At 49.1% G+C, this 71586-nt stretch overlaps 1 protein-coding gene across 1 annotated transcript; it reads right to left on the reverse strand.

Annotated features, from left to right (window-relative positions):
* Window positions 1-24292: 24292 nt before the first annotated feature.
* Window positions 24293-54189, reverse strand: PFKFB3 (6-phosphofructo-2-kinase/fructose-2,6-biphosphatase 3; the record flags this gene model as incomplete). The annotated part of the gene is made up of 16 exons (XM_080717134.1): window positions 24293-24335; window positions 26671-26693; window positions 28382-28555; window positions 31314-31378; window positions 31490-31552; window positions 32653-32782; window positions 34952-35056; window positions 35191-35337; window positions 36267-36474; window positions 38065-38189; window positions 40328-40384; window positions 40913-40987; window positions 42113-42179; window positions 43256-43352; window positions 44911-45036; window positions 54114-54189. 16 exons carry the CDS (start codon window positions 54187-54189, stop codon window positions 24293-24295), a joined length of 1581 nt encoding a protein of 526 aa, XP_080573260.1.
* Window positions 54190-71586: the final 17397 nt, after the last annotated feature.

Genomic DNA, 71586 nt, shown 5'->3' on the forward strand with positions numbered 1-71586 from the left:
TCCATCCTTCCTCCCTGTCTCTTCCTTCCTTCCTCCTTGTCTTTCCCTTGCTTCCTTCTATTTTTCTTTCCTTCTTTCTTTTTCCTTCCTTCCATCTTTCCCTTTATTCCTTCCTTCCTTCTTCCTTCTTCCCTTCCCTTCCAATCAGCGATAAAGTCTAAAACAGGCTGAGTTACCTACACCTCTCCAGGTTCCTTTGTGGCTCATTCCTTCCTTCCTGGGAAGTCCTGTCCCCTGGTTTGAGAGTTACTAGGTCCAGCCATGCAGAAAGAAGAGAATTTAATCTTCTCCCGAAAAGTTCTTCAGTCTCCATACCAAAAAATAAAAGACAAACTGAGTTCACCAGGCCCGGGCCCGACGCTGTCAGGGTCAGAAGAGAACCTCAGATCAGACCACGATGATGGCTCAGAGGAAGGAGTGACAATTTTTTGGAGTTTATGAGGCTCACCCCAAACCAGCTCATTAGTGGCAAGTCAGAGATGGAGCCTGCCCTTCCTCCTGGCCCGGGGCTCTTTCCACTGGCACACTGCTGCCGGTGTTATTAGAGACACACAGGGCGCAGAAGAGAACAGGCTAAACAGCAAGGCGGCCTCCTGCCCCTGCCAACATCTTTAAGGATAATGCTAATGCTGATGTTGGTAGAATGCTGTGGTCACATCTTTCCCACGCACACACTGTGATGCTAAACACCCTGGGAAACAGGAGGGGCACCTTTCCATCAGGTAAGCACCCCAGCCACCCCTCTAAGCCTAGGCACCAGACTTCCCTCCCTCCTTCCTTCTTTTCCTTCCTTCTTCTTCTTCTTCTTCTTCTTTTTTTTTTTTTTTTTTTTGGTACTGGAGATTGAACTCAGAGGCATACTCCCTCTAAGCTATACCCCCAGATCTTTATTTTGAAATACTCTTTATTTTGAAATGGGTCTTGCTAATTTGCTGACGATCTCATTAAGTTGCTGAGGCTGGCTGTAAACCTGCAATTCTCCCAGTCTCAGCCTCCAAGTACCGGGACTATAGACACACACCGCCACACCTGGCTCAGACCACTAGTGTTCAGAACACGGAGTCCTCCGCTCCCAAGTGCACACACCCAAACTGGCTGAGGACTAAGCCTGCCCCGTGAAGCTTTGTCATTTGTTTGGCCTGGCAGAGTTCCGGATAGTAAATAAAATGAAGCAAAAAAAAAATATTCTTTGTCTCAAGTATACATGGTCAGATAAAGGAGATCCCTGTTGAAATAATCAGATCCAGAAATATATATATATAATATATAATATATATGATAAATATAATATATCATATATAATATATATAATATATATTGCATTTTTGCATTATAATTGATCTTAAAAAGTGAATTGGTTGAGCCAGGCATAGCAGCACACACCTGTAATCCCACCTACTCAGGTAGCTCAAGCAGAAGGCCTGCAAGTTTGAGAACAGTCTAGATAGCTTTGCAAGACTCCATCTCAATATAAAAATTGAAAAGGGCTAGGGGGCCGGTCGTGATGGTGCACGCTTGTAATCCCAGCATTCAGGAGGCTGAGACAGGAGGATCACGGTTCCTGGCCAGCCTTAGCTACTTAGGGAGGCCCTTTGCAACTCACTGAGACCTTGTTTTAAAATAAAGAATAAAAAATAGGAGGTAGAATGCCCCTAGGTTTCATTCCCAGTACCGCAAACAAATAAAAATAAAAATAAATATGTAAAAGGGCTGGGAGTAGAGCTCAGTGGTGAAGCACTGGCCTAACATGTATGAGGTGCTGGGTTTAGTCCCTCGTGCTGCAAAAAAAATATTTTTTCTTAATGACTGATTGGCTGGACACGGTGGTGCACACTTGTAATTCCAGTACTTGGGAATCTGAGACAGGAGGATCACAGGCTGGAGGATAGCCTCAGTAAGTGGTGAGACTCTCATCAACCTAGCAAGACCCTGTTTCAAAATAAAAATAAAATTGGGCTGGGGGTATAGCTCAGAGGTAGAATGCCCCCTGGGCATTCCTAAACAGAAATTAATTCCTAAAGAGAAAGCAGTGCTTTGTGGATCGTCCACTTGATAAAGAGAAAAGACAGTAAAGAGAAAACGCTGACTATGGGAAAGTACATGGATTAAAAGACCTTCTAGCTATGCTCCTACCTGTAATTCCAGTACTTGGTAAGCTGAGATAGGAGGGTCGCAAATTTGAGGTCAGCCTCAGCAAGTTAGTGAGGCCCTCAGCAACTTACTGAGACCCTGCTCAGAAAAAAAAAAAGAAAGAAAAAGAAAAGGGCTGGAGGTGTAGCTCAGAGACAGAATGCTCCTGGATTCAATCCCCAGGACTACACACTTACACACACACACACACACTCACACACACACACACGACCCTCTATTTCTCCTCCCCAGAAAGCATGTAACTTTAAAAAAAAATTTGTTGTTTTTTGTGGTACTGGGGTTGAAACTTAGGGGCATTCTACCTCCAAGCTACACCCCAAGCCTTATTTTTTTATTATTATTCTTTATTTTGAAACAGGGGCTCACTGAGTTGCAAAGGGCCTCACTAAGTAGCTGAGGCTAGCCACGAACCTGGATCCTCCTGTCTCAGCCTCCTGAATGCTGGGATTACAAGCATGCACCACTATGCCTGAATTTTTTTATTTAGTGATACTGGGGATTGAACTCAAGGTCATTCTACCTCTGAGCTACATCCCAGCCCTCTTTATTTTTATTTTTGTTTTGTTTGGTACTGGTAATTGAATCCAGAGGCATTCTATCTCCCAGCTACATGCCCAATCCGATTTTATTCCTTATTTGGATACAGAGTCTCAGTAGGTTGCTGAGAGCCTCTCTCTAAATTGCCAAGGTGGGTCTGAACCAGTGATCTGCCTGTCTCAGCCTCCCAAGTACTGGGATTAGAAGCATGCGCCACCATGCCCAGCTAGCTAGCTTCTTTGCTTTCTTCCTTCCTTCCTTTCATTCTTTCTCTTTCTTTCTCTCTTTCTTCTTAAACAGGGTCTCACTAAGTTGCAGAAGGACCACGTTCCCTCCGTGTGGACCATAAACTGCCCTCCCTGCCTCTCATGCCCACCACCAAGTCGGGGGCAACAGCTCCTTTTATTTCTCTTTTCCAAGCCCGCAGCCAAGGTAGAAGAATGCTGGAACCAAAGACAGTGGGAGCTATTCTGCCCTCACCACTCATGCCGTAGAACACACCTCACCAGCTGGCTGCTGGCCGACACACCAGCGACCCTGACCTCAGGGTACCACATCCTGCTAGCCGTGGTGGCGAGGCTACTGACCTCTACTGGGTGTTGGCCTTGCCGGGTAGCTGGTTCACCTGAAAGCAATTGCCCAATTAGTTACACTTCATGATGCCACTGTAGTTTCCTAGGAGAAAGAGGGTCATTTCTGTTTCATCTTTCAACATGTAGCCAAGCTGTAGGAGCAGGAACACGGAACAAAGATTTTATGATTACTAGTTACATGATACATGTAGATGTTCTTATTGTAAAATATTTCCAAATAGAAATTTTTAGAATAAAACATAAAGCTTCTACTTTATCAGCCCTGCCAGGCACAGTATTTCTACAAATCTAATTTTTTTTTTTTTTTTTTTTTTTTTTTTGGTGGTACTGGGGTTCCTGGAAGCCCTTCTACCTCCGGGATACACTCCCACGGGCTACACTCCCAGACCTATTTTTTAACATTTTTATGTGGAAACAGAGTCTCTTAAACCAGCGAGGCTGGCTCCGAACCAGCACGATCCTCCTGTGCGCGGGGATTACAAGCATGTGCCACCACTCCTGGCTACAAATCTAATTTTATGTGTGTGTGTGTTTTACTGGGGATGGAACCCAGGGTCCTTCTACCTCTGGGCTACACTCCCAGACCTGTTTTATATTTTATTTGGAAACAGGGTCTCACTAAGTTGCTGAGAGCTTCACTACGTAGCTGAGGCTGGCTTCGAACCTGTGCGATCCTCCTGTCTCAGCCTCCCAAGCGCTGGTATTACAAGTGTGCGCCACCACACCTGGCACTATTTTATTTTTATTTATTTATCTTTATTTTGCAACAGGGTCTCACTGTTGCAAAGGGCCTCATTGCAGAGGGCTTCGCGAGGTTGCTAAGGCTGGCCACAAACCTTTGATCTTCCTGTCTTAGCCTGCTAAGTTCTGGGATTACAAACCTGAGCTACATCACGCCGTTTGTTTGTTTGTTTGTTTGTTTGTTTGTTTGTTTGTTTGTTTTTAGATAGGGTCTTACTAAGTTGCTCAGGCTGGCCTCAAATTTAGGATCTTCCTGCATCAGCCTCCAGAGTATCTGGCCTTGAAGGCATGCACCACCATACCTGGCTCTTTTAGCCTTTTTTTAATGCACTGATTTTTTTTTTTAGAAAGAGAAAGAGACAGGAATGTATCATTCCAAATATCTACTAGAGATATTTTCAAATCTATGCATATGTCTATTTCATTAATTTTAACTATTATATAGTTTTCCTTAGTATAATCATACCATAATTTTTAAAATCAATCCCATGTGGATGGCTATTTTAGTTGTTTAAGATAATTTATAATCATATATATGTGATAATGTGTGCATATTCTATCCCATTCCTTATATATTTCAATCATTTCTAAACTTATCCTCATTATAAATAATTTTTTCTCATTATAAATAATTTTTTTCAACTCACATGGCACTTTTTCTGCAGGTATTCCTCAGGACAGATTTCTAGAAGCCTACTCCATAAAAAAGATGAACTTTTTAAAACAGAAAACTTACATGCTTAAGTATCCAATTATTAAAAAATGTATGCACCATGAATAATGTACATGTATACATGTATAAAAACATCATATGGTTCCCTATAAATATGTACAATTTTAGCCAGGTGTGGTATGGTAGCACAAGTCTGCAATTTCAGTACTTGGGAGGCTGAGACAGGAGGATCCTAGGTTCAAGGCCCTTCTTAGCAACTTAACAAGGCCCTATTTCAAAACAAAAAAAAAATAAAATAAAACAAAACTTGGAGTGTAAGTCAGAAGTCGAATGCTCCTGGGTTCAATCCTCAGTAAACACAAAAACAAAAAGTATGCAATATGTTTTTATGTGTCAATTAAACAAATTCAATTGAAACTGTTTTGTACTAACATTAATCACAAACTACATATTTTATTTTATTTTGTTTTATTTTATTTTATTTTTTGGTGGTACTGGGGTTCCTGGAAGCCCTTCTACCTCTGGGCTACACTCCCAGACCTATTTTATTTTTGGAAACAGGGTCTCTTAAACCAGCGCGGCTGGCTTCGAACCTGCGCGATTCTCCTGTTTCCGCCTCCCAAGTGCGGGGATTACAAGCGTGCACCACCACGCCCAGCCACATTTTTTTTTTTTTTAATCACAAAGGAGACTTACAAAGAAAGTCCTGGGAGTCTGTTAACTAAAACAGAAAATTCATGCACACCACACAGGTGACCTGAATTTTCTGAATCATTTCGGCCATTCTCAGATAAGACAAAGTCGAATGCAGGCATCTCAAGGCCAAAAATATGTCTGATAAATACATCAGGATAACAACGTCAGCCAAACGGTTTTTCTCCATTCGCCACTGCACAGGCCACAGTTATGCACAGGGGCCGAGAGTTCAAGCTCTGGCGCTGGGCAGACACAGATTTAACACGGACTTGAAGCTATTCCCCCATAAAGCCTCTCGTTCTGTTCATGGTTAGGGCACCTCCCCTGCACATACCCCGCTCCTATCAAAGTAACTCTTCCTGACTTGGCCACCGGGTGTATTCTACCCCCAGCCAGTTCCTGCAACAGCCGAAGGGGAAAGTTTGGCTTCTGACTGGAATCTAGAAGGTCGTGACAGATTGTCCCTCCCACCCACACAACAACTGAAAAAGAAAATGGATAAATAAACACAAACATATTTCTCAAAAAGTTATTGGACGGCAGTGGATTCAAAGAACTCAAAAGAGGCACATTCGCCCCAAGGGAAGGAGTGGGCTGTCTCCTCTGGGAGGCCAGGTCTGAGTCGTTTTGGGAACGGGTGACATGCAGGAGAAGCAGGGACTTTGCCAAGATTATAGAAATCTCCTGATTTCCTCCCACCTCTCAGCTCTGCCTCTGAACCCCCCAGGTCTGGTTACATTGATTTTCATTTACGAAATCTTTGACACAGAGAAGCTCTCTTGGGTTATTCTAGTTCAAAAGGCCTCCACCTGGCTGTGTATTAGAATAACTAGGGCTGGCTTTCTTCTTTCTTTTCTTTCTTTCTTTCTTTCTTTCTTTCTTTCTTTCTTTCTTTCTTTCTTGGAAAAGGTGTCTTTCTAAGTTGCTGACAGCCTTACTAAATTGCTGAGACTGGCTTTGAACCTGTGACCTTCCTGTCTCAGCTTCCCATCTAAAATACAAATACAAATAAAAAGAATTACTTAGGGAACTCTAAAAATACCCATGGGGATCAAGGGCATAGGGGCCTTGATCCAGACCAATCCAAACAGAGTGAGGCCCAAACTTGGGAAGGTCACAAGTGGATTGGGAGCATGGCCAAAATTAAGATGCTCTGGCTAAGTTCAGCCCCCTCGTACCACTCCTTACAGTTTACGTGTTAAACTTGTTCAGGTTTTATCTCTTCTGTTCCCAAAGGCTTGAACTCCTTCTAAATTACCTTTTCATCCCTTCACCGAACCCAACACAACACTTTACAGAGAGCAGGTACCCTCATGAGGCGTTGGTTAATACACTCCCATGAGACTTATTCTTTAAGAATGCAACACTAAGGATGAAATACATTTTTATTTTTATTTTTTTAATTTATTTATTTATTTATTTATTTATTTATTTATTTATTTATTTGGTGGTACTGGGGTTCCTGGAAGCCCTTCTTCCTCCGGGCTACACTCCCAGACCTATTTTATATTTTTGAAACAGGGTCTCTTACGCCAGCGCGGCTGGCTTCGAACCTGCGCGATCCTCCTGTCTCCGCCTACCAAGCGCGGGGATTACAAGCGTGCACCACCACGCCCGGCTATGAAATACATTTTTAAAAAACAAAAGTTCAAGCCGGGCATGGTGGCGCACGCTTGTAATCCCCGCGCTTGGGAGGCTGAGACAGGAGGATCGCGCAGGTTCGAAGCCAGCCTCAGCTACTTAGTGAGGCTCTCAGCAACTTAGTGAGACCCTGTTTCCAAATAAAATATAAAATAGGTCTGGGAGTATAGCCCAGAGGTAGAAAGCCCCTGGGTTCCACCCCCAGTACCACCAAAAAAAAAAAAAAAAAAGTTTAATACTTCAAAAATGGAGAGAGGTCTGGTGGCACACACCTGTAACCCCAGTTCACGGGAGGCTGAGAGAGGAGGATCACAGATTCATGGCCAGCCTCAGCAACTTAGTGAGGCTTTGTTTCATAATTTAAAATATATAAGCTGGGCGTGGTGGCACACGCTTGTAATCCCATTACTTGGGAGGATGAGACAGGAGGATCATATAGGTTCAAAAACAGCCTCAGCTACTTACTGAGGCTCTCAGCAACTTAGTGAGACTCTGTTCTCAAATAAATGTATAAAAATAGGTCTGTGATCCTTCTGTCTCAGCCTCCCAAATATCCCAGTACTTGGGAGGCTGAAACAGGAGGATTGCAGGTTCTCAGCCAGCCTCAGCTACTTAGTGAGGCCCTCCGCAACTTAGTGACATCCTATTTCAAAATACAGAAGAATAGCCGGGCGTGGTGGTGCACGCTTGTAATCCCAACATTTGGGAGGCTGAGACAGGAGGATCGCAGTTCAGGGAAAGCCTCAGCTACTTAGTGAGGCCCTTTGCAACTCAGTGAGACCCTGTTTCAGAATAAAGAATAAAATATAGAGGACCCAGGGCCCCCGACCCTGGGCAGGTGGGCAGGCGCCGGCGGGGCGCCCCTAGGCGATCCCCCTCTCCACCCGGAAGGACCCCGTGGTCAGGGCCCCCGGGCCGACCCTGGGTGGGTGGGCAGGCGCTGGTGGGCGCTCCTAGGCGACCCCCTTCTCCACCCGGAAGGACCCCGGGCCCCCGACCCTGGGAGGGTGGGCAGACGCAGGTGGGGCGCCCCTAGGCGACCCCCCTCTCCACCTGGAAGGGCCCTGTAAAAAAGGAAAAGAAAAAGAAAAAAGGATACTGGAGATGCAGACAAAACTTATCCAAATGAACTGGAATTATTGGAAAAATTCCCCGCTAAGAAGGACTGCTTCTTCTCTACATTGTTAAGAATCTTGGACATCACCTGTAAGGAGAGAGACTTTAGCGGAGACCAAGGAGAAAGGCGGTGCTGAAAGCGGTCTCTGCGTTGGCGGTGGAGACTTGTATTCAGGAGAAGCAGAAATCGGAGCCTACCAACCTTAATTATTCTTTTTTTTTTTTTTTTTTTGGAGAAATTACACCAAAGGTTGAATGCTACCATCACGCATGCTTAGGAAGATTGGACAACATTCAGAGTGAAAAGAGAGCTTGGGAAAGATTTGAAATGGTGGAGGCAGTGGCAACGGCAGTGGCCAGTACTCAGGGGAGGCAGAGATCTGATACATTACACCTGAAACTTTTGAAGTAATGACCCCAGAGGCAGAATGCTACCACCACCACACACCCTCGAGAACGTAGGACAAATAGTTGGGCGAAGAGGGTGCTCCGATTAGAGCCTGCTGAGAGGTGAGGCCAGCGACGGACATAGCAAAGCTGGGATCAGAGCCTGCTGTGAGGCAAGGCTGGTGCTGGGGCCTCCAAGACCGGGATTGGAGCCTGCCGAGGGGTTAGGCCAGTACCGGGGCCAACGGCCGGCATTGCAGCCTTCCATGAGGCAAGGCTGTTATTGAGGCCTCCGAGGCCGGGATTGGAGCCTGCCAAGGTGTTAGGCCAGTACCAGGGCCAACGGCTGGCATCGGAGCCTTCTGTGAGGCAAGGCCATCATTATTGAGGCCTCCAAGGCCGGGATTGGAGCCTGCCAAGGGGTTAGGCCAGTGCTGGGGCCAGCGAGGCTGGGATCAGAGCCTGCCGCGAGGCAAGACCGATGCTGGGGCCTCCGAGGCCGGGGTCAGAGCCTGCTGAGGGGTTAGGCCAGTGCTGGGGCCAACAGCTGGCATCGGAACCTTCTGTGAGGCAAAGCCGCTATTGAGGCCTCTGAGGCCAGGATCGGAGCCTGCCGAGGGGTTAGGCCGGTGCTGGGGCCAACGAGGCCGGGATCGGAGCCTGCCGTGAGGCATGGCCAGTGCTGGGGCCTCCGAGGCTGGGATCGGAGCCTGCCGAGGGGTCAGGCCGGTGCCGGGGCCAGCGTGGCCGGGATAGGAGCCTGCCATGAGGCAAGGACGATGCTGGGGCCTCCAAGGCAGGGATCAGAGCCTGCCGAGGGGTTAGGCCAGTGCTGGGGCCAACAGCTGGCATCGGAACCTTCCGTGAGGCAAGGCCATTATTGAGGCCTCCGAGGCCAGGATCGGAGCCTGCCAAGGGGTTAGGCCGGTGCTGGGGCCAGCGAGGCTGGGATCAGAGCCTGCTGAGGGGTTAGGCCGGTGCCAGGGCCACTGGCTGGCATCGGAGCCTTCTGTGAGGCAAAGCCGCTACTGAGGCATCTGAGGCCGGGATCAGAACCTGCTGAGGGGTTAGGCCGGTGCTGGGGCCAGCAAGGCCGGGATCGGAGTCTGCCGAGGGGTCAGGCCGGTTCTGGGGCCAGCAAGGCCGGGATCAGAGCCTGCCGTGAGGCAAGGCCGGTGCTGGGGCCTCCGTGGCCGGGATTGGAGCCTGCTGAGGGGTTAGGCCGGTGCTGAGGCCAACGGCCGGCATCAGAGCCTTCTGTGAGGCAAGGCCATTATTGAGGACTCCGAGGCTGGGATCAGAGCCTGCCGAGGGGTTAGGCCGGTGCTGGGGCCAGAGAGGCCGGGATCGGAGCCTTCTGCGAGGCAAGGCCAGTGCTGGGGCCTCCAAGGCTGGGATCGGAGCCTGCCTAGGGGTCAGGCTGGTGCCGGGGCCAGCAAGGCCAGGATCGGAGCCTGCCGTGATGCAAGGCCAGTGCTGGGGCCTCCGAGGCTGGGATCGGAGCCAGCTGAGGGGTTAAGCCGGTGTCGGGGCCAGCGAGGCCAGAACCGGGGCCTCCCATGAGGCAAGGCTGCTGCTTGAGCCAGCGAGGTCTGATCAGTCCACCGGGTAGCCAGGCCACAACTGGAGCCGTCAAGAGTGGGATCGGTATTTGCAACGCGGCATGCACAGAGAAATATCGCATAAAATTGAAACCAGATGCTTCCCCTAATCAGCAATAACTAGGAGGAAATGGGCAACAGGAAGTGGTCGAGCTATAGAAAGGGCCCTATAGTGAAGCAATTAAGGTGACCAATCAGAGGGTATGGAATAGGGGAGGATGGAGCCTCTTTAAAAAGCAGGAGGTACATAAACATATGTATCAAAGTTCATCACCAAACAAGCATGGGATTGAGGGAGGGGGAGCTGGATGAGGGCTAATTGGATGATGTGTGCTTGTATATCCTCTCAAGTCTTATATTCCAATGTGATGTATGATTACAATGCACCAATAAAAATTAATTTTAAAAAAATAAAAAAAGAATAAAATATAGAGCTGAGGGTGTAGCTTGGAGGTAGAATGTCCTTGGATTTCATTCTCAATACCAAAAATGATGATGATGATGAGGTGGAGGAGGAGGAGGAGGAGGAAGAAAGAGCCAGGCATAGTTGCACATGCCTGTAATTCCAGCACTTGGAAGGCTGAGACAGGAGGATCACAGGTTTGAGATCATCTTCAGCAACTTAGGAAGGTTCTCAGCAACCTAATGAGACCCTGTTTCTGAACAAAAAAAATTAAAAGGACTTAGAGTATAACTCAAAGGTAAAACAACCCCAGGTTAAATCTCCAGTACCAAGAAAAAAGAAAACAGAGAATGATATTTTCAAGCCAAAAAAACAGGAACACTTAACACCTACATATGGGCTCAGAAAAACTGGAAGTGTATAATTTCCAGGGAATGCACATCAATGAAAATTGAAAGAAGGCCAGTTTTCCCATCTCATAAGACTTTCTTCTCCCCAGGATTTCTTACCGTGCTGGAGACAGACAGATAGTTCTTTCTCTAATCAGATCGTATCCAGCAAAACAACAAAAGCATTGGCTTCATGCTCATCTGGTAACTGTGGTTACCTGGTTTGTTTTCTGCTCTACCTGGGATAACCTGTGTGAACAGGAGCAAATCTTTTCACCCTGTGAGCCTGAGTTTTCCCACGGACTGCATACCATAGCCGAAGCCAGGGAGATAACTAGTTTGTAAAGTCTAGGGGAAGTTAATGCAATGTTGTAAGACTAAACATCCTGTAGCCACTCGTATACTATTCTTTATTCTTTGGGGCCATTTCTTCCTCCATTCCCTGGTAAGAAAAATCAAGTGGCCTTCTTAAGAGATCCCCCCCAACTACAAAAGGATGGGGGTCTGACGATGAGATATCACGTAGAATGGGAACAGAAGTCTGGACCAGCTGGGGAGAGGGAAGTGGGGCTTTTCTCTTTGAGCAGAGAGAGCTGAACTCTTGAACCAACTGGATGTGCCTTCCTTTGTTTTGCCTTGGCCTGGACTAGCCAAACAGCAGTGGGCAGATGGATGCCGCTGCCTATTTCCTCCCTATTGTTTTCACAGACCCACATCTCAGAGGACTAATTGTTGGAGTCCTTTCTTTCCCCACAAGAAGAGAGCTTTTGTTCAACAATTAAATCAGAATGTCCGAAGGCAAAGCCTTTCGCTTCTGGATCAAGACTTGGCTCCCCAAATAAAAGAGATATCGCTTCTTTTTTTGTTGTTGTTTGTTGTTACTTAGCTGACAATGCTACCACCGTTAGAGATGAACTGAAGTTTTCCACCCAACAGAGATACTGGTCCCGCCATGGTGTCCACTAATATCCAAAGAACAGGAGGTGAGATTCCGGTGAGCAAAGCAGAGAACGAAGACAAATGCTTTAGACATCGTGATTTTACTCCCAACGAGTAAATCAAGGAAACGTTGCTTTGGCTTTTCTCCATAAAACCCTCTATCTTACTTTGTCTGGGACTTGTGGCAGGTCCTGCGCCAGAGCAACCAGGCACTCCAGGAAAGAGAAGCCATAGTCTCTGAATTTTGCATTTAAACATTTGCCACCCCGGGGAGGCTTTTTTTTTTTTTTTTTTTTTTTTTTTTTGGCACCCAGCTTATAAAACTCAACTTTCTTTCTGATGTTCTAGAGCTGCTGTCTAAAGCTATTGTTCTGGGATTAAAGGATTGTGTTCTGTGGTTTTGATTTGAACACACACTGCTTCAGTCTTTGGTAAAAAAAATTGCCAAAATCTTCCCATGCGAGTCCCATGGCAAAATCACTGGCTAGCCCGATACAGTGGTGCACACCTGTAATCCCAGTACTTGGGAGACTGAGACTGGAAGATCACAGGTTCGAGGACAGCCTCAGCAATTTCGCAGAGTGGTACGCTCTTGGAATCCCAGTACATGGGAGACAGAGACAGGAGGATTGCAGGTTTGTGGCCAGCCTCAGCCTCTTAGTGAGGCCCTCTGCAACTTAGTGAGACCATGTCTCAAAATAAAGAATTAAAAATAGAGCTGGGGGTGTAGCTCAGAGGTAGAATGCTCCTGGCTTCAATGCCCAGTTTCTCACTCCCTCCGCCCCAAATTCACTATTTAAACAGGAGACTCTAAGCAAGCTTGGACCCAGCCAGGAAGACAGACACCACTTAAAAGCAATTGAGAGCTGGGTGTCATGGCACACACTTGGAATCCCAGCACTTGGGAGTCTGAGCCAGGAGGATCGCGGGGTTCGAAGCCAGCCTCAGCTACTTGGTGAGGCTTTCAGCAACTTAGTGAGACCCTGTTTCCAAATTAAAAAAAAAAAAAATATATATATATATATATATATATATTTTTTTTTTTTTAAATAGGTCTGGGAGTGTAGCCCGGAGGTAGAAGGCCCCTGGGTTTCGTCCCCAGTACCACGAAAGATAAATAAATAAATAAATAAATAAATATAAATAAATAAATAAATGCAAGCAATTGAGACATTGTGGAGTGGAGACTGGGGAGGCTGGAGAAACAGTGTGGAGAGTCCCTTAGAAGAGGGAAGAGGGCGGGCTTACAAATGGAAGAAAACTGACCTCAGCAGTTAGTGACAGTTCCTGCGCCTGGCAGCACAGAGCTTTTTACCAAAGGCTACAATCAGCTTCTGACACATCCTGGGGCCCTGTTTCCAGAGAAGTCAACTTCCTGAAAAGAGAGGTCAAAGGTCCTTTTATACCCAGCTGTGATGACACCTGAAATCACTCTCCCGCAGTGAGCCTCAGTTTCTCTTCTGTGTGGTGGGGGGGTGAGCTAGCAGAGCATAAGGCCACAGCTCTAGCCATCTGGACGACCAAGACTAAACAGCTCGGGCTTCGCTGTGACAAGAGCTGGTGTTTCTTCTGCCTCACCGCTTTCCTCCTAGCATTCCGCACAGTCGTGGACAATGATAGAAATGCTGTGAATTCCGAATGAATGAATGAATGAATGAATGAACGGCCCTGATTTTCCTGGGCTCTTCTCACTGTGTGTGGGGGTGCCATTTGAGCAGCTGAGACACCTCTAGCAGTCCAACATGTCCCCCGTCTTCCATGGCCCTGTTCAGCTTCTCATTCCAACCTAGTCTTTTTTAAATTTTTTTTATTTTTTAAATTTTTTTTGCAGAACTGGGGATTGAATCCAGAGGCATTCTACCTTCAAGCTACACCCTCCATGCCCTAGTGGTTTTCATTTTGTTTTGTTTTGTTTTTTTGGTGGTACTGGGGTGGAACCCAGAGACTTTCTACCTCCAGGCTATACTCCCAGAGCTATTTTAAACTTTATTTGGAAACAGGGTCTCACTAAGTTGCTGAGAGCCTCACTAAGTAGCTGAGGCTGGCTTCAAACCCGTGTGATCCTCCTGTCTCAGCCTCCCAAGCACGGGGATTACAAGAGTGCGCCACCACACCCGGCTATGCCCTAGTGTTTTTATTCTTTATTTTGAAACAGGGCCTCGCTAACTTGCTGAGAGCCTTACTAAGTAGCTGAGGCTGACCTTGGACCTGTGATCCTCCTGTTTCAACCTCCCAAGTACCTGGATTACAAACCTGGGCCACCAGGCCTGGCTACTGTCAGCCTTTTTTTTTTTTTTCTTTCTTTTTTTTTTTTTTTTTTTTTTTTTTTTTGGTGGTACTGGGATTCCCTGGAAACCCTTCTACCTCCGGGCTACACTCCCAGACCTATTTTATATATTTTTTTTAAATCTGGAAACAGGGTCTCTTAAGCCAGCGCGGCTGGCTCTGAACCAGCGTGATCCTCCAGTGATATCTCATTGTAGTTTTGATTTGCATTTCTCTAATGACTAGTGATGTTGTCTTTTCTCATATGCTTATTGATCATTTGTATAGTTTTATTTTTCCATTTTATAACTTTGACAATCAGTAGTTAGTTCTAATCCGCATCGACTGTAGTATTTTTGTTGTTACTATTGTTTTGTTTTGTTTTGTTGCAGTACTGAGGATGGAACCCAGGGGCATTCTACCTCCAAGCCACACACACACACACACACACCCAGGTCTCTTTATTCTTTATTTTGAAACAGGGTCTCACTGAATTGCAAAGGGCCTCACTAAGGCCCTTTAAGAGTGGGGGGAATAGAACTAATATAATTTAACGAGGCTGTCCACAAACCGCGATCCTCCAGTCTCAGCCTCCCAAATACTTGGATTATAAATGTGTGCCACCATGCCCAGCTTTCTAACCTACTCTCTTGTGAGCCACTGATTTAAAAGACCAAGAACTGCCTGTCCCCATATAACCTGCTTGCAAATGAGTAAATTTATTTATGTGTGAGAAACTCCAGAATCTTTTTATCATTGGCACATCATAATTATACCTCAAAATAAGATTCGTTGTGATACACTTGTGTATGCGCATGATAACGTTTGATTCATTTCATTACCGGATACTGTACCTTTCCCCTCTCCCTTCTCTGCTGGTCTCCCTTCTATCTTTGTGAGGTTTCCTTCCCCCGCCCCACCTTTCTCCCTGGCTTCCACATTTGAGAGAAAATATACGATCCTTAGCGGAGAATGGTGGTGCGTGCTGATAATCCCAGTACTTGGGAGGCTGAGACAAGGAGGATCGCAGGTTCAAGACCAGCTTCCCCCACTTAGTGAGGCCCTCTGCAACTTAGTGAGGCCCTGTTTCAAAATAAAGAATTAAGAAATGGGGCCGGGGAAGTATCTCGGAGGTAGAATCCTCCTGAGTTCAATCATCAGTACTGAAAAAAAAAAGTATGATCCTTGAGGCTGGTTTATCTCACTCAACATGATGTTCTCCAGTTCTGTCCTTTTACCAGCAAATGATGTAATTCCATTCTTTACAGCTGAGTAAAACTCCTCCGTGTAACACATTTTCCACTGGGCTGAGGTGTGCTGTAGAGTCTGACCTGACCCAGGGTAGCTGCTGAATTCAGCTTTTCTGGGTTCTCTTCCCCCACTCTCAAGCCTGGTCTGAATTGGAATAAGGTTCATGTTTCTCTAGAAAGACTGAGCGATCAAATTGGTCCGGCGAGACTAGGATGTTTCCTGAGATCCCCTTTCACTCTGACCAAAGCCATCTTCCTGTGGCCTGTAGTAAGTGTGTGATATGGAGACCACTAAATGTCCTTCGCCTCGGGCTCCCCGTATGTGGGCTGTGTTCCGTGTCTTGGCCAGTGAGTTCACATCTGCTCTGCATTTGACACCTGGGTCCCAGGAAGGCACAAACGGCTGAGGTAAGACCTAGCTAATAAACTGGGTGTGGTAGCTCACACCTGTGATTTCAGTACGTGGGAGGTGGAGACAGGGGATCACAGGTCGAAGAAGTCAGCCTCAGCAACTTAGCAAGGCTTTCAGCAACACATCTGATGATGTATTCTGGGATTTAATAAAATGGTAAAGAAAGCCTTGGATTGAGTTTTCCTCAAACCTTGGAGCTAGTAGCCGGGTGTGGTGGCCCACGCTTGTAATCCCAGCATTTGGGAGGCTGAGACCAGAGGATCACGGTTCACGGACAGCCTCAGCTACTTAGTGAGGCCCTTTTTAACTTAGTGAGACCCTGTTTCAAAATAAAAATACAAAATAGGGCAGGGTTTGTAGTTTGGAGATCAAATGCTCCTGGGTTTCATCCCCAGATCCCCCCCCCCCCACACACACACACACACACAAATCTTGGAGCTAAAGAAAAAAATGCTAAATTTGTTGTCCCTGGAATCAGCTGCCTGGAACTAATAGCAGCTCCATCTCCAACCATCGTGATGTGTTTTTGTTTATTTTTTGTTGTTTGGGCTGTGGATGTAGCTCAGAGGTAAAATGCCCTGGGTTCAATCCCCAGTATTGCAGAAGAAGAAGAAGGAGAGGAGAAGGAGAAGGAGAAGGAGAAGGAGAAGGAGAAGGAGAAGGAAGGAAAGGAAGGAAGGAAGGAAGGAAGGAAGGAAGGAAGGAAGGAAGGAAGGAAGGAGGAAAGAAAGAAAAATGGGTTTCATTTTGGCTTTCTTTTAATGAAACAGTTTCTGAAGCTTTTTCTTTCTATCTTGAAACTTCATGGACTACATTTGTAGTGATCAGTTAGATCCTAAGTTTCCAAGTCTTCAAACATTTTCTCTCTATCTAATTCTTGGAACAATGACTTGCACCTAACAGGCATCTAAGAAATACTTGCTGGCAAGGACAGTCTCCCCATATATTATTGTAAAACTCTTGGTGAAATAACTAACCTGAACCTCTTTAGACTGGACAGTAACTGGTTCTGCTATTTTGCTTTTGTGATGCTAGGGATTGAATCCAGAGTCATCCTACCCCTGAGCTATTTTATAGTTTGAAACAGGGTCTCACTAAGGGTCTCCCTAAGATGCTGAGGCTGGTTTTGAACCTGTGATTCTCCTGTCTCAGACTCCTGAGTACCAGGTTTACAAGGCATGTGCCACCACTCCTGGATCTTACATTTTGCTTGTCTTTTGTATTTTGTTTTATTTTGTCTTGTTGGGCTATAACTCTAAAAAAAAAAAATCACACACCCATGATACCATCACCACTACCAATGTACTAAACATATCCATCGCCTCCCAGAAATTTCTTTGTGCTCTTCTGTGGTTTCTTGGGGCTTGGAAGATATGTGTTAAGAACAGTTTTAACTTGAGACCTATTCTCTTAACATATTTTAAAGTGCACTAGGTGGTATTGCTAACAACAGGTTTTTCTTGCATAACTGAAAATTTATACCCACTGAACAACAACCCTCTATCTTCTCCCCCCAATTTCCACCTATGGCAACCCCCTTTCTATCCTCTGCTTCTGAGTCTAATTTTTGTGTGTGTGCGTAGTGCTCGGGGTTGAACCCAGCAGCATTCTTCCTCTGAGCTATATACCCCAGCCGTATTTCATTTTTAAACAGAGCCTCACTAAGTTTGTTAGGGCTGATTTCAAAACTGCAATCCTTCTGTTTCAGCCTCAGAAATACTGAAATTACAGGCATGAGCAACCACACCGGGCCGTCTAATCATTTTTTGTTTTTGTTTTGTGGTACTGGGGATTGAACCCAGGGGCATTCTACCTTCAAGCTACATTCCAGCCCTAGTTTTTATTCTTTATTCTATAGATCTCAGTAATTAGCTGAGTCTGGCTTCAAACCTGTGATCTTACTGCCTCAGCCTCCCAAGCGCTGGGATTACAAGGATGGGCCACCATGCCCAACTGTCTAACCATTTTAGATACCTCATGGGGGTGAATATATGCCACTCTGTTTTTGCTGATCTGTCCTGGCCAATAACTCAACTAATATCTCTCAGAATCACATAGGACTGCAAAACCTCCCCCTAAAATACAGATGCTTTGAGCCTTTCAACTATAAATCACACCCTCCCCAAGCAAAACCGGGATGAATGCCTTTTGGAAAAAAATCTCTCTAGGGTACCGCGCTGTGCGGCTCTGATTAAGAACCACTGAATTCAAAGCGATGCGCTCTGACATCTAACTGCTCAGGAACAATTCCATTTGGCTGGGGCCCCAGCGAGGAGGTCAAAAGGCTGATGGACCGGGATTGGCATAATCCAGGCAGGCCCCAAGAGAGGCCAGTCACCTCCGGGGTGAAGTGCGTTGTTCGAAAGGACAAAGCACGCATCTCTGGGGCCAGGTGAACAGTAAACGCCCTCCCAAGGGTGCACACTGCATCTGCAGCTCGGGAGGGTGACCGAATGAGTCTCTGATGAGGCCAGGGAGGGGCAGTGGGGTGAGCTGGTGGCTGCTTAGGAAACTGTGGCCAAGGTGAAATCTCTAGGCCAAATGGACTTGCAGGTGTCCCTTTCATTGAAGCTTGGGCTGAGTGATCCTGGAGTCCTCAAAGCAAGTGCTCCCGGCTCCACGCCAGGGCTGGGCCCAGAGGGAGCCTCCAGCCCAGATGTGTCTCTGCATTCAGCTCCACCTTCCGCGCTTTAACAGGCACAGTCAAGAACGCTTTGGCTAGAATTATTTAACAAACAGTACCACAGGGCTTGGTTAACTGCTGGGGAGGGGAGAGTAGTCTGATCATAGGACCACACCAAACACATCAACCTAAGTGTGTATGTGTGCATGTGTTTAAATCAGATGATTAAAAGGAAATTATTAGTGATTATCTTGTTTTGTGATGGGGAAAATTTGAACAAGTTCAAAACCCAAAGAAACTACAAAAGGATTATTGAGATTCCACAAGGGAAATGTTTCTGAGTTCAAGGTCATCAAAGACCATGGTAAGCAAAAGGAAAACGGCGTGCTCAGAAAAGATTTGCGACAAATTTCATTGCCCAAATTATCTTGAAGTACAAGTTGGAAACTATCTGCCTCTGGTTACTCTTACCTCATCCCCAGTACCACAGAAAATAAAAATAAAACCACTCTAAAAATGAAGCCTACTGGGCTGGGGATGTAGCTCATTTGCCTAGGAGTATGAGACCCTGGGTTCAAGCCTTATCACCACATATACACACATAAAAGGACAAGTCTGTTCATTTAAAATAAACAGAAGCCAGATGTGGTGGTGCACACTTGTAATCTCAGTACTTGGGAGGCTGAGACAGGAGAATCTCAGGTTTGGGGCCAGCCTCCTTTACTGGGTGAGCCCCTCCACAACTTAGTGAGGCCCTGTTTCAAAATAAAGAATAAAAGCCAGGTGTGGTGGTGCATGCTTGTCCAGCATTTGTGAGGCTGAAATAGGAGGATCACAATTTGAGGACAGCCTCGGCTACATAGTGAAGCCCTCTGCATTTAGTGAGACCCTGTTTCAAAATAAAGAATAAAAAGCCAGGCATGGTGGTGCACGCTTGTAATCCCCACACTTAGGAGGCAGAGACAGGAGGATTACACAGGTTCGAAGCCAGCCACGCTGGCTTAAGAGACCCTGTTTCCAAATAAAAATATAAAATAGGTCTGGGAGTGTAGCCCGGAGGTAGAAGGGCTTCCAGGAACCCCAGTACCACGACAGGAAAGAAAGAAAGAAAGAAAGAAAGAAAGAAAGAAAGAAAGAAAGAAAGAAAGAAAGAAAGAAAGAAAGAAAGAAAGAAAGAAAGAAAGAAAGAAAGAGAAAGAAAAGAAAAAATAGAGCTAGGACTGTAGCTCAGAGGTAGAATGCCCCTGGGTTCCATCCCCAGTACTGCAAAAAAGGAAGGAAGGAAGGAAAGAAGGAAGGAAGGAAGGAAGGAAGGAAGGAAAGAAGGAAGGAAAAAATAGGACTGAGGGTGTAACTTGGAGGTAGAATGCCCCTGAGTTCAATCACCAGTTCCAATTATCTAGTTAATTAATTAATTGAAGCTGGGCGTGGTGGCGCACACCTGCAGGACTGGGAGGCTGAGACAGGAGGCTTGCTCAAGTTCAAGGCCAGTCTCAGCAAATTTAGGGAGACCCTGTTTCAAAATTTAAAAAAAGGGGGGGGGGCTGGGTGAGCCAGACGTGGTGGCGCACGCTTGTAATCCCAGCATTTGGGAGGCTGAGACGGGAGGATCCAGGTTTTCGACCAGCCTCAGCTATTTAGTGAGGCCCTATGCAAGTCAGCAAGACCCTGTTTCAAAATAAAGAATTAAAAAATAGGGCTGGGGGTGTAGCTTGGAGGCAGAATGCCCCTGGGATTCAACCCCAATATCAAAAATGAAATAAAAAAACACATCTTATTCATTCCCAAATGTCAGTACTAGACAGTAGGCCTCTGGATGTCTTGTTTAAAGAAAGATAAAGTAGGAGAAAAGAAGCACACTGACCATCAATCCCCAAAGACACCAGAAGTGACTGCATCGGTGTATTTCAACCAGGTATTTATTTTATTGATCTGGCAAATGCAAAATATACAAATTTGTCAAAGGCATCCCGTTTGAAAGCTTCATTTCACGTCATTAATTCAGACAAATGTATAGAACACGGAGAAGTCATAAGTCACACAGAAAAAGGCCCCCAAACCAATTAACAATGAAACCCAATCTATACAGCTTTCTATTTTTAGGCTCCCTTATACATATTAAATAAATAAATAGCACATCTGCTATCAAAATAATAAAAAAATAAATTTCAAGTATTACAAACAAAAATATCATTGGCGTGGTTCGGTTTTTCTTCTCCCCCCAAAGCCTTTGCCTGTGGTCAGAGGAGAGGGGGAAACTCACCCAATAACAAATATGCAAAGTTAAAAAAAATTGGTCCCGGGGTGTGTGTGTGTGTGTGTGTGTGTGTGTGTGTGTGTGTGTTGGGCGGGAGGGGAGGGCAGGGAATGGAGAAGAAACTGGTAAAAGCAAAAGTTCCAGTTCTGCAGCTCAGACTCACCTCAAATGAAGCGGTATTCTCTGCTCCCAGGTCTCCCCGCCCCCTTGTTTAGCGCGCTCTCTCCCCATCTAGGCTGCAAACAAACTAAAGCCCTATGTTAGGCAAAGCTGTCTTTACGTATGATTTGATGTCGGGTTGTCAAAAGGAAGAAGGGCGTACACTCCCACGGAGGCCCTGCCCCTATCAGATTTGCAAGCCTACGTTTCAAACCGCAGAGCGCAGCTAAGAAACCATCTCAAGAGCACAGCTGCGGGCCCCTCGGGGCTCAAAATCCCACCGACCTCAACACCCAAGCATGTGTGTGTGCTATTTGTGTTTGTGCTACACAATCAGGCATGATTCTAGATACCAGAGGCCAAGAGAAAACTGCCCAAGTCCTAAGTTTGCAGGAATGCATACCTGGCCCTCCTCTCTGCTACACTGTCAATTAGAAGAGATTGGGGCGAGCAGGGAGGAGTTTAAAGGGTCCGGTGCAAAAAACACCAGCTTGATTGCAAAGTACCTGAAGCAGGTCATCGTGTCCCACTTAATACCAAGTAGGGAAACTCGCATCCTTTTAAAAGCCCCTCACTCATCAAATAAACCAAAATAGTTCTCTCCGCTCCTGGCCTCACGTTTCTAAGTCGCCTTCACCCCGGGATCTGTCCCCCTGGCATGGGAAGGGCACCATCCCAGGGTTCACAACCATAGGCAGGAAGAAAGTGAGCTTCAGCACCAGCTTTGAGACATCCTAAGAGGAAGGGCATCTGTACCGACTGCATTGCAGGGTTCCCAAATGCTTCCTTCTGGGCTTAAGACATCCTCTGTGGCCCCATTATTTGAGGCAACAAAGAAACCGACAGAAACAGCTATCTAGGACCCCATACTTCCACATCCCATAAACCCTGCTTTCGGCCTCTGAAATGTGTTATGGATGCTATCAAAGCAAGCTGAGGACAATGCGCTTCTTTGAACTCCCCCAAGGGACCCAGCATGGTGCCAGGCATGTCACCTAACAAACCCGGGCAGACAGGCCCTCCGAGGAAACAGCCCTGCACGAGCCTGGCCAGGCCGAGCCACACCTGGTGAGGCCACAGGAGGCCAGCCGCCTACCCCATTCCATCTCAGAGTCGGTCCTGCAAGGATCCCAATGCTGCCCCATCTCATGGGTATGCCCAGCTCCACACCCAAAGGCTCCGAGACCCAGCATCCAAGTTCCTGAAGAGAAGGTGCAACGTTCAGGTCACACTTACAAAGTGCAAAATCAAGCTGCTCCCGGGGGGCGCGATCCGCTCAGGCACCTCCAGGTCCAGGAAGGAAAACAGAGGGACCCACCCCGCGGCTCCCCGGGAGCGCTAAGCAACCATCATACTTCTGCAAAATATTTTGTCTTGCCTATGCAGCCAGTCTGTCCTCTCCCTCGGGGCAGGGAAGGCACGTTGATAAATGCAAGGACTGTGTATTTGAAAGGCCAGTCTCAGCTCAGGAGAAGAGGCCCAGGATGTGCCCTTCTCCACAAGGCATCCCCGGGCCAAGGTGCGTCAACCAGTGAATGTCTTTAAACATCCCTTGACCTTCCGCGCGTGGGCTGTGACTCTTATTTCAGAATCGTGGCCAGTTTTATTTTTCCAGCTGCCATCACGCCGGACCAGGGTGATGGCAACCCGAGCGGTGATACCCAGCGGCCCCTATCCGGCTCCTTTCTCCTCCCTATCCACTGTTCTCCTCCAGCCTCGTAGGAGGTGTGAGGGGCCAGACAGCCCCGGGAGGCCAGAGAGAGCAGAAAAGTAGGGGTCCTGCAGCGGCCTGCAAGACACAGGGCCCGTGTGGCTTCCTGGCATCCCAGCCACCCCGACACGGTTCTTCAATCAGCAGACTCCCCTCCTCTCCTCGTCCACTCCACCCTGGTCCAGAAGCAGCCCCAGGGTGGTTTCAGCCTCAGGTGGGTGGGAGGGCACAAGCTAAATTGCAGAAGTGGAGATGGACTGGAACCGGATGCATCTGCTTCAGGGCTTCCGGGAGGAGTCACTGCTGCTCCGGGAGCCTTTCATGTTCTGTTTTGAGGAGAAAGAGGGGTGGGGAGGGAGTCAGGGTTTGCTGCTGACTGACTGTCACTTCTCTAGCACAAGGCTGGAAGCAAAAGCCACTGAAAAGCCACTGAGATGTCTCCCCGCCCCACGCCCCACACGGAGAACACACCCAAGAGGTGGGTCATCACAGGACAGGTGGGAGAGAGCACCCAGGGAGGTCCCAGAAAGTGACAGCTGACACCCCAGGTCCCAGAGAGAAGGGAGTAGCTACTGCCAGGAGCCTGCTCTGCCCAGTCTGGTCTTCTAGAAGGAGGCGGGCTAGGGAGGTGGCCTTTGGCATATGGCTGAGGACCCCGAGGCTCCAGTGGGTCAGACAGGGAGCCTCAGGCTCACGTCCCTTTAGACACCCAGAGCGGATCTCTATGCCCACAGGGACCCTGGGGGCCACAGCCAGGCAGAGAACAGCCGGGCCTGGAAGCAGCAGCTCAGCTTCACCTGCAGAAGCGGCTAACAGCAAAGCCCTATGCTCTGCCCTGGTGCCCGGAGTCCAGGCACGTGGCTGGAGAGGGCCCAGGTGAGCATGGGGATGGATGCATGAGCGCCACGTACTGGGGATGGAGCCCAGGGACATTCTACCTCCCAGCTACACCCCCAGCCCTCTTTTTTATTCTTTTATTTTGAAACAGGATCTCACTAAGTAGCTGAGGCTGGCCAAAAACTGCGATCCTCCTGTCTAGCCTCCCCAGTGCTGGGATTACAAGTGTGTGCCACCATGCCCAGCCATAATTTTTAAAACTATTCTCTCTGATCCTGAGTCTTCGAGACTATTCTACTTCAAGGGACAGGGGCAGAGAGCGGAGCCCAGGTGGGCAGTATGTCAGGACCCGCTCAGTCCACTCTCACCCCCAGAGCCGAGGGCCCCAGCTGGAGAGGAGCCTCGCAGGGTGGACATCCCTGGAGCCACCGTCTAGGTCTGAGTGGGACTCAGGGATCTGGGCAGCAGTGCCCTCTGCGAGAGGGCAAGTCTCCTGACGGTGCCCCGCAAGGCCCTGTCTAGAGAACACTCTGGTTGGGATTGTGGGATCTGAGATTGAGGGGCAACGGCTTCTCTCTGTGGCTGCTGGCTCCAACCTGCCCTCTGACACCATAGGCCCATGGCCCCCAGCACACACACACAATAGAATATAGTAATGACGCTGAGTCACAGGGCGGATAGGTCCACATCATTCACTCCCCAAGCCCAGGCTCAGGACACACGGAGGGAGAGAAGACAGACAGAGAAGAGACCTCAGGACAATGGTACTGTTATAGCAACACCCTCCACACCGACGCATGAGCAGACTGCACGATGGCCAGTGTGCGCGGGCCAGGACGCCCCCCGGCCGAGATGACTCAGAGATGCAGGAGGGACAGAGGGACATGCAGCGCTCATTTACCTTGCCAACATTAGTAAGGAGAAAACTTTGAGAAAATATGGCAAACAGTTCGTCTTTCAAGCAGAGTAGGGGAGAGAAAAACAAAAATAAAAACAGGTTGGGAAAGAAAAAAAATAACCTCTTAGTCTGTTTTTTTCTTTCTTTCTAGCATGCATTTGAAATTTTAAATGAAGAATGCACTGCACTATGAATGTCAGATAGTCTCTCCTCCCAAGCAGCTGGCACAGGCCCCAGGACTGGGCTGTTATCCCAGTTTTACCAAGAAACCAACATCAATGGCCTCAGACCCCAGGGACTTCCCTTCTCCCAAATCTGAGGATTCCAGGTGCTCTGGGAAGAAACTCCATCGGCCTGGGAAGGCTCAAAGGCTGATTCCCACCCAGCAAAGCCAGGAAATGTCTACTAAGGCCAGGGTTCCTTCCCTGATAATAGCAGCCGATTCCTTCAAGCTCTTAGCAAGTGCCAGGTATTTTGCTAAGCATCCTGTCTATATTTTCTCATTATCAAAACCCCTTAGAGCCAGGCATGGCTGCACAGGTCTGCAATCCCAGTACTTGGGAGGCTGAGACAGGAGGATTGCAGGTTCGAGGACAACCTTAGCGGAGAGTGAGACTCAGCAAACTAATGAGACCATATGTCCAAATAAGAAATAAAATCAGGTTGGGGGATGTAGCTTGGAGGTTCAATCCCCAGTAACTAACAACTAACACACACACACACACACACACACACACACACACACACACACAGTTATATCCATTTTACAGATTAATAAATTCAAATTCCAAAATCGTTTTAACTTGCCCAGAGTTCCTAAGCAGTGATGACCAATAGAATCAAGAGGCAAACCTGGCTTGGACTGACTCTAATTATAAATTCTGGTCACAAGGCAGGTCAATTCCTAGAAATCAGACATATCTGTGATCCAAGACACAGAATCACAGTCCCGGGCGTGGCTGGACGCTGGGTCTCCAGGGTGCAATTCTGACCAGAGTTGGGGTGATGGGTCTATAGGATGTGTTTTTGCTGAACTGGAAGGATTCTAGGCAAAAACACTGGGAGGTGGGCTATCTTAGGACGGCCCTCCAATGGCCCCAGCAGGAAGGTTTCCATCAAAAGGCTTAAGATGTGTACAGGAGCAAAGCCATAAGGCTCCAAGCCCTTTTCATAAGAAGCCCTGGTCCTGGAGTACTTCCCGTGCAGGAATGCTGGCTGCAAAGGGTCAGGGACATTGGGCTGCGAGGATATCGTATTCTTTGGAGATGGGAGTTCACAGACAAGCCCACTCAGTTATGGAAGCAGCTGCAGGTGGGAGGCTGTGAGACCTAGACCCGAGACCGACAGCTGCTAGTAGTGACCCTCCAGCTGCAAGAGCTGGGGCCCCGGGAAAAGAGTATCCCAGAGGCTGGCAGAGAGGCAGAAACCAGCCTTCAGAAGCAGGAGGCCTGTTTGAGTCCTGGTTCTGCAACTTATCCAGCTGGCTGGCTGGCTGTGGGCAAGTCATTTGACGTCAGCCTTCATCTGTGAAACAGGGAGGCACTTCCCTGGCCGCCTCCTGGGGTTATTTAAGGATCAGAGAGGCGGAGGATGAGGCAGCCTATTCTCTGTGAGCTGTACAGCTCGAGGAGGTATGACTGTGTGGAATCACCACAAGCTAGGCCTGGTGCCAAACCATCCCTGCCTTCCAAGCCTTTTCAACCCTCCCCAGTTTCTGCATAAACTCTCCGAGGAGGTAACACAATGAGCCCGAAGGCAATAATGTGGGTGATGTGGGGAGGGTGGCGTTTCGGAGGTGGCAGCTATTATGGCTATAATACCCAGGCCTGGGGGCCCTCTGCAGCTGGGGATCAGCAGAGCAGAAGCCACACTGCATTCTCTGCCTAGGGGCTGTCAGAGCTCCCATGGAACCAGGAAGTTTGCTCCGCCCATATTTGTTTTGCAGATCAGGCCCTGGGTAAATTTCCCTTTCAGAGAGAAAGGATGCTTCTCCAGGAGGGGAAGTGATAGAACAAGCAAACGGTAACAGGGTCCAGCCCCAGCTTTCCACCAACACCAGACCCTAAAAGGGAAAGCTGGGATGTACACAAAACCCAGACTGTGGCCACTGCAGACAACAGCCTAGAGCCCCGAGACGGGGGCTGTGGAGAGGCACTCTGGATGCAGCGACATCGAACCAGGCTGAACATCAGCTGAGCTGCGGTACCTTTTGCTATACCTTTAGCTCTCTAAAATGTCCAGGAATTCGCCCTCCTCCCCTTCCTATTCCCTCCTCTCCCAGGGAAGGCTTTGGGCCGCACAAAAACTGCCCTTATCCTCTCTATGTAACAGGCAAGAGGCAAGCAAGAAAGAAAGAGTGCAAGCAACAGAATTATTCAGAAAAATACTTACAGACAGGCTTTCCCTAGCAAAGGCTGCGGGTGAACAAAGTGGAGAGAGAAAAGAGAGGTCAGTCAGGAGGCAGGACGTTACCTGGAGGGCTAGGCCCCAGCAAACCGCCCACTCCTGGCCCGGCCTATGGCTTTCAGACATACCGAGGATGTGGCAAGCCAAAGGGCCGCCCTGTCGAAGCCGGGGAGAGGCCTGGGCTCCTGCCACAGTATCCTACACCACTGGGGTCCAGGTAGACCAGGATGTCACCTGCCCCTGCTGAGCCTAGTCCCCCCAAGTATCTGCAACAGTGATCTCTGAACTTCCAGAGAAGACCCCACAACACTCGGGAACAGAAGGGCACAGAGATTCTATTTCTGTTCTGCTCAGTTTTCATTTTAAAAAGTCCTCAGATTTAAGATCCAAGAGCAATATTTTATTAGAGGCCTCCCAGTCCTACACCCTCAATTGCAAAGCTGAGGAGGCCGAGGGCCAGGACATTCAAATCTTCTGTTCCTGCTACTGGCAGAGCTGCACTCAAAGCCAGGTCTCCAGGCTCCCAGCTAATCACTGGATACAGACCAGGCCATGTCCCAGAGAGCTCAGAGGCACAGCGTGGATCCCCTCGGCTGGTCTGCCTTCTGTGATGTTACCCACCCATCCCATGAGTGAGAAAACAGGGGCCAGGGGAGGGTAGGTGGTCTGCAGAGACAGCCACATTCTCTCCACATCACATTCCAGGTTCAAGAAAGCCCCAGGGAAGACAGGAGGAGCAGGTGGGCTGCAGGGGTAGCCTGGCATGGAGCTCAGGAACAAAGCCGTTTTCAGATTAAGCGTGTGTTAATTGGTAAGAGGCCAGGCATGCCCTGGGCACCTCAACTGGAACCTAGAGCTTTCTACATCCCACATATTTGCAAAAGTTCCTGGTTATTTTTTTTTTTTTTTTGAGAAAATAATGGTTTTTTTTTTGTTGTTTTTTATTTTGGTTTTTTTTTTTTTTTTTTTTTTGCAAACAAGTCTTAAAGTCTACTAGCCAAAATCTTTCGGCCTTTAAACTTCGGTGCTACAGAAACAAGTGAAATCCCAGTGGGTTATATTTGTTTTGGTTTTGGCCACCTGCCGAAATAACTCAGTTATGTGAGAATGTGGCTCCTTCCTGGCTTTCTGGCCTGACGGTGGGGGGTGGCCTGGTTCTAAGGGGAACCGCTGGCTCCAGGTAGAGGGCAGGTTCCGGGGCCTGCGAGACCCCAGCTCTTCCGTAATGGGAGTGACAGTCGGAGAAATAGCCATAAATAAAAGGGACAGAAAAGACATCCTCAGTTCATGGAGTAGATGCCGGAGGGCCCAGAGCTGGACAGAGGTTTCTGGACAAAGAGGCTGGAGGTCTGTAGACATTGATGGAGAAATAACTACCACACACGTGAACAGAATTCAGGAGTTCCACTCTTTCTTCTACTCTGCCCAGTTGTGCCCTAAAGACTTCAACCTCAGGACACATGTATAGTGACAGTTGTCAGCCAGGGAAGATCTTGAGAGGGGGCACCCCAACACACGTGCACCTGCACACCCACACACATGCACATTCAACATACAACCCACACAGGACACACAGGCACGCCCACCCATAGCCACACGCACCCAGAGAGGACACGCGCGTCCCAGGCCTGGCACCGCCCATCGCTGCACGCACACCCCCGCCCCTCCCAGGCAGGCGGGAAGGGGAGTCACTGACTTGTCCGGGCAGCTGCGTGGGCACCTCCGGGGGCAGGCAGCTGGGCAAGGCAACAGAAGTAGAAGCCACATGTTCCTCAAAGCTGTTGATGCGAGGCTTTTTGGTGGGCTCGGGGCTGGCTAGTGGGGTGACACTATTGCGTCTCATGAGCGGGTTAGGTCCCTTCTTTGCATCCTAAGCAAGACAAAGACAAAAGAGAGAAGGCGACAGTTACAAGGAGGGTGGAGGGAGATAAGCCACACAAAAAAACAGTCCCCCCTGCTCCTGGACTTGAAGGACACAACCAAGGACCGAGGCGAGGGGCCAGGACCGTGGGTGGTGCTGGTGCCATGACTCCAGTCGGGGACGGGGTGGCTCCCTCCCCACATCACTCCACAGGGAACCCGCGTGGACGACGTGTGCACAGTGTGGAGAGAAATCATTACAATCACAGAAAAGAGGTCAGAGAAGATGATCCTGCTTCCAGCACCTTAGAGGGCCCCAGAGGAGGGCCCGGGCGGGAGATGGGTCTGCGCACAGGAAGGGGAAGAACAGGTGTGGGCTCCAACTCCCTTCCTCCAGGATCTGCAGCGCACGCACACCCCTGGAATACTCCGTGCAACACACAAGCTATACCCTGCCCGAGGACGGGACACGGAGCTCAACAACAGCCAGGGACGGAAGACGCAGAAAGCCGGCAGGAGGCAGTCTGCCAGCCAGTGTGATCCCAGCCTTCCTAGCAGACTGGATGACGGGACCACACTGTGGTCCCCGAGGGTTCCCTGCAGAGCCTGGCTCCAAGCTGAGCCTCAGTGCTGAGGTCTGTCTTGGTCCTCTTGCCGCCCTGGGGTTCTACAGGGAAATATTCTGAGACCGCCGGTACCCAGCTGAGGCCAGTGCCCGTCCAGCCAGGGCGGTCCTCAATTGGCACCTGTCACCTATTTAGGCAGAGGGGCCAGAGGCAGAGCGAGGTGGCCAAGGTAGTGCCCTCTTTCCCTTCAGTCCAGGGTGGGAGCTGGGCAGTACACTGACAGACCTGTCAAGCGCATTTTTTTTTTTTTTGGTACTAGAGATTGAGCCCAGGGACATTCTACTATCCCTGAGCTACATTCTCCGTCCTTTTTTTTATGTTTTGGTTTCAAAACAGGGTCTCACTAGGTTGCTGAAAGTCTCTACACTACTGAGGCTGACCTTCAACCTTTGATCCTCCTGTCTTAGCCTCCCAAGTAGGATTTCCTACTAGGATTATTGGTGTGCCTCACCGCGCTTAACCTTCGTGTCCTCTTTTTTTTCTTTCTTTCTTTTTCTTTTTTGCGATACTGGGGATGGAACCCAGGGGAATTCTACCTCCGAGTGACACCCCCCAGCCCTATTTTTTATTCTTTATTTTGAAACAGGGTCTCATTGAGTTACAAAGGGCCTCACTAAGACTTAGCTGAGGCTGGCCACAAACCTGGAACCTCCTGTCTCAGCCTCCCAAATGTTGGGATTGCAAATTTGTGCCACCACGCCCAGCTTCCTTGTATCCTCTTAATGCCAAATCTGATGGCCAAGCTCCTGGGGACTAGGGAAGTCACCTATTTGGGGCGCTCTAAAGACAGAAAGCCACATTGGGTATAAAAGAAAGGTCTGACTATCCTGGCCAAGTATGGGATTTTTGACAACCTGTATGAAGCAAATTCAAACTCACTTTTACAATGCACACTAGATAGAAATAAACTCTACTGGGTAGGCGATTCTCCTGATGGACCTCACCCCCAAATCTCGGGCTTTCCTGAGGGGAAAGACTGTAGCAGCCAGGCTCTGGGTGCTCTGAAAACGCTCCTTGCCACCCACTCCTCATGACTCCCCCTCCAGCCACGCTTCCTTGTCTCCAGTGTGGGATTCTTGCAGATTCTGAACCTAAGTGCATGCAAGTGACCACCGACTGACTGATCCTGTTTGCACCAATGCTCTGGAACCTGAAAGCACAGCTTTATCTGCCTGAAAATGCAACGGTAACCACGCTAGGGTTGTTTTTCAAAGGGGAGAAGTAACTGGGCACAGCTGTGGCACAGGCCTGTAATCCCAGTACTTGGGAGGCTGAGACAGGAGGACCTCAGGTTTGAAGCCAGCCTCAGCAACTCAGTGAGGTCCTCAACAACCTAGCAGGACCCTGTTTCCCTATTTAAAAAAAAATAATCTAAGCTGGGCGTGGTGGCACACACTTGTAATCCCAGCGCTTGGGAGGCTGAGACAGGAGGATCGCACAGGTTTGAAGCCAGCCTCAGCTACTTAGTGAGGCTCTCAGAAACTTAGTAAGACACTGTTTCCAAATAAAATATAAAATAGGGCTGGGAGTATAACCTGGAGGTAGAAAAGCCCCTGGGTTCCACCCTCAGTACCACAAAAATAAAAAAATCTAAAAAGGGGACTGAGGATGTGTACCTCAGAGGTAGAATGTCCTTGGGTCCAATCAATCCCCAGTATAATTAATAAATAAATAAATAAATAAATAAGCAAACCATCCAGCGAGGAGTGACGGTGCATGCTTGTAATCCCAGCATTTGGGAGGCTGAGACAGGAGGATTGTGGTTCACGGACAGCTTCAGCTACTTTGCAACTCAGTGAGACCCTGTTTCAAAATAAAGAATAAAAATATAGGGCTGTGGGTGTAGCTCAGAGGTAGAATGCCCCTGGGTTCCAACCCCAGTACTGCAAATAAATAAATGAATGGATGAATGAATGAATGAATGAATGAAAAGTGGGGAGAGAATACTCATTTCTCTAGTCAAATAGAAATTGGAAGAGTGTAAAAAGAAGAAACAGATTTCAAGAAACCCCAGGAAAGACAGAGGCGCCGACCGCAGCAGCCAGCCGGGCAAGGGCAAAGGTGCAGCCGGAACCCCCAGAAAGCCCCGGCCCTCCCCAGGGAAGGGGAAGGCAGGAGAGGGCGTGGAGGGCCGGCACTCACCTCTGACCTCTCCCGGTGTGTGCTCACGGACTCCACATTCAGGTAGATGGACTCCACACGGCATCCTGAGGAGGAGGGGAGAGGTCAGCGGCTGTTAAAGGGCCAGGCCGCCTACGATACCAAGGCCACCAGGAGACACGGAGTCCGGGGCAGAGCGGGCAAGGGCTGCTACTCACCGTACGCGACTGGTGTCAGTTTGAGGACAGTGTGGAGGGGGCATTTCAGGTAGGGCATCTCCTCTGGAAAGAGAGAAAGTTCCATAATTAGGTTTGAGACTGGAGCAGAAGAGGTATGCAGAGACAATCACACACCACCACAAGAGCTTCTGCCATGGGGAGACCTCCAGACGCCGCATCCGGGCCAGAGCATCTATTCCCAGGACAGAGGCAGGAAGCCCTAGGAAAACATACCTACCCCAGAGCACAATCCAAACAGGCCCCAAACCCCCTCCCACAAAACGAGTTCAGAGTTTGTTTTTGCTTTGTGGTATGGGGTATTGACACCGGGGCGCTCTACCACTGAGCTATATCCCCAGCCTTTTTTAATTTTAGAAACCAGGTCTTGCTAAGTTGCCCAGGCAGGCCCGGTACTCACGATCCTCCTGCCTCAGCCTCCCAAGTAGCTGAGATTACAGATGTGTGCCACCACGCCCAGCAAGAATTTTTCTTTTCTTTGAAGTCATTTTTTATCATTTTCTACACAATTCAGGTCTGTCTAGGGATTCAGCTGAACCTTGAACAGACATATGACTTAAAAATTTAATAGAGCTGGGCATGGTGGCACATGCTTGTAATCCCAGCTTTTGGGAGGCTGAGACAGGAGGATCTTGGTTCAAGGACAGACAGCCTCAGCTACTTAGTGAGGCCCTTTGCAACTCAATGAGACCATGTTTCATATAAAGTTAAAAAAAAAAAAAATAGGTCTAAGGGTGTAGCTCAGAGGTAGAATGCCCCTGGGTTCCATCCCCAGTACTGAAGAAAAGAGAGAGAGAGAGAGAGAGAAAGGGAAAGAGAGAATAGATGAATAAAGAAAAATAGGGTGGGCTGATGTGAAGAGCTTCCCCCTTCCTGCCCTCCAAAGCAATGACCCTTAGATGTCTGGAGACCGAGAACTTTCAGGAGGCTATTTTGAGAAGGTAAAACCCACTGTGTATCAGCTGTGCTCGACAGCATTTCCTAAGGGAAGGAAGGGGGGCTTCGGATGGGGAGGACCCTGCAGCAGACCGTGAGCCAGACCCTTGGCACTGTCTATTCTAACACTTGGACCAGCAGGAGCAAAGCTGTCTCTGCGGCCCCTCGCATTCAGGGGCCGGTCTCCACCCTCCACACTCCCCAGGTACCTGCGCTCTTGTCCAGGAAGTAAGCGAGCAGACAGCGCAGGACGGCCTGATGGCAAATCACCAGCACGTTCTCTTGGCGTTCCAGTTCCATGATCACCGGCTCCAGGCGCTGGACCAGATCCTGGTAGGACTGAGCAGAGAGGGAAAGGACACCGAGTTAGTGCCGGAGACACTCTGCCACGGAGCCACCGCCTTCAGTCATAAAAGGCCAGACAACTCATGACCCCCAATCCATCCACGCGGCCCCTGGGTGCTGAGCTCTGCAGGGAAGCACCACACTGCCCAGGGGAATACGCACCTACCGTCCTCTCTCCCTGCTCCTACCTCTTCCTACTTTTCTACTGGATGAGGGACAGGGGAGGTTCAGAAGGGGCATGCTCTACAATGGAACAGTTGCCACACATGCAACAAAGGGCCCTCGCCAAGCACAAAATATCACTTGATTCCATGTCTATGAAATGTACAGGCTACGCCAGGCATGGTGGTGCACACCCAGAATCCCAGTACTTGGGAGCTTTAAGACAAGAGGATGGCAGGTTCAAGGCCAGCCTCAGTTTCAGAAAAAAAAAAAAAAATAGAAAGGGAAGCCAGGCATGATGGTGCACATTTGTAATCCCGGCATATGGGAGGCTGAGACAGGAGGATCACGGTTCATGGACAGCCTCGGCTACTACTTAGTGAGGCCCTTTGCAACTCAGTGAGATCCTGTTTCATAATAAAGATTAAAAAATAGGACTGGGGGTGTAACTCGGAGGTAGGATACTTCTGGGTTCCATCCCCAGTACCAAAAAATAAAGTAAAGAAATGACCACAATAGGCAACGCTACAGAGACAGGAAGTCAATTTGTGGTTGCCAGGATCAGGGGGAATTGGGTGGTTGCTAATCAATCTGAGGTTTATTTTTGGGATGAGGAAACTTTCTGGAATTAGCAATGATGACGGCATGTCACTGTGAACACAGCCGACACACTGTATCCCTGAGTTCCACTACCAACTACAGATTTAAAATGTTCAGGGAAAAAAAAATTTTTTTTGTCGGGCGTGGGGGTGCACACTTGTAATCCCAGTACTTAGGAAGCCGAGACAGGAGGCTCACGGTTCAAGGACAGCCTCAGCTACTTAGTGGGGCCCTCCACAACTCAGTGAGACCCTTTATCAAAATAAAGAATAAAAAATAGAGCTGGGTATATAGCTCGGAAGTACAATGCCCCTGGGCTCCATCACCAGCACCATACACACACAAAATAATTATAGCCGAGCATGGTGGTGCACACCTACAGTTCCAGCAATTCAGGAAGCTGAGGCAGAAGGATCACAAATTCATCCCAGCCTGACATACACTTCAACATGGTTAAAATGATAAATTTCAAGTTACGTGCATTTTATATCAATAAAAAATGTAAAAACGACCAGGTATGGCGGCACACGCTTGTAATCCCAGTACTTGGGAGGCTAAGACAGGAGGATCGCGCAGGCTCAAAGCCAGCCTCAGCTACTTAGTGAGGCTCTCAGCACCTTAGTGAGACCCTGTCCCCAAATAAAATATAAAATAGGTCTGGAGGTGTAGCTCAGAGGTAGAAGGCCCCTGGGTTCCATCCCAGTACCATTAAAAAAAAAAAAAAAAAAAAAAACAGTGAAAATCCTGCTACGTGGGCCTTTCTCTGTCCCCTCCCTTCTCCTCCACACCAGGGTCCCAAGGATCTAGGGACAGTATGAGGGGAGAGGACAGCAGGCTGGTGACAAAAAATCAGAAGGACTGGGCCAGGAAGGCCCAGGGGTGTCACACAGCCGGCCTGGCGGTGCTCCCAGAGCACGCGGGTCTCTGCACCCTCCAGAGGCTCGTGCTCAAAGCAGCTGCTCTCTGGGCCACACGGAGCGATAATCATGCACCACACGGCATCAACTCCAGCCCCAGCCTGACTGATACAGGATGCCGCCCTCAGCCAGCCTGGAGCCGCAGCCTCAGCCACCATCCTTCCTCTCTCTGTGTCACGTGTCTGTCAGGCACAGACACACACCTCTCGTGTTTGCTTATGGGAAAATAGACTGGCGCTGCTCTTAGGGCTGTTTACAAACAGGCTGCGTGGTGGAAAACCCAAGTCCGAGGCGGCTGTGGCAGGAAGGACCCTGCAGCGCCCGCCAGGAGGGTGAATCCTGGGTACCCGGGACGGGCCAGCCTTCGCTGGAATGGGGTCCACTCGAGCCTCGCAGCCCTCTCCCAGCCAACCCTGCCCCCACCATCCACCCCGACCTTCATAAGCCCGCAGACAGAGCGGGACGGGCGGCGCCCCAAGCTCACCTCGCCCGTGGGGTAGCGGTAGTAATATTTGTCTTGTTCCCGCAGCGCGTACTCCTCAGGATACGTGTCCCTGATCTCCTCGTAGGTCAGCTCCTCACACACACCCTGGTGGAAATACCTGTATTCACTCCAGGGGCACACCCCGAGGGGCCGCCGGGAAGATCCCGAGAGGAGCTCTGCGCTGCCTCCATCCTCCCCAGGGCTGCGGCCATCCTCCCCTGGGCTGCCCCCTAACCCACCGCATCGATCTCGTTGAGCGCCTTCCACTGCTCGTAGGGGAGCTTCAGCGCCTCGGCCGTCTGGATGGTGCTCTTCAGCTGGCTGGTCCACACGCGCAGGTCCTTCAGGTTCTGCTCCTCCACAAACTTGCTCAGGGCGTTGGCAAACTGGGGGGTAGAGGATGGAGGACAGTTAGGGCACCGGACTCCAGGCTGGTTCCTGCTTCCCATCCCGGGCTGTGCTCTGTGGCCCCCAAAACACTGAGGATGGCTGGCTCTGCACGACACGGTCTCCTTGGCCCGGGGACCAGGATCGGTCCCGGTGCACATTTGCTAGTATGCGCCCACACATAGATGCAGAAAGACAGCGGGTGTGGTGGCACACTTGTAACCCCAATACTTAGGAGAGAGGAGGATCGTGCGGGTTCGAAGCCAGCCTCAGCTACTTAGTGAGGCTCTCAGCAACATAGTGAGACCCTGTTTCCAAATAAAAATATAGGCTGGGCGTGGTGGTGCACGTTTATAATCCCAGCATTCGGGAGGCAGAGAGCAGAGGATCGTGATTTGCTGACAGCCTCAGCTACTTAGCGAGGCCCTTCGCAACTTAGTGAGACCCTGTTTCAAAATAAAGAATAAAAAAATAGGACTCGGAGGTCGAACGCCCCTGGGTTCCATCCCCTGACCCACAAAAATAAATAAATAAATAAATAATATAAATAAAATTAAAAAAAGAATAAAAAATTAGGGCTGGGGGGTGTTGCTCCGAGGTAGAATGCCCCTGGGTTCCATCCCCAGTACCGGAAAAAAAAAAAAAAAAAAAAAAAAAAATATATATATATATATATATATATATATATATATATATATATTAGGTCTGAGAGTGTAGCCCAGAGATAGAAGGCCCCTGGGTTCCATCCCCAGTACCACAAAAAAAAAAGAAAGAGAGAAGAGAAAAAGAAAAGAAAGAACAAAAGAAAGAAAGAGGAAAGAAAGAAGGAAGGAAGGAAGGAAGGAAGAAAGGAAGGAAGGAAAGAAAGGAAGACATGCAGAGAGCAGAAAACCCTGCGCGGTGGTGGGCCCGGCCCCGCGGTCCTCACCTTCTTGCCTCTGCTGGACAGGCCCGAGTCCCCGCCGATCTTGCCCTGGAGGTTGAACTCGTTCTCGCCGTGCCGGCACAGGTAGATGGTGCGGGGCTGCACGTGAATGTTCATCAGGTAGTACACGATGCGGCTCTGGATGTGGTCCTGCACTCGGTTCACCAAGAACCTCCGGCCCACGTCGATCACCTTGATCAGCGACAAGTCCCTGCAGAGAGACCCCGCGACCCCATTCAGGCCTCCCTCCCCCGGCGGCGCAGTGGGTGGACGCCCCAGCGGGGCCTGGCCGCCACTGGAAAACCCGCTCCCGGGAGAACCGCAACGTCCGGCCTGCCCACTCCCGATGCCAGAGACACACAGGCTAGGGGCAGTGCCCACAGCGGGTCCAGCCAAGAGGCTGCTGGCCGCCAGGGCCCTCAGAGGGAGGCGCAAGCCCGGGTTTAGCTTTTGTTTCCTAGGCTTCTACAGACTGTCAGAAATGTGTGAACTAAGTATGGGTTTGTAATCAACAGTTGTTGGCTTTTTTTGTTTGTGATACTGAGGATTGAACCCAGGGCCATTCTATCTCTGAGCTCTGCCCCCAGCCCTTCTGATTTTTTATTTTGAAATAAAAAATACTCAAAAAATGAAGCTCTCGCTGAGTTGTGGAGGCTGAACTTAGGCCTGCAATCCTTCCATCCCAGCCTCCCAAGTACTGGAATTAGAGGCATACATTACAGGCATACATCACCTTGCCCGGCAAGAATTTTTTTTTTTTCCTTCTGTTACCAGGAGCATTCTAATTCTGAACTCAGCCCTATCTTTTATTCTTTATTTTGAAACAGGGTCTCACTAAGCTGCAGAGGGCCTCACTAAGTAGCTGAGGCTGGCCACAAACCTGTGATCCTCCTGTCTCAGCCTCCCAAATACTGGAATTACAAGCATGCGCCACCACACCTGGCTTATTTATTTACTTATTTATTTCTTTATTTAATTCTGTGTATGGTGCAGAAGCATTCTATCTGTGAACTGCACCCCCAGCCCTATTGTATTTTTTATTTAGAAGTAGGGTCTCGCTAAATTGATGCAAGCCTGAGTTGCTGAGGCTGGCTGCGAACCTGGGATCCTCCTATCTCAGCCACCCAAGTACTGAGGTTACAGGTGTGCATCACCTGGCTTGGCAAGGATTGTTTTTTTGTTTTTTTGTTTTTGTTTTTGTTTGTTTTGTTGTTGTTGTTGTTGTTGTTGGGGGTTTTTTTTGTTTTTGTTTTTGTTTTCTGGTGGTACTGGGGATGGAACCCAGGGGCCTTCTACCTCCGGGCTACACTCCCAGACCTATTTTATATTTTATTTGGAAACAGGGTCTCTTAAGCCGCGCGGCTGGCTTCAAACCTGCACGATCCTCCTGTCTCCATCTCTCAAGCGCAGGGATTACTAGTGTGCGCCACCACACCCCGTGCAAGAATTGTTTTTAAAAAGACATTTCAAAGAGCATTTATGAGCCGAGCATGGTGGCGTACACTTGTAATCCCAGCAATCAAGAGGCTGAGACTGGAGGATCATGGTTTGTGGGCAGCCTCAGCTATCTAGGCCCTCTGCAACTCAGTGAGACCCGGTTTCAAAATAAAGAATAAAAAACAGGGCAGGGGGTGTAGCTCGGAGGTTGAATGCCCCTGGGTTCCATCCTCAGACCCCCCCCCAAAAAAAAAAAATCAAAGAGCATTCATGGAGGTATCCAGGGGAGAATGCTTTGCAGGCTCAAGAAAACCCTAAAAGCCCTGGTGTAGGTAACTGGGCGGCGGTCACCTGTTGACATTACCTGTCGCATTTGTCAGGGTCCAGCGGCTGGTAGCTGGCTTCATAGCAACTGATTCTCTTCATGAAGTCGTCCATGGCTTCTGCCGAGTTGCAGTCTCTGTAATCCGGGCTGGAGAGTTTAACTTCCTGTAACATCACAAAGAGGCAGCTGATGGATCCAGCTGGAAGGCTTCCTGCTTAGATCAAGCAGGATTTGACGCTTTCAAAAGGGGAAAGCCCAGAGAGGCTCAGGATAAAGATGACCCTACCCAGCGTTTAAGAGAAAAAGAAAGTAGGCAACTGGGAGTTGACTCAGAGCCTCGTGATTCCAGGGGGAGGGTGCCCAGGGAGACGAGAGAATTACTGGCTAGAAGGACAGACGCAGGAAACCCACAAGGATCCGGTAATGAACACCTCTGGACAGACCACTGACCGGTCCGGTAACTGAGTCACCAGCAGATAGCTCGGCCTTCAATTCAGCCGAGTCCCACATAAGCTTCTAAAATGTTCCTCGTACCAACAGCAGACCATTGGTTTTACTTTTCTTTAATTTTTGTTTTTTATTTATTTTTTTTCTTGTATGCTGTACTTGGTTTGAAACCCAGAGTTGTTCCACTTCCAAGCTACACTCCCGGCCCTATTTCTCACTATTTTGAAACACGGTCTCACTGAGTTGCAGAGGGCCTCACTAAGTAATAGCTGAGACTGGCCGAGAACCTCCATCCTCCTGTCTCAGCCTCCCAAATGCTGGGATGACAAGCCTGCGCCACCACGCCCGGCTCCTATCAAAGGTGCATCCGTGGTTGCTGGTGGTCTCCCTGCCCTTAGATTACTGCTTCTCTAACCACACCCTGCGCCCACCCCTTTTCCAGGGCTTTCCTCCAAAAGCTACCATGCCCTGCAATGAGAGTCTGATAGATGTCAGGGAAATTCAGAATTTCTTTCTGCCTGTACTCTTTTTCTCCACGACAATCGACATGGAGGCGGAGACTCAAGTCAAGGGGGAGTTTCTTTCACGCTTACAGAGCTTCAGGTGGGGAGAGGGAAAGGCCTTGAGATGGACAGTGGAGATGGCTGCTGCCCCCAAACACCAACGCACTCCATGCAGCTGAACCGTACACCTGAATACGGCTAACGGGCTACGTTGTATGTTTTGTGTATCTTACATTAAAAAAAAAAAAAATGGATCAAGCCAGGCATAGTGGCGCATGCTTATAATCCCAGCATTTGGGAGGCTGAGACAGGAAGATCGCGGTTCATGGACAGCCTCAGCTACTACTTACTGAGGCCCTCTGCAACTCAGTGAGACCCTGTTTCAAAATAAAGAATAAATAATAGGCCCAGGGGTGTAGCTCAGAGGTAGAATGCCCCTGGGTTCCATCCCCAGTACCACACAAAAAATAAAAAAATAAAATTAATTAATTAAAAAATGGATCAAGGTTCGTAAATTCCTGAGCCCAACCTGCAAAGCCACTTTTGCAGTTTAATCAGACAAAGAGATGTCTGAACACACAGGGTAGCTGTGTTCATGGGCTACAAGCTAAAGACCCGACTCCCAGCTCAGCACATTGGAGACTGTTCATTGGGGAAATGATTTCACAGCTGGGCCTTGCTTCCCTATCAAGTGGAATAAGGAAAATCAAACCAAAGACATACAAACAACAAAGCTCTTTGTTGGGATTGCTGCAAACTCTGCCTTCTTGTACTTTGAGCCTCTTCCTTTGGACTCACTGAAACTTATTTGAACGGATTTTCCTCAATTCAAACAGCCCTTCCTGGAATATGAACTCATTCCTTAGAAATACTTGTAAATACGTCCACTGCCTTGGAGAAAAGACCAATATTAGAAACTAGTGCACGCTTGGCGTTTTTGTGCCAAGCATGGTGACACACCCCCTGTAATAATTTTATTTTTTGGTGGCACTTGGGGTGGAATCCAGAAGCTTTTCTACCTCCAGGCTATACTCCCAGTCCTATTTTATATTTTATTTGGAAACAGGGTCTCACTAAGTTGCTGAGAGCCTCACTAAGTAGCTATGGCTGGCTTCGAACCTGCGCGATCCTCCTGTCTCAGCCTCCCAAGTACTGGGATCGCAAGCGTGCGCCACCACGCCCAGCATCTCTGCATTTCTGACCTCCCCTTATCCACCTCGTAGACCAGCAACCACAGCTGGGCAGGTAGCTCGTTCTGAGTTGCTCCCAAGACCTGACCCGGCCCCCTCCTCCCCTGGGATCGTGTCAGAGTCTACGCTGCACACGCAGGTGGGGTCTCCCGACTGTCTTACCATGATGTTGGAGGCCACGACTGTAGGGTCGTCACACACAGACTCAATGAAAAACGCCTGGTGGGAGAAAGACAGAAATATCAACACACCGAAAATCCCATCAAGGGCCACCCCTGCTGCACTGTGAGGCCAACATCGCATCCCAAGAGGAAGGGTGCCAGTCCTAGGACTTGGGACGCTGAGACAGGAGGATCGCAGGTTCAAGGACAGCCTCAGCAAGTAGTGAGACTCTCATCAACCTAGTGAGACCCTGCTTCCAAATAAAAAGAATAAAATAAGACTGGGGGGTATAGCTCGGAAGTAGAATGTCCCTGGATCTAATCCCCAGTGCCACACACATACAATAAATAAATATATAAATGAAAGACCTGCCTATGCACTGTCACACTCTCCCACCCTCCGCCCTTCCCGACAGAGGGACGTCTCCGGCACCCAAGAGTCCTGCCATGAGGAAGGTTCTATTTCTAGGCAGCAAAACTTGGGCGATGAGAGCCAAAAGACCGGACAGGAATTGGGCTCAGCTGGTCTCTAAGGCATCTTCTTCTCTCCTGAGCTTGCTGGTACAAGACAGAAAGTTTGGCTCACCTTGAAGTCATTCTCTTTGGCAAAATGAAGGATCATGTGTCGCCTCTCTCTGGTTGTATTAGTGGCATCGAACACCTGATGGGGAGAGAGAGAAAAAGAGTCAAGAAGAATCTTAAGTTTGACAACATTTACCAAAACCACCATGTAAGTCAAAGCTATTGTTGCAGCCCAGTACTTGGGAGACAGAGATAGGAGGATCACAGGTTCCTAGTCAGCCTAGTTAGCAAATGAGGCCCTCTGCAACTTAGTGAGACCCTGTTTCTAAATAAAAGAATAAAATAGAAGCCAGGCGTGGTGGCGCATACTTGTAATCTCAGCATTTGGGAGACTGAGGAGAAGCATGGTTCTCAGACAGCCTCAGCTACTTAGTGAGGCCCTTTGCAACTCAGTAAGACCCTGTTTCAAAATAAAGAATAAGCCAGGCGTGGTGGCGCACACTTATAATCCCAGCATTTGGGAGGCTGAGACAGGAGGATTGCGGTTCGTGGACAGCCTCAGCTACTTAGTGAGGCCTTTTACAACTCAGTGAGACCCTGTTTCAAAATAAAGAATAAAAAACAGGGCTGGAGGTATTGTTTGGAAGTAAAATGCCCCTGGGTCCCATCCCCAGTACCACAGAAAGAAAGAAAAAGAAAGGAAGAAAGAAAAGAAAGAAAGAGAGAGAGAGAAAAAGGAAGGAAAAATAAAATAGGGCGGGGCATTTGTAGCTTGGAGATAGAATGTCCCTGGGTTCCATCCCAGTACCGCAAAAAAAAAAGAAAAAAAGAAAAAAAAAGAAAAAAGCTATTGTTTCCAGGAACATGTAGTCGGCAAACTCATTTTAGGAGTGACCACACCCTGCCCACCGGCCTCTCCAGGGGTGCACTCTTGGGGGTCCTCCCCTCTCCCCAGTGACAGCCAAGGAGGGGTGGGAAGAGCAAACACTGGCCACTCTGTGGGCAGCAAGCCAGGTCCTGGCCGATTTGGAGGTGGCACCCAGCTGCCACAGAGAAGACAGACGACAGTGCGCACCACGGCTGAGCCTCAAGTCCACCGAGACCACCATCCTGAGTCTAGTCCCTGCTCCCTTAAGCCCCCGGGGCCAGAGGCCCTGCTTCCTGTTCGTGCCATCCCTCCAGTGGCTCTGACACTGCGCAGGCCAGCAAGGACGCCTCCCCCCTGGGGGACAAGAGACCACGCCACTCCATCCCCCAGACTCACGGCTATTTGTCCTCCTTCCTTCGTCAGGTAGCTTTTGACATCTCTCAAGGCGGCTAAGGCACACTGCCTGCAAGACACAAAGAAGAAAACCCCTGGCATTTCAGACAGGCAGGTCTTTGGGGGGCCCAGCACCCCTCACTCGCCCCAACACAGCCACCTGCCCAAAGCTTCTCCATGCTGGCCAGCAGCCTTGGGCCCACAGGCTTCCAATCTGAGCCAGTGCAGATGGCTTCAGGAGCCCTTCGGAGAAGCTCCTGCCTGGCTGTGTATTGGGATCATTCCCCAGGGGGCTATTCGAAAACTAGGGTCAGGGACCACCCAGAGAGCCTCACAGAACCGGCCTGAGTGGGGGCCTGGCATGGGGATCTTTACAAGCTCCCCAGCTGAGGCTAACAGGCAGCCAGGGCTGAGCGCCATCCCTCTGGGGTTTCAAGATGGCCTCTTGCTTAACAAGAAACCCTTTCCACAGCCCAGTGGTGCACACCTGTAATCCCAGTACTAGGGAGGCTGAGGCAGGAGGACAGCAGGTTCAAGGCCACTACACAACAACTTAGTGAGACCCTGTCTCAAAGTAAAATGATAAAAGAGCCAGGGGGTGTAGCTCAGGGGTAGAGCTTTGGCCTGTGCCTGTGTGAGACCCTGGGTGAAAGCCCAGTACTGCTAAAAGAAGGGGAAAATTCCTTTCAAATGCAAACAGATAGCCAGGCATGCATGCTTGTAATCTTAGCATTCTGGTGGCTGAAACTGGAGGATCGCAGTTCGTGGCCAGCCTCAGCTACTTAGTGAGGCCCTTTGCAACTCAATGAGATCTTGTTTCAAAATAAAGAATAAAAAATAGGGCAGGGGGTATAGCTTTGAGGTCGAATGCCGCTGGGTTCCATCCCCAGACCCGAAAAAAAAAAAAAAATGCAAACATGATTTCCAATGAAAAGCACTTGGTCTGCTCTGGGGCTTATGGCTGCTGTGAATCAGCTCAGCCCATCTGGGAACAGATCAGAGCAGGGAGTCTCAGAGGGGCGGAGAGACTTGTCCTAGCGCTGGACCGAGGAATCTGAAGGCCGCCCGCGGAGAGCTGTGCTGCGGGCTGACTTCCCCTGGAGTACAGACCCGCACCCCGGGCCCAGAAGGCTCTTCTCCTCTTACTTTCGGACTTTCATGGCTTCCTCATTGTCGGGGCGGAAGAAGTTGTAGGAGCTGTATTGCTTCACGGCCTCGCGGCGGTACTCCCCCACGTTAAACACTGCACGGGAAGGCAAGGACAGGCCTGATGACCCAGTGAGAGACAGGGCCAACAGCCACGTCTCCCCTAAAGAGAAAACCCACCGCTCCCTGGCACACACACATTTGAGTAGGAAAACGTCCGGCATGGACACCCGGGGTGGCCCTCCTGACCCAGGGTCGTCATCCCCTTCCGAAAGACAACCGATCTGCAAGTGGGGCCACTTCCCCCAGGATGGATCCAGCGTCCATCCCTGCCCTCTCTCCCTGACCGTATGGACCAGTCTCCAAACCCAGTCGAGCAAGACTGAGACAAGGGACAGACTGAGCCGGGCATAGGCTTGTACTTGGGAGGCTGAGACAGGAAGTTTGCAAGTTCAAAGCCAGCCTCAGCTACATAGTGAGGCCCTCCACAATTTAGTGAGACTCTGGTTTCCAAATTTAAAGAAAAAAAAAAAAAAAAAAATATATATATATATATATATATATATATATATATATATATATATATATGGCTGGGGTGTTGCTTGGAGGTAGAATGCCCCTAGGTTTTATCCAAAAAAAAAAAAAAAAGAAGAAAAGGAAAAAGGAGATAGACTCAGGTCTATCAAAGATAGGGCCAGTGATTTCTACCTACGGTATCCAAGTGTGTGGGTCTCACACCCACTGCTAGGATTAAAGCAGCCATGTGCCAAGGGAACACGTTTAATAGAGGTGAAGCCGGGCATAGTGGTGCACACTTGTAATCCCAGAATTTGGGAGGCTGAGACAGGAGGATCGCAGTTCGTGGCCAGCCTCAGCTACTTAGTGAGGCCCTTTGCAACTCAGTGAGACCCTGTTTGAAAATAAAGAATAAAAAACAGGGCTGGGGGTGTAGCTCGGAGGTAGAATGCCCCTGGGTTCCATCTCTGGTACCACACACACACACACACACACATAGTTAGGGGTGTAAGTTAGTTGGAAAGCACATTTTAAAAATGCAAAAGGCCCTGAGCTCAATCTCCAGTGCCACAAAAACTTAAAAATAAAGGGCTGAGGGTGTAGCTCAGAGGTAGAATGCTCCCGGGTTCAATCCCAGTACACCAACAACAACAAAAAAAAAATTTTCAAGATGCAGTGGCAGAATGGCTGATATTAGAATTAGTCTTTGTTCTCAAAACATTTCCCATGTAGTTGAGAAGACCAGGCAGAGGTTCATAAAAGTAGCCATCACCAACAGAACGATAGCACAGACATCAATAGAGGTTCCATTACATTACAACCAGGCCATCATCATCTGCCTATTCATACAGATGTCAAGAAAAAGGCCACATGGGCTCAGGTGGCCAAAGAAAGCTTCAGGAAAGGAGTGACCCCAAAGTCAAGAAAGACGAGAATGGCTGTTGAGTGAAGCCTGACACAAACGCAAAGGTGTGGACATGACGTGATGCAGTCACAGCTGGGATGGGAGAAAGATCAGGCCTCTTGTCCCAGGACCGTCCCAGCAATCACAGGCAGAATGTCCAGGTTTTGCAGTTTGGGGGCTGGCGAGCAGGGGGTAGCACTCAGCATCATGGCCCTTTGCGTCTCGACCCACTCACCTTTTGTTGGGACGCCGATCCAGTTGAGGTAGCGGGTCAACTTCTTGGAGATGTAGGTCTTGCCCCGGGCGGGGAGGCCCACCATAACAATCACCGTCGGGGAGTTGGTCAGCTTCGGCCCACAAGCTGGAGAGAGCAACCAAGAAAGGGTCAGCGATCAGCAGGCCAATGTCAATGAACAGTGTCCCACGTCCAACGATAAACTCACAAGAACCGCAGCAAAATGTGTATTGAGTTCCCCACCCGAAGCCCTTGGCATTGACAAATCCCAAAGGATGAGGGCCTCTTGATGAACACAGCCCTTTGGCCACACCGCTACTTAGCGAGGCCCTCTGCAACTCACAGTTTAAGCTCACCTTCAGGTCATACTTGTTAAAGATAATCTCCCATGTCCAAGTATGAACCAGGCCTGACCCTGCTCAGCTTCTGAGATCAGATGAGATGGAGCATGTTCAGGCTGATAATCTCAATTTCAAATTCCCAATATGATACCGAGGACCCTTCCGCAGCAGGAAGAGCACTTCTGGGGGGTGCAAGGAAGGGAGCCCGCACCAGGGAGGGTGAAGTTAACAGGGAGACCAGTTCCCAAAAGCTTATGCAAATGAGGAGGTAGGCAGAAGAGGGACCTGGAGATGGCCCAGGGGGCTAAGAGTAAAGACAACATCACCTTTGTAACCTTCCCAGGGGACGTACGGGAAGCCTTTCTTTAAAAACATATTCAAGCGAGGCTTGATGGTGCACGCCTATAATCCCAGTATTGGGAGGCTGATATAAGAGGATGGTAGGTTCAAAACCAGCCCCAGCTACTTATTCTCAGCAATCTACCAAGACCCTGTTTTAAAAGAAAAAATAAAAAGGGCTGAGGAGAAGCGGGCCTGGTGGCACACGCTTGTAATCCCCGCGCTTGGGAGGCAGAGACAAGAGGATCACGTAGGTTTGAAGCCGCGCGCTGGCTAGGAGACCCTGTTTCCAAATAAAAATGTAAAAATAGATCTGGGAGTATAGCCCAGAGGCAGAGGGGCTTCCAGGAACCCCAGTACCACACACACACAAAAAAAAAGGGCTGAGGAGGTAGCTCAGAGGTAGAATGTCCCTGGATTCAATCCCCAATGCCATTGAGAAAAAAAAAATTTTATAACCCATTTTAAAAATTAAGAGATTATCGAGCCAGGCATGGTGGCAGGTTTGTAATCCCAGTACTTGGCTGAGTGAGACAGGAGGATCACAGGTTTGTGGTCAGTTACTTAGTGAGGCCCTCCACAACTTAGTGGGGCCCTGTTTCAAAATAAAGAATAAAAAATAGGGCTGGGGGTATAGCTCACAGGTAGAGTGTCTTCTGGGTTCGATCCCTAGTACCGCAAAAAAAAAAAAAAAAAAAAAATTAAGAGATTATCAAATGAAAGTAGGTCAGGGACCCAAAATGCTTGGTTCCTGGGCTAATTCCTCCATTCCTGAGCTTTTCCGTCCCTTCCCTGGTCCCTCCACTCCACTGCCTGGTGCTGAAGGGTGCCAGGGTCTTGCAGGAGCAGCTGGTCAGAGGGCCCCACCAGCCGTGAATTAATTCCGCTGCTGCATGCCTGACCCACATCCATCAGACTCTCAGTGAGGCAAAACACCAGGGAGGGAGATTTTTAGAAAGCAGTCCAAAGAAGCCTGTTCTAGAAACTGAAGACCCAGTATTTCCTTGGCTGTCATCTTGCCCGAGACTCCAGGGAAACCTGCAAGCTCGCAGAAGACAGAGGCCGCCTGCCTGCCAACTCCAGCCCGGTGGGCCTCGGCCCTTCCCGGCACGGGCTGCCCGGCCTGCTGGAAACGCTGAGAAAGAGCCATATCCCCATCCAGGTAGGGACAGAAGCTCAGACTCACAGGCAAGCCTAAACTGTGGGGGTTCCCAGGGTGGCATGGACCAGGAAGGCCGCAGCTTTACAGGCAGCCCCTCTGAGCATAAGTGAACTTAGTACTGAAGACTGAAGTCAACTCCCAAATAAAAGTGGGATGCCAGGATCTGCCTCCCGGGCCCAGCTGGACCGAGGCAGATTACATATTAATATTTGGCATGTGGTTGGGGCAGAGGAAGAAAAGCTGGTATGGCAGCAGATGTCTAAGAGCCCCAGAAAGCCTGTGGCCACATCCCTTGGTCTCCAGTCCTCGAACAAACAAACGGGTCCCTAAAAAATAGAAGCAGATCGCTGCTCTGGGTGGGCCCCACAGGTGATAAGTACCAAGAGGCCTTCTGTCCTTAGAGACAGACAGACAGATGGCTGCCTCCTTGAAGACTAGAGGGTGCAGGACACAGAGTTGTCCAAGGTTGTTCCAGCCACTGTAGTTGACCTATCAAGAAGTGTGGCAGCTGCTGCTGACATTTTCTGCCTTGGGCCTGGAAGTGCATCAACCTCTGACCCCTCCCCCCGGCCAAGGTCCCTCTTCTGTCCCTTTTCAGGTGACCCCACTGCACCTGACAGGATGCAGACGCACGCGGGGATAACGCACACACGCACAGCTGTGCACACACGCGAACTATTTCTGTTGGAAGCTTGCCAAGGAAGCAGAGGCAGCTGCTAGCTGTCGGATCTATCAAATCAGGGATTATGTCTGTCCTCTAATCACAGGAACAAATCCCCTCTGGCAGAAGACACTTTGTGAAGGGAGAAAACGGAACAGACCCGTGGGCAGGCAGAGAGTTCATAGTTAAGGCAAAAGTGCCGGCTGCATTTCAAACCCAAACAAACCTTCGCCCCCTTAGTTAGCAAAGTGGAAGTCATTCTTCCGGTCCAGCCTGGGTTACTTCCCTGAGATTCTAAGGGGGCTGCAGCTCCCCCCACCCAGAAGGAGACTACTAGATCTGTTCACTAAATCTCTGTTGTCTCCTTTATTTCCTCCTTTAGCCCTTTTTTAAACTCACAGGGCCTCTCAAATGCCACAAGAACCTACAATCTCTGATCGGCTCTGAATCCCCTTAAACCCTCAATTTCTTCCCTCTCTGTAGACCTCAGCACTAGTCCCTGCACCTCTCTCTCTTCTTCCCCAGCAGCACAGGAGCTAAGGATAGTAAATGTGGATTTAAACACAAATTTTCCAAGGTATACTCGTACTTCCCACCCATTTTATGTCAGTGCTTAATATTTTAAATGTTTGACCAAACAAAAAACTTTAAAAAGATGTTGTGTGTGTGTGTGTGTGTGTGTGTGTGTTTGGTTTTTTTTTTGTTTTTGTTTTTGTTTTTGTTTTGGTGGTACTGGGGTTTCTGGAAATCCTCCCTTCCGGGCTACACTCCCAGATCTACTTTTTATATTTTTATTTGGAAACAGGGTCTCCTAAGCCAGTGCGGCTGGCTTCGAACCTGCGCGATCCTCCTGTCTCCGCCTCCCAAGTGCGGGGATTACAAGCGTGCGCCACCACGCCCGGCTACTAAACAGATGTAGTTAAATGTCAACTCTATCCGGGCGTGGTGGCGCAATCCTTGAAAAGTTGAGAAAGAAGGATCGCAGATTCGAGACCAGCCTCCCCGACTTAGCAAGCCTCTCGGTGAGACCCTGTTTCAAAATAAAAGGGTTGGAGGGGGTGTGGCTCAGAGGTACACAATCCTCTGCACCACACACAAAGTCAAATTTAGATGTCAATTTAAATATGCATGAAGAAATATACAAATGTTCACTATATAACAGGAAGGAAGCCATTGTCTAAGGGCAACTGGGTCCTGATCCCAGGCTGGGGAACTCGGGCTACGAGCGTTACCCTGATTAAAGCCACAGTCACCAAGTCCTGGAAGCTGAGCCTCTTCCATGTGACTACGTTCATTGACTCTGTTTCAGAGACACAAGCCCTGGATGCAGGGTAGGAGGTTGCACTTGGGGACAGTCCAGAAGCTACTCAGACCCTTGCGTTACTTCACGACACGAACTGGCTACCTGTGCCAGTTCTCCGCAGGTAAACACACACAGGTCACCAAATGAAAACCACAAGCCCGGCTGGCGAGCACGTGAGCTGCGGGCCACAGGGACAGAAGGAACCAGTTATGGAAATAATCAGCCAGAACAACTATTAAACCTCCCACCTGCAAAATCATCATGTCTCCATCACAGCCAGGCTGGCATTCCTGAGTACCAACGCCAGCTCTGGGTAAAGGCACTCACCTTGCTGATAACACTCGACACCCGTTATCCTCAATTGCCTTCCTGACACTCAGGACTCACCCCCAAAAATCTTGGGGAGACACTGGGCTATGACCCCCACAACTCCCTTGATCTTTCTTCTACCCAGAGGTTCTGCAAAACACTACTCTTGGGGGGGGGGGAATAGCTGGGTTGGTGGCGCACGCTTATAATCCCCACGCTTGGGAGGCTGAGACAGGAGGATCGCACGGGTTCGAAGCCAGCCTTAGCTACTTAGTGAGGCTCTCAGCAACTTAGTGAGACCCTGTTTCCAAATAAAATATAAAATAGGTCTGGGAGTGTAGCCTGGAGGTAGAAAGCCCCTGAGTTCCACACTCATTACCACCAAAAGAAAAAAAAAAACTAAGTCATTTCTGGTGTGTGTGTGTGTGTGTGTGTGTGGTGTGTGTGTGTGTGTGTGTGTGTGTGTGTTAGTTATTGGGAATTGAACCCCCCAGGGACATTCTACCTCTAAACTACAATCCTAACACTTTTTATTTTGAAACAAGGTCTCACTAAGTTGCTGAGGATGGCTGGGAACCTGTGATCCTCCTGTCTCAGCCTCCCTGGTACTGGGATTACAGGTTCAAGGAGAAGAAGCCCAAGGGTCTGTATAACAGAGAGCTATGACTGGAGAAAAGATTCATCTCCATAGCTGCCACCAGCAAACTGAGATTATGCCCATTTATAGGAACTACCACAACCTGCTTCCCATGCAAAATGACCTGCTTTGACCCTACGGTACACAGGTCTGGAAAAGAGACTTAATGCACCTGGTGCTTGAGAGGCCAGAACACAGCAAATACCAGCACAGGAAGCAACGCTGCACACACGGCCATTGTCCGGTGATCACAGCCTCACTCCTGATACCATGAAGCCAGCTGCAGCCCCCCTCAGGGCCTGCTGGGATCACCCAAAGTGAGCTTGCCTTAGCAGGGTGGGCATGGGGCTCGGGGGACAGAGAGAACACAGCTAACAGACACCTCTTTCAAGAGTTCTTTTGCAGTATTTAATGGCTCAGGCATACGTGCATTACTTTGCATGCACATCTTAACTGTCAAGCTAATTCTATGCCTCACACATGGCCTTCACAGCTCCCTATGATCTCAGCCAGCAATTCTGTGGGATGGGGTATCTCAGGGACTCACTGCCAACCTGCAAAGAAAAGACAATAGCGTAGTGTGAAGCGTGCAGGAGCCAGAGTCAAATAAGCAGTTATTTCTTTGGGCCAGGTAATCTCTTGATGTCTTCGTCCCGGCACGCAGGGGCCATGATGGCCATGAGCACCCTGGGCATGCACAAAACAGGGACTCCAGAAGGAAAAGGGTTAACAGGGCAAAGCCTGCAAATGACAGCCAGAAGCAGGGCTTCTGTCTTTCTCTCTTGGAATCCTTCAAAGCCTCTTTCCTCAAGTGAGTAGTTCTCCTAAGTGACTATACTCAAAGCGCTTTTGAAACTGGGGAAATCGCTGGGCGTGGTGTGGTGGCTCAGGCCTGTAATCCTGGTGCTTGGGAGGTTGAGACGGGATGATCTCGGGTTTCAGGACAGCCTCAGCAATTTAGTTAAGACTCAACAACTTGAGCCGGGCGTGGTGGCGCACGCTTTTAATTCCCACGCTTGGGAGGCTGAGACAGGAGGATCGCATGGGTTCGAAGCCAGCCTCAGCTACTTAGTGAGGCTTTCAGCAACTTAGTGAGATGCTGTTTCCAAATAAAATATAAAAAAGGTCTGGGAGTATAGCCCAGAGGTAGAAAGCCTCAGGGTTCCACCCCTAGTAGCACCAAAATAAATAAATAAATAAATAAATAAATAAAGACTCAACAACCTGGAAATATCTTAAAATAAAAAATATAAGCCGGGCATGGCCGCCTGTAAATCCCAGTACTTAGGAGGCTGAGATAGGAGGATCACAGGGTCTAGGGAAGCCTCAGCAATTTAGTAATACTCTCAGCAACCTAGAAAGATCCTATTTTAAAATTAAAAAGAAGAAATAAGCTGGACGTGGTGGCGCATGCTTGTAATCCTGGTACTTGAGAGGCTGAGACAGGAAGATTACAGGTTCTCAGCTAGCCTCAGCTTAGTGAAGCCCTCTGCAATTTAGTAAGATCCTGTTTCAAAATAAAGACCAAAAAAAATAATAAGGCTGGGGGTGTAGTTCAGAGGCAGAATGCTCCAGGGTTCAATCCCAGTTCCACAAAAATAAAATAAAACCAGGTGTGGTGGTGCGCACCTATAATCCCAGTACTTGGGTAATTAAGACAGAAGGATCACAGGTTTGAAGCCAGCCTTACCAACTTAATGACACACCTTAGCAACTCAGAAACCATTTCAAAATTAAAAAAAAAAAAAAAAGAATAGGACTGAGGGTATGTTTCAGAGGCAGGTTACCCTGGGTTCAATCCCTAGTACCACAAGATTAATAGGGCTGGGAGCTTAGCTCAGTGGCAGAGCACCCTGGATTTGATTCCCAACACCACACACAGAGTTCTGTGCAAAATACTATCTTGTACCACTGTTTAACACAACCCTGCACTGAGGGTGTCAATACCCCCCAATATGAGAATGACAATTTTTCAATCTAATATCCCAGGTCCTAACTCCAGAACTCTGCACTTCCCCTAAAAGCCCTAGTAAGTAGACAGAAATTAAACCTACTTCACATATCAGGAAACCAAGGTTCTGAATGGATAAGATAACTCACGCAGATAAGTAGGGAGACTAATTTTTTTTTTTTTTGCGATAATATAAAAGGAAAGGAGACCCTTGCTAGCCTAGAACTTCTTGCCAATTAAGCTCATTCACAAATTCAGGAGGTCTCCACAGGATTATGGTTTGAATTAGGAGTTTGCATTTAGCTGGGCGTGGTGGCAGACGCTTGTAATCCCAATACCTGAAAGGCTGAGACTACCTGAAAGGCTGAGACAGGCTGAGAGGTAGGCTGGGATTGTGGGTTCCTGGACAGCCTCAGCTACTTAGTGAGACCTTGTTTCAAAATAAAGAATAAAACCTAGGGCTGGTGTGCGAGGGTATTCTGAGGTAGAATGCCCCTGGGTTCCATCCCCAGGAGTTTGCATTTGATGGAAGCTTGCAGGTTTTGTAAGAAGTGTTTAGCAGCCGCCAGTAGTGTAACCAGGTACCCTATTTCAGACTCCTTCTATCTGGGCTTTTTGTTGTTTTGTTGTCTTTTGTATCCGAACAGGAACATTCTCCATGCCACCTTTAGAAATAAACCTCAGAAGAATCTGCCCCTGACCCCCCATGAAGAAACCATGGCTACAGATGGCAGCAGGTTTAAGAAAGCCCATTCATTGTTGCAAATGATCTCAGAGAATAAATCGCAGCTTTTCTCCATTTCAGTAAGAAACAAACTGGACTACATAAGCCGGGAAAAACATCCCTATTTGAAATTAAGGATGTGTAATAAATACCCAAGCTGCTGATATTTGTGTAAGAAGGAATGTGGCCGAGACTACACCCCAGAGCCACACACTAGGATTCCAGAGGTGGGAGGGACAAGCGTCTTAATCCATCCGCTGCGGGCAGACACGCCTCTCCTCCGGCGCTCAAAGGGCCTGACAGCGATTCTTAGGCAAATCTTTCATCTGCGTGAGGGACGTGCAGTCTCCAGGAGTCTCACCGACCAGACTCAAGCCGGGCGGAAGAACCCACCGCTACAGAATAATGCAAACCGACCTTAGTTCCCCTCGGCCCCAAACCTGGGGCCCACCCAAAGGAGCTAGCGCACAGGCATTCCTACGCATACCTACGCTGGGGCATCTTTACAGAAAGGCAAGCTGACTGCAGGCAGCTCAAATTTAGGAGACACATCTTGAAAAGGCTGAGAATAAGCGAGCCACCTGCTGAGCCCCAGTTTCTGCCGATCCTGCCGAGAAGTTCAAAAAGGACTCCTAAGGGCTTCCCCCAAAAAAATCAGGCGCAACAGAGGGGGCCTGCTACTACTGCACCTGTCCAGCCTGCCCCACCCTTACCACGGGAGGCGAGCGCAGGTCTGGGCAGGGAAATCCTGACTCAGGCCCCCAGGCCTCAGGTGAGCTGTCACCATCCAACGTCGGGGTGGCCACCCTGGGAGACGTGGCAGCGGAGAAGGCCAGCTAACAGCCTGGCACTCCGATGCCCCTGGATGACCTGGGGCCATCAGATTTGCACCTGGATCCCACCGTTACCTCTCAGCCGCTGGAACTGGCCGCCCAGCAGGCGGCTCACCCCGACCCAGCCTAAAGGTTCCTGGACACCATGACTGTAAGGGCGGCCCCTTCCAGAGGCCGCTTTCCGCAGCTAGGGATGCGGCCCAAGGGAGCGCTGTCAAAGTCGTTAACCCAGGCCCGCAGACGGGGCGGGGAGGCGGACTGCTAGCAAATTCCGAGCTCGGGGGAAAGTGTGTGTGTGTGTGTGTGTGTGTGTGTGTGTGTGTGTGTGTGTGTGTGTGTGCACGCGCGCGTTTGAAACGCTGCCAAGCGTGCAGGCATCCACCCACGGACCCTCCCCCAAACCAGGAGCAAAGGCTCGCCTCCACGTGGCTCTCCGGTCACCACCAGCACGGGCGCCCCTGCCCAAACTGCAATGTGGGCGACGCACGGCTAGAGACAGAGAAGGGGGTGGACGATGGGAAGACGGGAAGGGAGAGCGAAGACAGAAACTTAAGTGCGGGTAAAGAGAGAGGGGGGCGGGAAACTACGGAGAGACACAGATGCAATTAAAAGAAGAGACAGATGTAGCCAGGGGGAGAGAGGAGATAGATACGAAGAAGGCACGGAGGAGACAGCGAAGCCGGGAGGAGCGGGCTGCCGCGCCCAAGCGCAGGGGGCTGCGGCGCCGGCCCGCATCCCCGGCGAACGCCAGGCGCTCGCGGTTCCCGGGGCCACAGCGCCCCCGCCGGCCGGCCGGGGAGGCGCAGCCCGCAACCCCCGGGCCCCCGGGCCGCGCCCGCACGAGCCGGCTTCCCCGGAGGGACAGGCACAAAGCGGCCGCACACAATGGCCCGGCCCTGCACGCGGCGCGCTGGCAGCCTCGGCGCCAGGCAGGCGCACTCACATCTAGGCAACGAGGGCCGGTGGTCCACGGGCACCCAGATCTTCTGCACCCGGCTCTGGGTCAGCTCCAAGGGCATCTTCTCGGCTGCACGCGGGGCCCGCCACCCCCGGGAGGAGATTCCGACGTGGGGCTGAAGGGCGGCCGCCGACCGCGGGAACAAAGGAGAGGAGGGATGCGTGCGCCCGCGCGCGCGGTCCGGCGCTCCCGGCGCCGCTTTGGGGAAACGTGCTTTGTGCTGAGTCCTGGACGATCGCCCGTGCGGGGCTCGGCAGATGCTGTGCGGGGCGCGGGGCCGGGGCCCGCGGGGCCGGCGTGTGCGCTCCGGGAAGCCCGAGGATGCTCGCTGGCAGTGACAGCCGCGCTCCTGCAGCCGGGCGTGCCCACTCGCCTCTTCTCTAGCTCTACCCCGCTGCCACACGCACCGCCCGGCTTTTAAGAGTGCCTACAGGGAGGCTCGCGTCAGCTCGGGGCGGGCCGCATTCTTGGCTTCCCAGCCCCCTTCCCCGCGGGGAGGAGGGTTGGCGAGCTCGGAGGCGGCTTGGCGGCGCCCTCTGCGGGCCGGAGAGGGCGGCGCGCCCCGCGCCGGTCACCCAGGCCCAGGTCCTTTGGGAACGCCCAGCCCTGGCTGGCTCTTTCCCCCGGTTAGGGTGACCCCTTAGGACGGCCTCCTCCCACCCCCGAATAATTCCAATCCTGCACCTGAACTGTGCTGGGCCGCAGAGTCGCGGCGCGGCCCGATGTGGTCCATCGACCCCCGCAGCCTAGACCCCTGGGATGCTGATTTAAATGCACCCCGTTGATGCGACCTTTCTAGCAGCGGGGGCCCCAGTTTTCGCATTCCAGTTACCCGTTCCCGGGGCGGGCACAGTCCCGGTGAAGACCCAGACTAGAGCTGTTTCCTGATCACACCTGTGAGTTGTGACAACTCGCGGGGAGGCGGCTTCCCTGCGCCTTCAACCTCAGGACGCTCAGTTTCCTAAACCCCTTCCAACCCTAGACTTGCGCTGAGCCTAGCTCCCTCTCACCCCGCCCCAGACCTGGGCGCTTGGGAGGAGGACGGGACGGCAAAGCCCGGGAGCTGGGATGAAATGGAACTTGGCTGAGGGTGGGGGGAGCCGATAGCATCTCGGTTTTTGCACTTGGCCTGTGCTATATCCAATAAACCTTTATCTCTCGGAATAGTAAATAAAATTAAACCCCATTCTCACCTGCAACTTACATTACCTATCCGTCTTGGATAATTATGGGAGGGGGTGGCAAACTCCTAAAAGTTATGCCATTTTTTTTCCGGCACACCCTACAGACTTCCCTGGCCACTTTTTAACGTGCGGGTGCCCTCTCTCCTTTCCCGGTGCTCGCGATTTGCATCGGCTGGGGACGCAGGACAGTCGGGCAGTCCGGTCAGAGGCCGCGCAGTGCCCATCTGGGGTGGGGACCGCCGCCGGCGCGGGGACACGCCACGAACGTGACTTTGGCAAGCTCTGGCTGGGCGCGGCGGCGCTGCCCGGCCCGGGGGCGCACGCATGGGCGTGAGATTGGAAGAAAAAAGGCGGCGCTCGCTGAAAGCACTGCAGTGGAAATCTGCGCAGAGGCTGCTACACGTCGCTCACGTCCTGCATGCTCGGCTGGGAGGGCGCCCGCTCCCCGGCGGCGGGCACAGCTGCCTCCGCCCTGCGCTCTCGCCCCGCCCGGGCCTCCGCCCTCTCCGGCTGCGCGATCCTCCCGGGGCTCCTCCATCTCGAGCGCCGAGAGTCGCCCACCTGGCAGATGTCCTCCGGGGCCTCCCTGCGCCGACCCCCACTCCCGCGCCGCCCTCCCCCGAGCCCCACGGCTTTGCTGACAGTCTGGTTTCTGAGCTCGGGCAGCTGTTCAGAAACCCGATGCATTGCGTTTGGCCTTGCTTTTTTTTTTTCTGCAGCGGGAGCAAATGCCAGAGGTGACACCCTAGAATGCCCAAGGGAGAGGAGAGCTCCACTCCGCTCCTGAAATAAGAGTGGGCTGATTCCAAGGGGAAAACAAGCCGGCGAGTGCCCGCGGTAGGCGAAGCGTTCCCCGAGTGCGCAGGGGTCCCCCGAGGGGAGAGCGAGTTGCGCCCCTGCGAGGACCTCGCGGGCCACGACGACGGTGCGCCCGCGCACCTGCTGCTCGCCGCTAGAGATTTTGCACACCTCCAGGCAGACAAGGTGGCACTCCTCCACTCCTCGAGCTCGAGAACGCGATGTGGACTTAAGCTCCAGGCAGCGGGTTAGGGATCTACACCAGAGAAGCGGCATCTTTAATCTCTTGACCTAGATAATGCATCTGGCCAGGGTCAGCTATCTAGACAGAGACAGATGTCCCCAAAGATCCCAGCTGGGCATCTGCAGATGGGGACAATTTTCCTGCCCTGTGTCAACAACGTTGTGGGTGTCCGGGACAAAACTAGGTTCAACAGGCAGACAAATCAATTTAATCCCCCTGTTACTTTGAATGTCTAGATGCAAACTGGTAGTGCCTGGTTAACAAGGAGGGTGTGTGTGTGTGTGTGTGTGTGTGTGTGTGTGTGTGTGTGTGTTTAATGACTGGCTAGAAAAGCTCACAGCCTTTACAGGCCTGAGTAAATTAGAGTACTCCTGGGAGGTAAAAATTGCTTCACTGAAAAACTGCTTATAAACAGCCCGACTGCAACTATATTCCAAGAATTTGCTGGTTCAGTTTACTGCTGTAGACATCCTACTAACTTTTTACCCAGCTCTGCTAATGGCTCTCTATCTTCACCTCAAATATGGCCCTCCAGGGCTTCACCAGCTCCCAAGCTTCCAATCCACATATATGAATGCAGCCCTTCGAAAAAAGCTACCAAGAATTCCAACGTTTCTCTAAGACATGATTTTTTTTTTTTTTTTCAGTATTGGGAATTGAACCCAGGGGCATTCTACCTCCGAGCTACACCCCCAACCCTATCTTTTTTATCTTTATTTTGAAACAGGGTCTCACTGAGTTGCAGAGGGCCTCGCTCAGTAGCTGAGGCCGGCTGCTAACCTGTGATCCTCCTGTCTCAGCCTCCCAAGTCCTGGGATTTACGAGCATGCGCCACCACGCTTGAGTAGAACATGATACTTTTATAAGCCAAAACAACTCCAAACGCTTCATTTCTCTTAGATTTTGACTCACAGCCCTAGACGCTATTAAAGTCGGGAAGAAATTTCAAGACAATCTGATTGCAAACTCCCTTGTTTCATGAATGAATAAAGCGAGGTTCTAAGATTAGAGAAGTCAAGGAATCAGAGGAAGGATTGAGGAAGAAAGCCCACCTGGAACAGGATTTGTTTGGGGAGTGAGTTTCTTCTACTTGTCAGACCGCAGGGAGCTGTCCCCATGGGGGAATCGTTAGAGACTGGCTTAACCCAAGATGCTGAATGGGATCCTAAAGTACGGGAAGGTCTGTGATTCAGAGGTCTCACTCGGAACACTTAGCTGCTCAGAGGAAAGATCAGAGAAAGACTTTTGTTGGGTAGACAAGACATTAACAGTGCAGTGATTTAAAATGATACCTGAACATTCCTGAAGAACCTAGCCAGTGCCAAGCGGGGTGCTTGGAGAGCTGAATTCCTTGAGCTAGGGTCCAGGCTTAGAGAAAGGACACAGAAGCTTTGCTCCATGACCTTTATTCCCAGTCTCCTCCGCTACCAGTATCATGTAGTGCTTCCCAGAACTCTGCAATGTGGCCATAGCCACGGGTATAAGCAGCCCCGGTTCCCTGATCCTGATTCTGCACCGACTAAGTGGATTTAAACATTTAACCATGGTAGTGCCTTCCTCCTTCTCAGGGAGAGGATGAGAGGGGTAACAAGTTGTGTCTTGCTGAGAAGCAATTAGAAGTCGCTAATTAGCCGGGCAGGCATGGTGGGGCATGCTTCTGATCCCAGCATTTGGGAGGCTGAGACAGGAGGATGGAGGTTCAAAGACGACTCAGCCACTTAAACCCTTTGCAACTCAGTGAGATCCTGTTTCAAAATAAAGAATAAAAAATAGGGCTGAGGGTGTAGCTCAGAGGTAGAATGCCCCTGGGTTCCATCGCCAGTACCGCAAAAAGAGAAAAAAAAAAGAAGTTGCTAATTAGGCACAAACTGTCATTGTTTGCTCCTTTGAAAAATCCCTCCTATGAGAGAGTGAATAGCGATGTCAAATCGTGAGCAAAACCAATCCCTTCTGCCACCACCCATTCACAGACAAGGGAGGAGGATTATTCCTATTAAAATATTCACAACTCATATATGATTGAGAATATAGACTTGAGACTATCTACACAATGTCACATAGGAGGTTCAAAAGACCAATCTATAATGAGCGCACTGATGTTCATAGCAGCTGTATTTATATTGTCAAAACATGGACAGCCGGGCATGGTGACACACACTTGTAATCCCAGTACTTAGGAGGCTGAGGCAGGAGGATCTCAGGTTCCAGGACAACCTCAGCATGTACTGAGACTCACATCCACCTAGCAACGCCTTATTTCAAAATAAAAATGAAAGCCGGGCGAAGTGGTGCACGCTTGTAATCCCAGCATTTGGGAGGCTGAGACCGGAGGATCGCGGTTCGCAGAGAGCTTCAGCTACTTAGTGAGGCCCTCTGCAACTCAGTGAGACCCGGTTTCAAAATAAAGAATAGGGGGAAAAAAAAAATAGGGCAGGGGGTGTAGCTTGGAGGTCAAATGTCCCTGGGTTCCATTCCCAGACCTGCAACAACAACAACAAAAAGATATAGATCTGGGGGTGTGGCTTGGGGATAAAATGTTCCCAAGTTCAATCCCCAGTACACAGAATAAATAAACAAATAAATACATAAATAATAAATAAATAGAGCTGGGGGTGTAGCTCAGAGGTAGAATGTCCCTGGGTTCCATCCCCAGTGCCACAACAAAAAATGTCTACCAAAAAATGTATTATTTTTCTACACATCATTACTTTTTTTTCCAATCAAGTGGACTTAAACGTCTCGTTGTTGAGGGTCGAAGAGGGTCTGCTGAGGCCACAGCCTGGCTCTGCGTGAATCACCCAAATTATGCAACTTAAGTGCTACCCAACCCTCCAGCAAGTTTCCAGGCCTTCTGCCCGCTTCATGACCCTCCACCCGCTATGAGCCGTCTCCCTCTTCCTTTTTGTTTATTTATTTTTTCTATTAAGGATTGAAGCCAAGGACATGTTACTACTAAGCTACATCACCAGTCCTTTTTTTTTATTCTTTATTTTGAAACAGGGTCTCACTAAGTAGCTGAGGCTGGCCACGAACCTCAATCTTCTGTCTCAGCCTCCCAAATGCTGGGAGTAGTGTGCACCACCATAGCTTCTGCTTTGAACATTTTATTTATTTTTTTGGTGGGGGGTGTGGTACTGGGGGTGGAACCCAGGGGCTTTCTACCTCCGGGCTATATTCCCAGACCTATTTTATATTTGATTTGGAAACAGGGTCTCACTAAGTTGCTGAGATCCCAATAAGTAGCTAAGGCTGGCTTGGAACCTGTGCAATCCTCATGTCTCAGCCTCCCAAATGCTGGGATTACAAGTGTGCACCACCATGCCTGGCTTCTGCTTCGCATATTTTTAAATCCTTGTCTGCCCCCTCATCCAACATCAAGACACACAGCATCTGTGTTACAACGTGTTCTATTATGACTTCGATATAGTCATGCTTTTTCAAAATCAGATATACTATTATATATCTGATCAGTATCGTACCAACGCCAATTTACCGGCTTCTATATATTACTGCAGTTTTATAAGATGCCACCACTGGAGAGAGCTGGGTCGTGACTCATGGGTCTCTACATACTATTTTGCAACTTCCTATGCATCTATAGATATTTAAAAACAAAAAGTTAACTTTTTATAAAATTTTAAAATCCATGGCCCTGTTTGCTCAAATTCGGGGCGGGGGGCGAGCATAAATTTTGTAAATTCTGGCACTGAGGAAGGAAGAGTTTGGCAGAAAGACAGTCAAGAGCTCTGTGGATTGCCTGTAGGGACACCACCACTGTTTCTTGCAAATGACACATACGGACGCACACGTAATTTGCATGGTACCCTGCACCTGTGGAAAAGACTTAAGCTCTAGCAGTATTTTTGTTCGGTTGGTTAGTTTTCTTTCTTTCTTTCTTTCTTTCTTTCTTTCTTTCTTTTTCTTTTTTGTGGTACTGGGGGTGGAACCCAAAGGCTTTCTATCTCCGAGCTATACTCCCAGACCTATTTTATATTTTATTTGGAAACAGGGTCTCACTAAGTTGCCGAGAGCCTCACTAAGTAGCTGAGGCTGGCTTTGAACCTGTGCGATCCTCCTGTCTCAGCCTCCCAAGCCCGGCTCTAGCAGTGTTTTAACTGGGGAGGTAGAGATCTTGGCTTTGTAGAGACCTTCAGGAAGCTACCAATGGGATTTTGATTTTGTCACCAATACTCAAGCTTAAAATAAAGGGGAGATCCAGGCATTTGGGAGGCTGAGACTGGAGGATTCAGGTTCATGGACAGCCTCAACTACTTATTGAGGCCCTTTGCAACTCAGTGAGATCCTGTTTCAAAATAAAGAATAAAATTGGGCTAGCTGGGCATGGTGGCGCACGCTTGTAATCCCAGTTCTTGGGAGGCTGAGACAGGAGGATCACGCAGGTTCAAAGCCAGCCTCAGCTACTCAGTGAAGCTCTCAGCAACTTAGTGAGACCTTGTTTCCAAATAAAATAAAGTCACAGAGTTTAGTGGAGAACTCTGAGGTGTGTGTTGAGCCTCTTTCCCAGCAGTGAAAGGTGGTTCAAAAATGGGTACTTATAAGCCGAGCTCGATGGTACACTGCTGTCGTCCTAGCACTTAAGAGGCTGAGACAGGAGGGTCGCAGGTTGGAGACAAGACCTTGTTTCAAAACAGAACAGAAAAGTACATAAATAAAAATGGTTGGGAGTATAGCTTGCCCCTGGGTTCAATTTCCAGTCCTACAAAATAAAAATGGGGGGGGGGTTGTCTGCAGACAACCAGAAGTTACTAGATGTTCGCAAGCAGGATGTCAATGTCTCAGACACTGCAGGGAAGAAGCTGCAGAAGGAATCTCGGTTATTGTGGACCAGCCAGGAGGAGGAGGGGGTGATCAGAACGCTGTCATTCTGGAGCTAGGCATTCTGGACCTCATATTGGCTGTTACAAAGATACAGCTCCCAGACTCAAGAGCTTATACCCAATGACCCAGGGGGAAATGTCAATTATACCCAATGACCCAGGGGGAAATGTCAATTCATGGGATGCTTTATCAGAATAAAGATTGGGAATCACAAAGAAGGGTTAAGTGAGGTACAAATAGCAATTACGCTAAACACAGGCTACGAGATGGGAGTGGTAGTGCACGCTTGTAATCCCAGTACTTGGGAGGCTGAGACAGGAGGATCACAGGTCCAAAGCCAGCCTCGACAACTTGGCGAGGCCCTCTGCAATTTAGTGAGACCCTGTTTCTAAATAAGAAATAAAAATGGGCTGGGGTTTAGCTCAGAGGTAGAATGCCTCTGGGTTCAATCCCCAGTGCCACAAAAAATAAGTAAATAAATAAATAAGTAAATCAATAAATACAGGCTATACAGGTAAGTCCATTCAGGGGTGTGCAGTTCACTTAACTGGAAGCAGATCGACTGGGAATTCTATGTCTATCTCATTGTTCTTCGTTATTTTCCTGCTGAGACTAAGGGGGCAGCCGAACAAGAACTAAGTAAGGTCTTTCGCGTCTGCGTGTAACAAATACTCACTGAGAGTGGATGACCCCTGCCCTATATTTTATTCTTTATTTTGAAACCGGGTCTCACTAAGTTGCAGAGAGCTCTCAAGTCAAGGGAGTCAGGCACCTCGTTGGAAATAAGAATTCACTTTTGAATTTCAGAGTGTCTCCCCTGCACTCCCCATACACACACACACACACACACACACACACACACACCCCTATCCTTTTCCTTAGAGTTGAGGAAACTGAGCCTCAGAAATTTTAAATAAATGGCCTGTGATCACAGAGCTGGTAAGTAAGGAATAAAAAAAAATCTTCAGCCAGACTGAGTCCGTTGAGTTTCTCCCAGTGAAATCGCTTTCCAACTAGAGGGCCCAAAGTCATTCCCAATGACAATGCTAACAGCCAAAGGTTGAATCCAAGTGTTTTTAATTTATTCCGGGGTGGGGGGGCACTGGGGCATTCTACCTCTGAAGTAAACCCTCAGCCCTATTTTATTTTTTTATTTTGAGATAGGATCTTGCTAGGTTGATGAGATTCTCACTACTTGCTGAGGCTGGCCTCCAACTTTTTTTTTTTTTTTTTTTTTTTTTGCGGGTCTGGGGATGGAACCCAGAGGCATTTGACCTCCGAACTACATCCTCTGCCCTATATTTTATTCTTTATTTTGAAACCGGGTCTCACTAAGTTGCAGAGAGCCTCACTAAGTAGCTGAGGCTGTCCGCAAACCATGATCCCCCAGTCTCAGCCTCCCTAATGCTGGGATTTACAAGCATGCGCCACCACGCCCAGCTGGCCTCCAATTTTTGATCCTCCTTGAGCTTCCCACATACTGAGATTACAAGGTGCACCACCATGTCCAGCTGAATTCAAGTCTTTTAGGCAATGGTCTCCAAGTTATGTGACACTCATTTATATTGTACAAATGATAACCATCGTAAGTAGCTATGACAAGCCAGGTGTGGTGCACACACCTGTATAATCTCAGCACTTGGGAGACTGAGACAGGAGGATCACGGGTTCAAAGGCATCAGCAACTTAGCGAGAAATATTTTCCCAATAAAAAATAAAACAGGGCCAAGTGTGGTGGTGCACTCTTGTAATCCCAGCATTTGGGAGGCTGAGACTGGAGGATCACGGTTCAAAGACAGCCTCAACTACTTAGTGAGGCCCTCTGCAACTCAGTGAGACTCTGACTCAAAATAAAGAATAAAAAATAGGGCTGGGGGTATAGCTCAGAGGTAGAATGTCCCTGGGTTCCATCCTCGGTACTGCAAAAATAAATAAATAAATAAATAAATAAATAAATAAATAAGGCCAGGCATGGTGGCACATGCTTGTAATCCCAGCATTTGGGAGGCTGAGACGGGAGGATCGTGGTTTGAGCACTACTAAGTAGCCTCTGCAAGTTAATGAGACCCTGTTTCAAAACAAAGAATAAAACATAGGACTGGGGGTGTCGCTCAGAGGTAGAATGTCTGCGTTCCAGCCTCAGTACTGCAAAAATAAATAAATAAAATAAAATAAAATAGGGCTGAAGGTATAGCTTGGAGGTATAATGCCCTGGGTACCACTTCTAGCACCACAGAGAAGAAGGAGGAGAAGGAAGAGGAGGAGGAGGAGGAAGAAGAAGAGGAGGAAGAAGAGGAAGAGGAGGAACTACAAAGATTAAAAACTAAAATTTCTAAGTTTCCAAGCTCTTCTGGGTGAAAACATGAGCCAGCCTGTGAGAGAGACTTGTACACTCTAGCAGTCACACCTGCAGAGCCCTCCAGAAGTAATGCAGAGAAGAGAAGAGAAGAGAAGAGAAGAGAAGAGAAGAGAAGAGAAGAGAAGAGAAGAGGAGAAGAGAGAAGGGAAGGGAAGAGAAGAGAAGAGAAGAGAAGAGAAGAGAAGAGAAGAGAAGAGAAGAGAAGAGGAGAAGAGAGAAGGGAAGGGAAGAGGAAAAGAGGAGAGGAGAGGAGAGAAGAGAAGAGAAGAGAAATGTAATCCCCACTTGAGGTGTTAAGGGGATGGAAGTTTAATCCTCCATGGTACTTAGAGGAAGGGCTATAGAGGAGATAAGAATTAAGCAAGGTAAGAAGATGGAGCCACCAGGATTGAATCTGATGGCTTAACAAGAAGAGAGAGAGGAGCAGAACCTGGGAGGAGAGGATTGCTGGAGGCCAGGAAGTCAAGGCCAGGGAGGGAACTTCAAAGGAAGGCAGGCAGGGAGGAAGGGAGGAATGTAAAGGGGCACACGCTCCCTTTCCCTCACCTTGTGCTGCCCTGAACTGCATTGGGGCTCTGTGACCAAAAGGACCATCACCAGATGCAGCCCCGTGGCCTTGGAACAGAAACATGAGTAAAAGCTGATAGGTCCGGTACCCCCTTCCCTCCTCCCACATGACCGGAACCTGGAAGCCAGAAACAAAGATATCATGAGACTCTGGGTGTCATGAGACTCCAAACATCACGAGACAGACTCCAGAGGTCGCAAGACTACAGATGTCGCTCGGCATGCCTATAATACATGGGAACTTCCGATTCACCACGTGACTCAGCCGGACCATCAAGATTATGTACAACTCTCCAGATGCGTGGCCCATCAGTCTCTACCCCCACGGCCGGCTGGCTTCCTGGAGAGTGCTGGGTCACATCCGAATAAAGCAGCCGTCTCTGATCAGCCTGTTGGTGTTTTTACCTCCCTCCTAAACTCCCTAACTCTATTTTCATTCATTTAAAAATGGGCTCTTTTCTTATAAGGCTATCTAGCCTCAGGCATTTCATTACAGTAACAGAAAACACACTAATACATATACCATTCCCCTACCAGTTTGGTTTGTGACTCAATCTCCCTAAGCTTAGCTATAACAATGTGAGCTACCAAAATCCAACTTTAGAGTGTGTGTGTGTGTGTGTGTGTGTGTGTGTGTGTGTGTGTGGTACTGGGAATGGAACCCAGGGACATTCTACCTCCAAGCTACACCCCTAGCCCTATATTTTATTCTTTATTTTGAAACAGGGTCTCACTAAGTTGAGGAGGGCCTCACTAAGTAGCTGAGGCTGTCCACGAACTGCAATCTTTCTGTCTCAGCCTCCCAAATGCTGGGATTAGAAGCGTGTGTCACCACACCCGAACACAGATCAATTTTATTTTTTATTTGGAAACAGAGTCTCACTAGGTTGCTGAGAGCCTCGCTGAATTGCTGAAGCAGACCTCAAACCTGAGATCCTCCTGTCTCCACCTCCCAAGTCCTAGGATAACAATCATGCATCACCATGCCTGGCAAACTCAATGTCTAAATAGGAAAATATGATGAGCAGACATTGGACCACAGTGACCTCAGGCAGAGAGGGCCAGCCGCCATGGAGGCATTGCTGAGGGGCCATCCAAGAATAACTATTTTGTTTTCCCATGGAAGTATGCTCTAGAACACATGGCTTTGTTTCCCACCAGAAGAGCATCTTGGTGGTAATATTTTGTAGCTACAGACACAATATAAAAGAGAAATGGAAGCCGGGTGTGGTGGCGCACGCTCGTAATCCCCGCGCTCGGGAGGTGGAAACAGAAAGATTGCGCAGGTTCAAAGCCAGGCGCTCTGGCTTAAGAGACCCTGTTTCCAAACAAAATATAAAATAGGTCTGGGAGTGTAACCTGAAGGTAGAAGGCTTCCAGGAACCCCAGTACCACTGAGAGAGAGAGAGAGAGAGAGAGAGAGAGAGAGAGAGAGAGAGAGAGAGAGAGAGAGAGAGAGAGAGAGAATGGAAGAAAAAACAAAAATGTAGCAAGACCGGTGCAAACTAATAAGACAGCTGGTGCTGGGGGCAACCATGGGTATAACTCATCCCTACTTCGAGACCCTCAGCAACTTAGTGAGACCCTGTTTCAAAATAAAAAATCAAGCTAGGTGTGATTTTTTATTGCGGTGGCACAAGCTTGTAATCCCAGCATTCGGGAGGCTGAAATAGGAGGATCAGAGGTTCGCAGCCAACCTCAACTACTTTAGTGAGGTCCTTTGCAACAACTCAGTGAGACCCTGTTTCAAAATAAGAATAAAAAATAGGGATGGGGTATAGCTTGGAGGTAGAATGCCCCTGGATTCCATCTCCAGTACTGAAAAATAAATAAATAAATAAATAAATAAATAAATAAATAGTGAATAAATCAAAGGGCTGGGGGTGGAGCTCAGAGGTATAATGTTTCTAGCTTCAGTCCCCAGAAACAACAACAGAATAAAACATACTGCTGTTAAAGTCATATGGCACTTAGCCAGGTGGGTGGTACACACCTGTAATGGCAGTACTTGAAAGGCTGAGACAGGAGGATCGCAGGTTCGAGGCCAGCCTCAGCAGGTAGTGAGACTCCCAGCAACCTAGCAAGACCCTATTTCAAAATAAAAATAAGAAAGGACTGAGGATGTCACTCGGAGATAAAATGCCCCTGGGTTCCATCCCCAGTACTGCAAATGAATAAACAAACAAATAAATAAGATAGGGCTGGCGGTATAGCTCAGAGATGGAATGCCCGTGGGTCCAATCTCCAGGACTAAAAATAAATAAAATTCATTGAAAACCATATGACACTCAACCAGTTCGTAAAGATCGGCATTTGTGAACTGCCTGGGTCTACCCCAGGTGGGCGATTAAATGGCCGCGTAGAATAGATTTCCGCTATTCTTGGCTACTCTGCAGTTTGGTTTCCACCACAGATCAGTGGCGGCATGCACACGTGCACACACACACACACGCACACACACACATGCACACACACACACACATACACACAAGGGTGCTGGGTCTGGGGAACTAAACCAGCCCGTGCTGAGTATGGGCAAGGGTAACCTGGTGACGCAGAGGCGGCAGCGTTGAGAAAGTGGGGGGGCCCTGTCGCCAGCCTGCCTGCCCCCGCTTGCAGATGTGTGCAGTGGTGCAACTCAAGCTGGCAAAGGGAAGCTGGCATCCTTCCCCTGCGCCGTCCCCCTCGTACTTCTTCGTTCTCCCAGTGGAAAACATCCTAAAAATAGAGCTGAACAAGCCCAAAAAAAAAAAAAGGGCAGGTTTTGGAAAGAGAGGCCGACTAGATGTTGGAAAATGTACCCCAGCTGGGTTGGATCAGTGCACAGCGTACCAGCTACAGAAGGAGACGTCTGCAGCCACCAGTGGGAAGAGGGAGTCTGTGGCTCCTTTTAAGGAAAATGGCAACAAACTCCTATACCTCCAGAGAAAGGATGTCCTCCAGGACGTCCCGGCCATTCAGAAAACATCATCCCGAGGAAGAGCTAAAGAGCCAGAGAAGGGAGGCCAACTTGGCAAGGCCTGTCTTAAAATAAAATAAAAGGGGCTGGGGACGTAGCTCAGGGGTGGACCATGCCTGGATTCACTCCCTAGTACCTCAGTTTAATTCATTAATAAGGGAGGAAGGCAAAATACTGATGAGGAAATACAAGTTAATGAGAATATGTCAAAAAAAGACACAAGAAAGCCGGGCATGGTGACACATGCCTGGAATCCCACCCAGTACTTGGGAGGTTAAAACAGGAGGATCGCAGGTTCAGGGACAGCCTTAGCTACATAGTCCGATTCTCAGTAACCTAACAAAAACTTGTTTCAAAATTTAAAAGGTTTGGGAGTGTAGTTCAGAGGTAGAATGCCCCTGGGTTCAATCCCCACCTCCTGGCTATACTACTAGACCTAATTTTTTATATTTTATTTGGAAACAGGGTCTCACTAAGTTGCTGTGGGCCTCACCAAGTAGCTAAGGCTGACCTCAAACCTGCGATCCTCTTGTCTCATCCTCCCAAGTACTGGGATTATAAGCGTGGGCCACCACGCTCAGCTAAGAGCCTACCTTAAAGGGTTCCACCAGCCAAATCTGATGCAATATGAGAAATAAAATAAATAATGATGGCAATAGGTTAGAAGCCAGAAAAAAATAACCCATGGGTTTATTCAGGTATAAAAATTAGTGAATGAACACAGGCATGGGCCAGCTGCTTCTTTGAAGTAGAATGCCAACTGATAAAGGCAGAAGAAAAGATAGCTTTTGTGAAGTCACCACTTGCAGTCACCATAGTACCCATTGTTTCACACAAGAATCATCAAGAGGGTAGAAGTTTGATTAAAACGCACACACACACACACACACACACACACCCCACACGAACCAGGTGTGGTGGCCCACTCTTGTAATCCCAGTACTTGGGTGGCTGAGACAGGAGGATCGCAGATTCACAGCCAGCCTCAGCTTCTGAGTGAGGCCCTCCACAGCCTAGTGAGACCCTGTTTCAAAATAAAGAATTAAAAATTAGACTGGGGGGGGGGGGTGGCTCAGAGGTAGAATGCCCCTGGGTTCAATTCCCCAGTATCACACACTCAAAAATGATATTTGCAGTCTTAACATATCTCCCCCCAAATACTTATTAATCACAAAGCGGAAAATAGTAACTTTAGTGCAGAGAAACCTTGCAGATACTATCTGAAGCCAGAGAGACCAAAGTTGACCTCACCCGTCTGAGAGGAGCATGTTCATTACCTCCTGGTATTCCTGCCAAATATGCAAGTACCTGAGTCTAACCATAAAGAAGTCACAGCAAGTCCAAACTGAGGGACAGTCTAAAAAGTAAGTGGCCTAAGCCAGACGTGATGGCCCACGCTTATAATTCCAGTACTTGGGAGGCTGTGATAGGAGGATTGCAGGTTCGCGGCCAGCCTCACCTACTTAGTGAGGCCCTTCCCAACTCAGTGAGACCCTGTTTCAAAAAATAAAGAATAATGCCGGGTGTGGTGGCGCACGCTTGTAATCCTAGCATTCTGGAGGCTGAGACGGAAGGGACGCGGTTCTAGGACAGCCTCAGCTACTTAGTGAGGCCTTCTGCAACTCAGTGAGACCCAGTTTCAAAATAAAGAATAAAAAATAGGGCAGGGGGTGTAGCTCGGAGGTCAAATGCCCCTGGGTTCCATCCCCAGACCCGCAAAAATAAATAAATAAATAAATAAACAAATAAAAGAAGAATAAAAAATAGGGCTGGGGGTGTATCTTGGAGGTAGATTGCCCCTGAGTTCAATCCCCAGTACCACACACACACACACACACACACACACACACACACACACACACACATACATACAATCAGCGGCCTGAATTCAAAGAGACATTTTCACGCTGTTATGATTCGGGTGGAGACTCTCCCATAGACCTGGTGGAGTAGGCAAGGCAGCCGTGTTGGAGGCGGGACTCGGTGCTGGGAAGGGCCTCGGGGTCAGGGCCGGGGTCAGTGTTTCCAGGACAGGCGGTAGCAGCTCCCTACTCTTCTCTCTCCCCTGCACCAAGAGCTGATCACAAGCTTTCTCCTTCTCTCTGAGCCCCACCATTGTGCCCTGAGGACCTGCAGCCCCGGCTCCTACTTGGAAGCCAGTGTAACATGGATTAAAAATCTCCAGAACCATCAAAAACTAAATCCTCCTTCCTCTGGCATTGTCATCATCAGGTCTTTGGGGTCACGGAGGTGAGACTGCTGATGGAAACACACACTCATGCTTACGGTAGCGTTATTCACAGCAGCAAAGCTGAGAGGTGGAAGCAGCCCGGTTGTCCATTGAGAGCTCAGTGTTCACAGAAAATATGGTAGCTGGGCATGGTGGCGCATGCTTGTCATCCCCACTCTTGGGAGGCGGAGACAGGAGGATCGCGCAGGTTCGAAGCCAGTCTCGGCTGGCTTAAGAGACCCTGTTTCCAAATAAAATATAAAATAGGTCTGGGAGTGTAACCCGGAGGTAGAAGGACCCTGGGTTCCATCCCCAGGATCACCAATAAATATATATATATATATATATATATATATATATATATATATAGTATGTGCAGACAATGAAATACTGTGCAGCCTCAGAGAGGATAGAAACTCTGATACATGCTAAAACACAAATGAGCCTCCCAGACCTTGATGCTAAGTGAAATAAGCCAGTCACCAAAATGATAAATATGGTATGATTCTACTCATGTGAGATACTCAGAGTAGTCAGAGTCACAGAGACAGAAAACAGAATAGCAGCTGCCAGGGCAGGGGGAGGGAAACGTGAGGAGTCGTTTAATGGGAAACAAGTTTTAGTTTTGCAAGAAGAAAAAGTTCCGGAGCCCTGTTACACAAGCCTGTGAATATACTCAGCCCTACTGAACTGTGCACTTGAAAAGAGGGTGAAGATGGCAAATTGTGTGCTACAGGTTTTTACCACCATTTAATTGTTTTATAAAAATACTAATTCTAGCCGCCGGGCGTGGTGATGGATGTTTGTAACCGCAGCATTTGGGAGACTGAGACAGGAGGATCGCAGTTTGAGAACAGCCTCAGCTACTTCTTAGTGAGCCCTTTGCAACTCAGTGAGACCCTGTTTCAAAATAAAGAATAAAAAATAGGGCTGGGGGTGTAGCTCAAAGGTAGAATGCCCCTGGGTTCTTCCATCCCCAGTACCGCCAAAAAAAAAAAAATACACACACACACACACACACACACACACACACACACACACACACTAATTCTAAGAGCCAGGCATGGTGACACATGCTTGTATTCCTAGTACTTGGGAAGCTGAGACAGGAGGATTACAGGTTCAAAGCCAGCCTCAGCAGTTTAGTGAGGCTTTCAGCAACTTAGTGAGACCCTGTTTCCAAATAAAATATAATAGGTCTGGAGGTAGAAGGCTCCTGGGTTCCATCCCTAGTACCACACACAAAAAAAAATACTAATTCCTAATTCAACTAATACTAATTCTTCAAAACTACCAAGGCTATGAGAAGGAAGAAGAGGAACTCTTCCCGATGAAGCAGACATGGGGACGAGACAGGTCACTGACACTTGTGAAGCTGGAGCGAGCCCGAGACAGTCAAAGCGCTGATCTGTCGTTTTTTATAAATAAAAAGCACCAGTGTGCAAACTGTTGAGACTTAAGTATGGTCTGCACGTTAGATCATTTTTTGTGTGTGGTACTGGGGATTGAACCCAGGGCCCTTCCACCCCTGAGTTCCACCCCAAGCCCCATTTTTTATTCTTTATTTGGAACCAGAGACTCACTAAGTTGCAGAGGACCTAAGTAGCTGAGGCTGACCACGAACCCGAATCCTCCTGTCTCAGCCTCCCAAGTACTGGGATGACAAGCGTGCGCCACCACGTCCAGCGAATATTATTTCTGTATCAATACTGCTTTCCTGAGGTTGATCATCATGCTATTTTCGTTTTGAAGAAATATACTCTTGCCAGGCGTGGTGGCGCATACTTGTAATCCCAGCATTCGGGAGGCTGAGACTGGAGGATCGCGGTTCACGGACAGCCTCAGCTACATAGTGAGGTCCTCTGCAACTCAGTGAGACCCGGTTTCAAAATAAGGAATAAAAAAATAGGGCAGGGGATGTAGCTTGGAGGTCGGATGCCCCTGGCTTCCATCCCCAGACCCAGAAAGAAAGAAAGAAAGAAAGAAAGAAAGAAAGAAAGAAAGAAAGAAAGAAAGAAAAGAAAAGAAAAGAAGGAGGAGGGAGGGAGGGAGGGTGGAAGGAAGGAAGGAAGGAAGGAACTCTGAAGTATTTAGGGGCAGAGGGGCATCATGTCTGCATTTAGCTCTCAAATAGTTCCAAAGAAAAATATATCTCTCTCTCTTCCTCCCTCTTTTTCATTCTCTCAGTCTCTCTCCCCATCCACAAATGTCTCCTTTCCTTCTCTCTCATATAATATATGTAATATGTAATATGTGTGTATACATATATAGATATCTC

Source organism: Muscardinus avellanarius, assembly GCF_963383645.1.
Source record: "Muscardinus avellanarius genome assembly, chromosome: 20".
NCBI classification, from domain to species: Eukaryota; Metazoa; Chordata; class Mammalia; order Rodentia; family Gliridae; genus Muscardinus; species Muscardinus avellanarius.